Genomic DNA, 69,732 nt, shown 5'->3' on the forward strand with positions numbered 1-69,732 from the left:
AAAGATTAAAAATATTTCATATTTTTTATTAGAATACCAGGAAGCATTGTGGAACTAAATATGTAGAATGATCCTTTAAAAAAGAATATCTGAAAAACCAAGCTTCGATCGGCATTTTTTTTTTTTTTTTTTTTTTTCTAAGAAGATATTTAGATACGAATCACCTACTGATTACATATGAATATTTTTCAATCATGCCTACATACGAGCTGGTCATTTAAACAAAACAAAAAATCATAAATGCATTTAATTTAATATGTTATTCGAAACAGTATGCTATATTACAACATTGAATTTAGAGTTTGTCTAACATAACAGTCCGAGATGGCACTATATGACATTGTCATCATGAGAGCAGATAGAAAAAAAGACTTTAATAATTAGTTGTGTGTAAAATTGCGTTTTATCAGGGAAGACGCCTATATAGATAAACTTAATAACCAAAAATATTAAATATAAATGCATAAGAACAAAAAAAATGAAGCAAAAAGCGCGACTGGACCCACGCAAGTCTTCCATGCTGTTCTGACCACTATACAGCACTGCCTACAACTTCGAAGCGAAAGTTGAATATAATTATTCTAATAGTTAGTTATAATCTTGTGTGTGTAAAATCGCGTTTTTTTTTTTTTTATTATTTTTTTTTATATAAGCACCTATATAGGTAAACTGTGGAAGCAAAACCTTATCTAAATATAAATTTGACCCAAATCGTTAGAACAGTTTCCGAGATACACAAAATAAATAAATTTATATATATATATACTATACCTGTCAACAGCTACGGAAATTAGGTGAAAACTACGGAGTTACAGATACATTATGAAAAACTGCAAAAGACGTTGAAAATATCCTTTCCCGAATCCTCGCTCACAGCAATACTGATAGTTAATTTTAAAAAAATTTAGCATTATTAAAAAAAAAAAAATGGAATCTTGTTCTTGTATAGATGCAAACACACTGAAGTCGCTCCTCATTACAAAATGCATATAAGAGTTTGCTATGATGTTAAACTGAGTAGCGATGACTTTAAAAAATACAAATGCTTACTATTTAATAAAAAAAATTGTAAATGCCTCAAAAACAATATTAATTTGTTTGATCAATAAAATCGTATCGTGCGTTTTTTAAGTAAATTTATTTCACTTATATATTTAGTCAATGATAAATGTCTGTGAAATAATTTTGAGTAATGTTTTAATTAATTAAAATTCTTTGGAAATATCTATTCAATAATTTGTGGTTATTTTTTATATGTAATATGTCTGTAAAAAGTTCTACAGATGAATAGGTAACCATTGTTGGAGGTAATGTATATACAAGAATTGCTTGTTAAAGTTATAAAATAAATAAATAAAGATTTTATCCGAATTTTAAATATTACATTAAAGGTTGATTTTAAGAGTAAAAATAATGTTTTCATCGAATATAAGCAAATTTTTTTTTGTTGTATTATTTGTGTGCAACAAAGTTATTAATTTGCAAAAATTCTTAGGTTTGAACGAGTTTTTTTTAAAAGGGGGGGGGGGGTGAGAGAGGTGTTTCAGCAAAAATTCTAAAAAGTTATTATATACAGATAATTTTAATTATAAAAAATGTAAGTTATTCAACCAGCGAAAGAAAAAAAAAACGTATTATTCAACTCAAAAAGTAATTCAATAGTTCTATGTATTTTTTTCAAACTATAGTGGTAAATATTAAATAAAAATTGCTTGAGATGAAAGCCAAATTTTTCCGCAGTAAAATGTAGCAATCATGCAACTGAGTAGAAACAAATATTAATAAGATGAAATATATTGTTAAGAGACAAAATATGAGAAAATAATGTAAAAGATATAAATGGATGAGTTATATTATTTGTTAGCTGTTGTCTTGATCTAGACTGATCAAATCAGAATTTCCTGACAATTCTTTATTTTACAGCCCTATATATACAAAAGAACAACTTGTTCTCATCTTGGTTAAATAAATAGTTATTTACACCTGTACTAGGAGACACAACAGTCGAAGGTGAAACTCAGTCCTCCATCAATACGGAGAAACAACAGTACAGGGAACTCACAGGTTGTTATAGTCAACAAGGCCACTCCAGGGGTAGTTCTCCGAACTCGTGGGCGTAGTCCAACAGTCTGCCTGCAATTCGTTTATCCTCTTCTCCCTAAAAGAGTCCCCACACTTTATTTCGGCGACAATCTCTGCCTCTTAATTTACATTGGTCATTTGAGCTCTGTTTCGGCCAATCGGGGTTCAGTAATATGCTCTCTCAGTGGCGCCAGTCGGTCGTGGAAAGGTCATTTGTGAGATGCACCTTTCATAACTGACTATTTCGGAACACGGAGTTATCATAGTCCTTTCACAATGAGAAACATTTAGCATCCAGATGTTTGGACAACCCCTTCTCTTTGAAGTTACTCTCAATATGTCTTGGACGAGGAATTCCCATATGTGGCCTTTCACTGTAGTCGCTAATGAACAGATGCGAGACCACCCAGGTGAAAAGATCCACCATCTGGCTATCTTGAGGAGTTTAGTAAGTAACAGCGACGACACAGCTGGCTGTAAATGTCTTATCAATACTGGAAAACCGGGAATGTTACACTGTCTTTAACGACCATCTGGGTCGCTAGGATAAATTATCGCTAAAACTTTCAATTAAATATTTTATATAACTTGGTCTCTTAATAGTTTCTTCAGCAAAATATTTTTAATCTTCAAAATTTGATAGTCTTAAAACTCATATTATTATATAAGCAGTTCTGTTCATTATATTATATATCTCTAATTTATTGTGAGCCTTAGTAAAACTTGAAATTTAAATTAAAGTGGATGTGATTAAACTTAAATTAATGCAAAAAATTGTTCAGCATCGAAGTCTTATATGCACTACAAAATAATTTTCATGATTTATGCAATAGAAGAATTATTCAATAAAAGTTTCTCTGGTTCAGCATAAAATTCAAGCTTTTAGTTTTTCTTTCAAAAGGATTTAAATAACGTAAATAATAATATATCATTTTGTTTCGGTTGATAAATATATATATTTTTTTAAATATGAAATTTATATCCTAATTAGTCCTTCGGTTCTAAGGAGTCATATTCTGCGAAATATTCTTGACAATTCAACTTCTAAATTTAAAAAAGAAACTTTTCTATCTTCTGCAATTAAATCTGAACCAATTATAAAGTTATGATTATTAGAATTCTAAAAAAAAATCAACATTTTTATAAAAGGCCAATCAGCCTTGGGGAAAATCTGGGATCTAATTGCCATAATTCTTTGAAACGGTCGATGGTGTAGCCTAAAATCGCACTTTTTAAATAATAGTAATATTTAAATTCTCATAATTTATTCAATTTTTAAAACAGCTTTCTCTTTATTTAAAACTATTATCCTTTGATGATCAGCTGGTTCGCAATATTTGTTGTGGGAATATTTGTTGTGCTTAATTTTCTAAAAATCATATAGACACAACTTTATATTCATGATTCCGCCAAACTATCAGAAATTAAAGCCAGGTTATTCTAATTATCTCTTACATATGCTCTGTTTACTGTGTACATGAACCTTTTTAATGGACATAAATCTCATGATATAGAGGCGCTATTAAATACATGAATATCTGGTTCCTCTGTCTTGTAAATTTCGCGATATTATAATTTCAATTTTTATATACCTCGTAAATTAACTAAATATTAAAAAGACTCCTTCTTTTTTAGCATTTAACAATGGGAGAAAATCACGCGATTAAGTATTAGATGAATCAATGAAAACGGTTGGAATTTCAGGTCAGCAATGTAATGTAACAAAAAAAAAATTAGCAAACATTTTTACGATTATTAAATTGGTATCATTAATATTTTATCATAAAAATGGGTTTTCATTTAATTTTGAAATGTTGTAAAATCTATTTTATGCAATAACATTTCGGGAAGTTATCGCGGAAACGCTGCAGAATTCAGCTTAATTTTTAATTAAATAAATTTCTAATTAAAAATTTATAAAAAAATCTCTCTGATGCACACATTTCCGCATCTCCAAAGTAAATATACGCCAGATTTGGTAGTTGACGATATGTCCTATATGCCACCATACACACACACACACACACACACATTAATCTTTATTATTAGTATAAATATACATATATATAGTAATAATAATGACAAACGGGTGTATATTGTCGCTTTATAGGCCGCTATGCCCAAGTGAAAGAGATACCTTAGTATCTGGAATGTATCAAATCCCGTGAGTTAAGGTGTTAGCCGAAGGATGGCCTGATGCATTTACAGTTGCACTTACCGTTTTTTCTGGAGAGTTGTTTTCTCAGTACGTTGCATGATGGATACCTCTAAATCAGCTCAAAGAGCAGTTATTAATTAATTAAAAACGACTATGATAGTTTTATGAAAAATTAAATCGATTTCTTCTTGCATTAAGTATGAATATTATTTATCAAAAATAATGAAATAATATATATATATATATATATATATATATATATATATATATATATATATATATATATATATATACAAAAGTATTAGAATCAAGTTAATAGGAAAAACAAAATCAAATAAAAATTAAACCAAAAAAAATTATTAAAAAATATTAAAAAAGAATCCGGCCTGAAGACTTTTTCAAGGGTCACCCTCAGGCAGGGATTCAAATAAAGGGATTTTTTCTGTGAGGACATACAGACATTAAGTCTAATAATGATTCCTCGTGACCCGAAAATCCCCCGAAATTATGCTCAAGAGATATACCATTTTAACAGAAAGGAAATACAAAATAACAAATTAGAAAAAAACCACAAAGTAAAAATACAATGAAAACAATAACAATAAAAACAAAAACAGCATTAAAATTAAAATTAAAAACAAAAAGGCCAGAACATACCTTCCAACAGTGAATGAAACTTTAAACAATCGATTGTGATTTCCTGTTTTTGAAAGTTAACGGTTAAATTATGTAAACAGAGGTAGGCACCCAGCGCCATCTATTGAGTGATCCAATATGCAAGTAAATTTCTATTTTTATTTAAGCCAAAAGATTAATCCCAAACCATACCTTGTTTAATTAAAAAATTGACATTACAGTAATTTCTAGGAAAATCATTTTTAATTAAATTTTTAAGGAGGATATTTGATGCTTCAATATAAGAATTTTTATTATTGCAAACCCTTTTGATCCTGTTAACTTGTGAGAAAATTAGATTTTTGAAAATTTTAGAGTTTAGATTGGAATGGTAGTTACATAGTTTTGTTATTTTAAAGTTGAAATCATCCCTTTTATCGTATATACCAACTATTGTTTTATCATTAGCAATTTCGATTTTTAAATCCAGAAAGGTAGCCTCAAGTTGATTTATATTTGTATCTTTTAGAATTAAATCTTTTGGATAGCAATTAGTAATAATATTAGTATTGTCGAAGTTAATCAAAAGTAGGTCATCAATATAACTTTTGATTAACTTCGACAATACTAATATTATTACTAATTGCTATCCAAAAGATTTAATTCTAAAAGATACAAATATAAATCAACTTGAGGCTACCTTTCTGGATTTAAAAATCGAAATTGCTAATGATAAAACAATAGTTGGTATATACGATAAAAGGGATGATTTCAACTTTAAAATAACAAAACTATGTAACTACCATTCCAATCTAAACTCTAAAATTTTCAAAAATCTAATTTTCTCACAAGTTAACAGGATCAAAAGGGTTTGCAATAATAAAAATTCTTATATTGAAGCATCAAATATCCTCCTTAAAAATTTAATTAAAAATGATTTTCCTAGAAATTACTGTAATGTCAATTTTTTAATTAAACAAGGTATGGTTTGGGATTAATCTTTTGGCTTAAATAAAAATAGAAATTTACTTGCATATTGGATCACTCAATAGATGGCGCTGGGTGCCTACCTCTGTTTACATAATTTAACCGTTAACTTTCAAAAACAGGAAATCACAATCGATTGTTTAAAGTTTCATTCACTGTTGGAAGGTATGTTCTGGCCTTTTTGTTTTTAATTTTAATTTTAATGCTGTTTTTGTTTTTATTGTTATTGTTTTCATTGTATTTTTACTTTGTGGTTTTTTTCTAATTTGTTATTTTGTATTTCCTTTCTGTTAAAATGGTATATCTCTTGAGCATAATTTCGGGGGATTTTCGGGTCACGAGGAATCATTATTAGACTTAATGTCTGTATGTCCTCACAGAAAAAATCCCTTTATTTGAATCCCTGCCTGAGGGTGACCCTTGAAAAAGTCTTCAGGCCGGATTCTTTTTTAATATTTTTTAATAATTTTTTTTGGTTTAATTTTTATTTGATTTTGTTTTTCCTATTAACTTGATTCTAATACTTTTGTATAAATTCATCTGTGTTTTAGAAGTAGCTGCAATTGCGCTCTCTAAATACTATGAAGTTCCTTTTTGGTTTTAGTTTAAATAGATAATAAATTTTAGTTGCGATTTCGAAACTGTTTTGTTTCGTTTTCATTTTAGTTTCGTTTTCAAACTTTTTCTTACTTTAGATTGGTTACTTATATATATATATATATATATATATATATATATATATATATATATATATATAACGCGAATGTACGTGGCACAGAAATAGCTCTTGTTGCTTATTATCAAATAGTAATAATCAAATGTAAACAAACCATCAGAGGAATTTCAGACTGCTTTAATCGTTGCCATTACAACTGTATTGAATTCAGAGTTTCAAAGGATGAGATAATAAATATTATGAGAGATGTCATGTTATGGAGATGATTAACTGTATTCGCAAAAAGTATATTCAGTCGGTGGAAAGAAGATATTAAAGAAATATGATTTCAACAGAAAGTTTAATCGAGCATTAAAAAAAAAGCATACTTATCCATCTACAAATAAGTAGCTTGCCTGCGGAAACTAGTGAGCACATTTTCCAAAATAATTATTTTACAAAAATATTTTTTGCATTGTCTGTAAAAAAAAAAAAAAAAAAACACACTTTTTAATAATATCAACTTTATTTCCATAAAATTCCTCCCTTTATTTTAATAATATTTTTAATTCAGTTTGATACACTATGTGTAATAATGTTATCCGTATGAATACAAAATGTTTTCTGTTGTCTCCATGATGTTCTTCGATATTCTGAATGTCAAACAATATTGTGAGAACATCGTACCACTGTTGTGGGCATTTCGTGCTAAAAGGGGTGTTTTTGCTCATCATTATCTCCTTAGTAGCCTTTTAACTTCTAATTTATATCCTAATCCATACACTTTTTAATTTGCAATAAGTTAATTCAGCAGTATCAGATAACAAAATGAAAAAAAAAAGGAATGGGGTGGGGTGGGGGTGGAATAAAATTTCATAAATCAATCAACAGTCTACAAAAATTAATAATTTGGGCCATTAAATTGACCGTCAACATTGGTTAGTTATGAAATTATGTTTCATGCAAAATTTCTTATCTTACTTATCTATACAAAATGAAATAATTGTTTTCATGTAATTATTTTAAAAATTAATTAAAAACAAAGCAGCATGCCAAATTAAACATTTGAAAAAAAATTTGATACTTAACAATCCTACCTTTAATCATGATTGTTATGTGAGTAAAATTTTTTAACTCGATAATTACATATACCAAGAAATTTTAAATTACTGATTTTTTTATACAACAATATTGTTGGGCATTTTGAGCTAATAGAATGTCCATCCACTAAAAAGTCATCTGTTGGTATGCAAATATGAGAGCTCCAAATTTTATTAATAAGACAAAGGAATTTTGATATGCCATGGTCTTGAAATGAAAATCATGGATTTTGATCTAATCAATCAATGAAAAAAGTTATGCATTGCGTACCCAATTTTCTTCACTAATTATGAGGTTTACGCATAAGCATAGAAAATCGAGAGGATATTTTTCCTAATAATTTAGAGATGCATAATCCACGATTCTTGAATAACAAATAATAATGGTATTGTTATTTTTAAATATTTGTTCCAAATATCTGTTATTTCAATCATATTATTAATTAAAAATTATTAATTAGTATTAAATATAATTTTTTAATTGTAACTAATATTTAATTTACTAATTTAAATAACATGTGATTGAATTAATTTATCTATTTCAGCTTACTTTTTAAACTTAATTTTTTTCAAAACTATTTATTTATTGGAGTAAACCCTTTTCTGAAAAAGTTGAATTAAAAATATATGTCATTTCTTTAAAATGTTTACTTTAGTTCTATATTCCACCAATAGATCGCGCTAGCAGTAAACAAAATATATGCAGTCAGAAAGTCATGCCACAAGCAGTTAAAAATGATATATATGGAATAGTGTAATGCGAATATCAGAAAGTCAAGGTCGTTACCATTAAGTGGAGCGGTGACTTCGCATTTTCCAGTGAAGTCACCGCTCTGATAAATTTCAGTGATATGCAATTCAATGATACGACAATTCCAAGTATTACCGGTCTGTTCACTTTTCAACCCATTCACAGATTTCTCTTTTTCCCTTTATTCGCGTTAAGGAGATAGGACCCTCAGGACACAAGAGAAGGAATCCGGGATCAGTCGATACCCCTTCTTTTTTTTCAGAGATGTCGTCTAAGGCCACTTAATTTTGATAGCGTAATGTCAATACAGGGAGTTGCTCATTTGCGGTTTTAGATTGAAGGGAATCCGCGACTCCTTTTATTCCTTTTCCACTTACAACATATTTGCCTATTGCCAACTTTTAGATTTTACATTAATATCGTACATAAAATTGAAATCGACTGCCTCCTTCGATGTCTTTTTAATACATGCACCAAAGAATGATCGATCGGTTATAAATTTTTAAGCATTATGAATAAAATATTTTTTTTCCAATACATTTTTCAGTGTTTCAAGGCAAAAATATCAATACTGAGGAAACATGAAATTCATTTTATTTGAATTTGTATTGCAGTTTTTTATAATTTCATTTCATTTTTGCTGTTTTTGATAACAAAGCATTATCTTTTGTTTATCACGAGGATTCATGGTATATTAACCTGAGAATGATTAATTTTATATTAATAATATAAAAAGAAAATTTCTTTATTTTTAAAGTTGATTATTTTTCACGCATTATACAACAAAGAGGTTTTATATTCTTTTTTGTTAAATATATTTTGGAAAAAACGTTACCGTGTAAAAATTTCTCATACAAAATAATACTTTTATGGATGTGATTTATAAGATATTTTTAAATGAAACCATTCCTTTCTTCTATACAATTAGAAAGAATCATTAGATGAATGGATTATTCTAAGCATAACTAATTTTATATTCCTTTTATAGGCATTTTTTATTCGTTAAAAAGTATTTTGAAATAATATACTTTTTTCCTCCTAAAATGTCTGTTTCAAATTTAATTTTTAAGGATGGACGACGTAGTATATTTATGCATTGCCCTGAAATGAAATTTCTTTTAAAATTTAATTTCTTCATTTCTTACATTGTTCATTACTTGCTGCATTGTTTACTACTTTGAAGTGTCACATACTGGGCAAGATATTGCTTTCCCCTTCTGCAGATTTTCCGCCCAGTAGGAATGCTAATTAATTCCCAGCTACCCAAATGCAGTGTCAGTGTTGCTTATCGCGTCGAATTTTCGCTTTGTAAAAAGAATAGATCCTTTTTTTTTTCTATTTCTGAGAAAAACTAATTAAAATTGTCTTGTAATTTCAAAACGCAGCAATTTTTGTGGGAAATGGTAATTTTATTTCATATAAGGCTGTATAAAATTTTTTTATAATTTTTGCTTTGATAAGGTTCTAGTTGTAATAATTAAATGTGTTCGATCTCATGAATTTTTTTTAATGTTTAAACTTATTAAAACATTTTTATTACATTAAATTGTAAAATTATTTCTCGAAATTAAAGAGAAAGATTTGATTCCTGAAACAAAATATGTATATATTTGTATAATTTTTATTTGGAGTGAATTTATTTCTTTTTCAGCTATTAAATTATTTGCACTGTTTTTTTGTTTTGTTTTGTTTTTTTGTGTGTGTATGTGTGTGCATTTTTAAGAATAAGTAGAACCGATTTGATTTCATAATATCGAAAAAATAGTATTAGAATATTTTATAACCATTATTGAATTAAAATCTTACTTATTTACTCTGCATTTTTATTAATTTTTACTATACCACGTTCCTTCATAATATTCACTAAAATGTTGCGAATACTATGTTTGCTTCTCTCAACCGCCAGAAAAATATTTTTACTGTATTAAATTTTTTTTTTCATTAATAGTCTTATTCTACTACACTATTCTGCAAGTTTAACGAAGAAGGACTTAGGTTTGAATTCTTTTCACAATTTTTCTATAGGTTAAATTTCTTGTTGCATTGCCAATAATATGAATGTATATATTCTTTTGTGTTCATAAAAATAAAGTAGAGACTAATTTGATATTGCAATAAAATAATAACTAAGTAAGAATCTTATACGGTGTACAACTGCATTAAAATTCAAATTATAGCAAATGGTATAAAATAAGCGACAAATTTAATAATTATCATCACTACTTGGAATGAAGTTTTCAAGCAAATAAAAAATCTTTAGTAACCATCCAAATGTCATTTAAACACATTTTTTCAGACTGCTTTATTAATTTTCTTTTTTACATAAAATCGTATAGTCTCTAGCGAGCTTGCATTTTAACTGTTTTCTTTTCATTAAGTCAGCTAAATTATATTTTGAGGACATTTTGAATTGAAATTTATAATAATCACAAACAAGATTAGTGAATCAAATATATTCACCAGTGGTTTTCGAAAGAGATTCTTAAAAAATTATCAATCTAAGATTTGATGAACAATAAAATAAAATTATTTTGATTACAATTTTTTTAAATTTAAAACTAAAGCTTTTAAAGATGCAAGAAGCTGGAAATAAAATAAAACTGCAAATATCAGAAAGAGTGGTGTAGAAAAAATATATTCAAGTGTCCACATGTGTTTAATAATTGCTTATTTAAATGAAAGATCCTCTTTTTCAGATACAGTTTTTTCCCAGAATAAATATTTTTCTGTGGAAACGTGAGTGCTAAAGAAAACTTTTTTTCGTACAATGAAACAAGCTGCATATAGTCTACATCAATAGTTGCTATCATGCGATGGGAGCGAGTTCGCAAATTGCAGAGAGCTCGGATCTGACTTTTTGTGATATAGGAAGCGCTCTGCTTGTGATCAATAGGTTCCGCCGCCCGCCACAACAGTTTGTAGGAGGTCTGTTCCTGAAAAGTGCATCAGTGGGTAAGGGACTTTCCTTACGCATGATTGAACTCTTGTTCGAGCTCTTCCATTGGACAGATTGTATCGATTGTTACTTCCTATCGTGATCCAAGACCTGTAATCGAAATATCACCAGTAAGTAGGGATGACGAATATTTTAAGAGCGGTTATTACGTAACCAATATCAAAAAGTCACAAATACAAGTGATCAATACTTTTCAAAGAGGGGTGTGATTCAAATCCTTCATACGATCTTACTGATGATATTTCGATTACAAGTTTTGGATCACGATAGAAACTAACAATCGATACGATATCACTGAAATTTGCCGGAGCGGTGACGATACGATCTGTCCAATGAAAGCTCTCGAAAGAAATCTGTGATTGGATTGAAAAGTGAACGGACCGGTTATTGGAATTATCGTATCGTATCATTGAATTGCATATCAATGAAATTTATCGCAGCGGTGATTTCACCGGAAAGTGCGAGGCTTCATTGGAAAGTGCGAAGTCACCGCTCCACTTTACGGGAGTGCCCCATATTCGTATTTGATGATGCACTATTCCATACAGATCATTTTTAATTGCTCGTGACATGATTGACTTTGATTACATGTACTCTGTTTACTGCTGGCGCCATCTATTGGTAGAATATAGGATTAAAGTAAACATTTTAAAGAAATTACATATATTTTTAACTCATCCTTTCCAGAAAATGGTTCACTCTAATAAATAAATTAAATAAATAGTTTTGAGAAAAAAAAAATTTAAGAAGTAAGCTGAAAAAGATAAATTAATTCAATCACAAGTTAATTAAATTAGTAAATTAAGTATTAATTACGATTAATAAATTTTATATTTAATATTAAGTAATAATTTTTAAGTAATAATATGGTTGAAATAACAGATATTTGGAACGCATATTTAAAAATAACAATAACAATATTATTCGTTATTCAAAAAATCGTGGATTATGCATCTCTACCAGTAAGATCGTATCAAGGATTTGAATCACAAATCACACCCTTCTTTGAAAAGTATTGATCACTGATTTTTGTGACATTTTGTTATTGGCATACTCAATAACCATTCGTAAAATATTCGTCATCCCTATAATAATTTGGACAGAACTACACAGATAATAGTTTTTGAGAAATGTGTTTTTTAGTCCGTAAGTTTTAAGTCGACTAATCGGCCACATTGCCGATTCATTTCAAATTAAAAATAATGCACCAAACTTCAGATGAAAATTGGAAACGGAAAGCATGTGTTATTCTTGACATAATTGTCAAAATAATTATTTATTAAATATGTGCAATAACTTTTCAAATATTTTTCGTTTGCACAATGAACATTAGATCATTTTATAATTGAATAAAACAGCAATTCAAAAGGAACAATTTTTTTCATGCATCACTCTGACCAGGGACCACAGTATACTATGCGGGCAACAGCTATTAAAATTTTTATCAAAAACAAATTAAAAAATTTATTGCGGAGCAAAATTTTACAAAAATAATTCACCATTTAAAAACCTCAGAACATTGCATTCTTTAATAGTGTTTATGAGATAAACTGAAAATATAAGGTAAATATATTGAAAACGATTTTCATAAAAAATAATATATATTCAATAACAGATATCAAAATCATATGCTGCAAATATACATATTGCAACTTAAGCTTCGTTACTTATAATTGTCATCATCCGTTCTAATCTCGAAATTTTTTTCACTGTAACTGTTAGAATGCAAATATTATTGTTATTGTTGTTATTGAAAGCAAGGTTTTATTTATCGATTGTGTGTGATTAATTGTTGGTTATTGTGTATATTAATGGATTCGACAGAAAATTTCCTCGAAGTTTGTCGGATCGATCCTTTACAGCCTTGCGTTACAGAACGTTATTTCAAAACCAAAATTTTTCCAGAATATGACGAATGTGTGCTTATTCATTCCAATAGACTGTGCTTAATAACATTAGGACCTAATCATCCTATTCTGAAAGAAAATCTTGATGTCATTTCTGTAAAATTTGAGTCTAATCGCAATGTTAATCGTTTATCAAATAAAGTATCTGGTAAATTTAAGAGAGGAGGTCAGAAATTAAGTGAAAGATCTGTGCTGTGTACAGTGAAATGCACTGGTGATAGAGAATACTCATTGTACAGTTGCATTTCAGGAACTTTAGTTGAAGTAAATGAAAAGCTTTTAGAAAATCCCAATCTCATGAAAGAAAAGCCATGGTCAGATGGCTATATTGGTATTATACTACCACCTTTTCCCAATTCCAGAAGAAAGAATACTTAAGTTATTTTTTGAATAAAGTATGAAAATGATGTAAAAATTTTCTTTCTTTGTAAAAATGCAAGCCATTTTGTTAATAAATTTGATTATTTTTACAGAAAATTATAATTTTGCTGTATAAACATAAAATATACATTCAAATGTATATAATATTCATCAAAATGAATATTAAATTATTTGTTGTAATATTTCATTTTTGGAGCTGAAAAATGTAAAAAGTGTGGAAGTCAAAAGTGCAATTATTATCTTGGATTTCTCTTAGCATGTGAAAAGTAATGAAATCAATATTTGCTGTAATCAATATCAAACCAATGAATAAAATTTATATTTTTATTAAAAAAATCAGGTGATGTTATAATTAAAGCTTTTTCGTCTTCAGCTTCTCTGTTCATGATATACTTCTTTTGAAGTAAATTTCGATGGTGGTAGTTAATTTCATAATTAATCCAAGATTAATCCAATGTTAGTAATTCTACATCCTATAGTTTCTAATTCCTTTCATAATTATGAATGAATATAAGTTTCAGTGTTTTTTTTTTATGTTCTACTTGCTTAATTTGTGCAAAATATTCCAAAGTATTTTAAATTATAAAACAAAATACAAAAACATTAGAAAAACAAGCAACAAAATTACCAACAACAGTTAACATAAAAATTAGAAACCAAAAAATAGACTGGTACTTGTGTATTAACTGCATGTTACTGATGAAATTTAGGCTACATGACATGGCAAACCTAGTCAACAAAACTAATATTGCATCTTTGGAAATTAATTGCTGATTACAATAACCATGACTCTGATAATTACCTACATTCAGTTATTATACAAGTACCAATAGATTTTCTTAATAATAAATTTGAAATATCATAGTAAAATAAAAGGTTTAGTATTAATAGAAATTAAATCAAGATTTCAAAATAAAACCTGATCACTTTCTCCATCATAGTAAGGTGGAAATTATTAATATAACTGCAGCAAAAGAAAAAACACCTGGTATTTCTTGCTATAGAAATTTTATGAAGACCTCTAAATTGGATATTTTTGGAAGACTACTATGTTTAAAGCATCATTGTACACCTATGTAAATTCTTTTAATAATAAGAATCTTTAATAGTAAAAGACTTAGCCTTATACATCTGTTTTAATCTCATTTTTCAATATCATTAATGTCTTCCTTGAGTGTTTAAGTTGTGATCAATGAAAAATAATTAAATTCAGTTATTTTTATCAAAATATGTCATATTGGGTGGACTACAAAATTATTCTTTAACACTGAATTTGTCTTGCATATCTTTAATCTCGTATATCTTAATATTATTACAACTACAAATGCTTATTGAATGTTTTTTTTGCAAATGCATTAAAAGTATATAAAAATATTCTATGCAATAAAGTAGCTGTAGGCTAAAGTCTAATAAGCTTTGATCTCAAATATAATGTATATATCTCATTTGATGCATCCAAGTCGATTTTTCTTTTATTATTGAATTTTACCCTTGATATTTCATTAGAACTATTTATTCCTAAGCATAGAATTCACACTATTTTTTTACAATTGTGAACTTGCCTTTGTCATACTGTTGTATGGCACTCTTTTCATTCCAGAGATTATTTTATCTCAATAAACTTGAATGCAATACATGAGAAAAAAAATCCATTTAATTTATATTTAGTGTTTAAAATTTTTTTTTTTTTTTTTTTGATGGGGCATGACTAAGTGAAAATATTAATGATTAGTGAGAACTTATCTTAAGAATACCATCCTTACCCGCCATACTTAGTCAAAGATAAAAAAATCTGAAATGGTTATAATTTATATTGTACAACTTAACCATTCTGAAAAGACATAGTTCCTTGTCGATGAAGACCTCCTGCCCTTTCTTTGAACACCATTTACTTATGATACTCTTAATTTAATTTAATACCTATCTTTTTTATAACCACAGTTTGGTTTTATTAACTAAAACACTCAAAACATATAATCTAGCTTCATAAATTTAAGACTGAGTACAGTAAGAATATAAATGAACCCCTACCCACCTAAAAAATCAAGCATCATTTTTCATCTCGAATAGTTAATGGTTTATAATAAAGTAAGGGTGAAAAGTGCCTGGTAGTCTATTTCAAAATTTTTAATTTTTTCACATGTTCACTTTTTATACATACAATGTTTTTAGAAAGTACAATAATTTTCTAAAAACAATAACCATAGAAGTAAACAAATGGATATCACATTGGTGTAATCATAAACAATTCTTAAGAATATGGGCTTATTAGGCATTTGAAAGAATTGTATTATAAGGATAACACAAGCATAAGTTATGAAAATTTAAAAATCAGAGATTTTACAAAAATAAAATTTCCTGACAAATTTTTTTAATCATTTACCATGTAAATTGTATTATTATTAATTTTGTGCTAAGTTTATCAAAGCACTTATTTATTAGGCTCTTAATGGATTATTATTTTTAAACTCTGAGCAAGATAACTAACTTAAGAAATAAAATTCAGCTACGCATTTTGATTCATTTATTATAATGGTATTATAAAAAGAAATTTTTTGCCAGACAGCATATATACATAGAAGATTAACTCTGATTCCTTACTTTAAATCTGGTTAAAGAAAATTAATAAAAAATATGAAATTCGAAATAATTGTTGATTATAATGTCCTCAAATTGTGTGAAATAAGTATATATATGTAGAAGTGGTAGTGACAGTCTCCACGAGATGGCGGCAGGGAGAACACTAACAATAGTGAATATTGAATGAGACTAGAGAGTGGGTGCTGGACTGTTCGGGTTGAACGGCTGTGAACCGTGGTAGCATGGAGGTGCCCACACTGTAATATGTACCAAAACTGTAAATATGTGCAATAAAACTATATTTAACCCTAGACATTGTTTCATAGTGAGTTCTTTCAGAAAATGGACACATTCACTCCCGCAGACACAAACATACATATATAAAGAAAGGATTTCACTTTTCAGTCCATAAGTCTTGTAAATTATTTTATAGCTGCCTTTGGCAATCAGTTGGTTTGTGCTGATTGATGTGCAAAATATATTTGAAGCATTTTTTAAAATTAGATTAAAAAAAATTATATGACAACTGGATAGTACAGGGGTGTTTGTGGGACCCCAAAAAATCCCCTGAAACTTTTACGGACTTACTACCGACATTTTGGAGTTTCGAGAAGGGGGGGGGAGAAATGAAAAATTACAATCATGAAGTATTGAATAACCTAATTATAAAAGCTCAATGAATTACTTTTCTTTTGCAAAATTAAGACCTTTGAACCCAGGTCACGTGATCGCACATCTGGTCGAACGAAGTCTCTCCCTTTTTTTTCTGCCGCGCCTACTTGCCGAAAAGAATCCAGAAGAGAATGTCCGAGAACCGGGGGAATGAGTCATAACTCGCAATAAGGAAAGCACAAAAAAGAAGTTTTTTCCCCCTTTTCACGCATTATCACTGCCTTTGGAGAAAGAAAGGAAAAGTTTTCACCACACACACTGACCTTGCGTTTTCTGCTTTCAAAGCAAACAAAATTACCCAGATCAAAATAAATAATTCATTATTATTCCTACTTCCTTTTGAACGACGATCCCCGGAATTTCCGGGTATCGAAGTTCAAAATCCCCGGAATTCCGGGGTTTCCCCGGAGCACAAACACCCCTGATAGTATCATGGAAAAAAGAATTTTTTGAATTTTAAGACTAAAAGTTATTATTTTGCTGCCATATTTTTATATATAGTTATTTAATATATAGTTATGGTGAGAAAATGCTATAATTTTGCTTGATTTTTAATTAAAACTTTAGTAAAACCACTCCAGGATGTATATATTCACATTTCAGAGTATGTATGAGTCAAATTTGGTCACATAATCTAGCCTGTAGAGCACCAACAAACACACACATATTCATCTTTATTATTAGTAGAATAGGCTATATTTAAAATATATATTAGGTATTTATTTAAAATACCACATTTATTTGTCTCTATGCTGTTCACTCCATTTATTAATTCCTACTAACTATAGAATATGGATAATTAGTAGGAGTATCTATGGTAGTCTCTAAACTTCATTAACTATGCTAAGCCATAGACTAATCATCACTTGATTATTTATTTTTTTAATAGTTTTTGTTAAGTATCCAAAAGCCCTTTTAACAAATCTGTTACATATCGATTTAAAAAAATGCATGTATGTATAGTAAATACTCTAATAATACCAGATCTTTTAGTAAAATAATCATTTGATAATAATTTAATTGAAAAATAATTAACATGTTTTAATTTTAAGATTTTATTAAATATTGCAAATAATACAATAATTTAATTTGATTTCAGTAATTTTGGCAGCCTTATTAATGAATAAAAGCATATTTATGATGATGAAGGTTGCGGGGGGGGCATTTTTTTTTAATTATATGTTTCAATAAATCATATATAAGGATAGTTTATTCAGGAGTATTACATGCATGATTTCTATAAATCTTTGTTAATCCTTTAATCCCAACCTTCATGATTCACCTATCCATTCTCTAAGCTTTTTCTAAAGTTATAATTTTGTCCAAAAGAATGCTGGGAAAAAAGCAAACTGTAATTAAGTTCCATTTCAGGAAGCAAAGCTCTTAGAATGGGTATTTTTCTTTTTAAAAGTAAAATCTGCTTTTTAATATGTGTTTATTTTCATTATAAGTCTCCATCAGTATTAAGAATTATCCATCGAAATCTGTAACATTATCTAGTGACACAAGACAGGTGTATTTTTTTGAGTATGCAAATAAAATGAAGCATGAATCATTAGTTATAAGATTATAAACACATTTATTTGAATAGATAATTTTATTTTTAATGATAGATTAAAACAACTTTAAAGGAGGAGGAATGGATCAGCATTATTTTTGCAGTGTTTTCAGCATAATTTAATTTTATTCTTCCATTTGATTCATAAAATTATGAAAATAAAGTATTGTTTTAATTTCAGAACATTATTCAAAAGTTAATTGCAACAAACAATTTTTGTTGCAATCGGCTGAATGACAAATCAGCAAACGTTTTTTAAAAAGTATTATGAATGTGCTAAATATATTTTGTGATTTCATCATTTGATTTAAAATTATTTTTAAATAAACTTTTTTAGGTACCAAGATTAATTTTTTTGAAGCTGATTTGAAGGGGGGGGGATTATTTCAATTTATTATAATATTTGCTACTTAAAATCAGATTCTACAAGCATTAAATTATATTCAAATAAAAAAAAAAATCTACTTTTATAACATAGAGATCAGGAAAAAGTTTTCGTAAAGACCCTTTGTGTGAAGAATTGTTGGATATTTTCTATTTACAATAATTAATTGAACAGTCACATCTGCATTGAAAATAATTGGAATTCCATTTATAGAAAAAGGTTTCTGTTTCCTGAGAGAAGATGATAAGTGATAAGAAGCTCACAGTAGTTACTGTTCAAACAATTTTCTTAACAATATTTGTATATATGTTAGGATAAATAATCATCAGTATACATTGAATTACTGATGTTCTTTTCCCTGATGTTTATCTCTTGTCAGTGATATCTTTCTGTTTGTTGATGTTCAAGTTCATAGAATTAGATGGCAAAAGCATTCTCCATTTCAATGACTAGAATATTTATCTTATATGAATCCTAATAGAAAATGTATGGGATTCCTTGGTATGATATCTTGCAATTCACTTGCATCATCCAACAAATAAGTTCTCATTCAACTATGCTGCAAAAGAGAAATGGAAATAAATGGCACCAGTTTCTCTAATTATGTTATTTAACGTGTGCCAGAAAGAAAAGGCGCTGCATGCTGGACAAATCCTTTGCAGATAAGTCTCTCAAAATTGCTTGTGGTAATCCATTTTCTTTGTTTAGTCATATTTGCACCTTTCCTGAAGTAATTCGTTTCTAATACTTTCAGAATTCTTTTTTGTAATAAATTTTGCATTATATTATTTCCCTCATTCTCTCTACTAAATCTACATGCTTGTTTGAAATGATGCTTTCAATTTCGTCATCTTTTTTTTAGCTCTTTGTTTACCATGTATATAATATTCTGAAAGATGGGTACATAACGAGAATGAGAAGATAAGTTATCAAATGCATATTTCTATAAGAATTTGAAAGTTCGAATTTTAAATTGTACCTTACTACAATGCATTTTTAACAAGTGGACTTAGAACGTGAAAAATGATAAACTTTGCAAATTCCAATTGCCTCTATCACATTTATCAGTCAATCTTTGTTGTTTTTCAATTTAAAAATATGCTTTGAAAGTCTTTTAGCAAATTGATCTCATCTCAATTTATGATTAAATATAAGTTAAAGATTGCATTATAGCCAGCAAACTGCTTATAGTAAGTCTTTTGATTATATTCAGAATATTTAATTTGGGGAGCTTTAAATTTCATGCATAGCAATAACAGCTATAATTTATTGCACCCGTTTTCATAAATAATAAAATTAATGATCTCAGTTGATTTAAAGTTGCAAAGTGATATATTATAACAATCCTCACTAATATCTTAATATTTAATAACATCAATATATATAGGTTTTTTTTTCCCTTCTAAAGAGTTTTCTTTGTGAGTTTGCTTACAATTTAGAAAAACTACATATAAAAAATCTAGTTTATTGTATTAATTGTATTGGGCAAAAATTTGTAAACTGAAATATAAGTAAAAAATGAATTTAAAAAATTACAGAAAAAAAATTGTTATGTTTTCTTAAAATGTACATCTTATTATTAAAAATAATGATTTATGAAGAACAGTAAATTCTTAAACTAAATTATATATGCTCTGATATAAATAATCTATTATCTAATCTCTATTCTTGAAAAAAAAACAAAAAAAAACAACAACATTTATTTTTCATTAGTAAAATAAAATATAAAACATTGAGTTCATTTCATATACATTTTTAATAATTACAGCTTATAATAATAAATTAAGCTCATCATTGTTAAAAGTATGAAATTCACACAGTTAAATTTAAAAAACAAACAAACTGGAATTTGGTTTTAAGGAAAAAATTTGAAACTTAAAAAAATATGGTTATGGTAAGCACAGGTATTAAATCAATATTTAAGGATTTTAAGGGTACTTCTTTCAATAAGAAAAAAATTATTTTAGCAAATTTAAATTGGCATAATCAAATTCCAAGTTATTATGAAACAATAAGATAATTCAGTAGTTTAGAGACTAAATTTAAGATAAGCTGATAACAATGTATGTATCATAAAATGAAATCCATTTGTTTTGACATAAAACTGAAAATTTGTTTCTGTAAATTATCAATTACTAATAAGTATACAATATAATCTAAAACAATAATACTCTCCAATTTTCTATTTCATGTTTAAAGATTACATCTGAATGAAATTGAATAACTTAGTTAAGGAAGATATTATCAAAAAGTAGAAATATAAAAATTGCCTTAATGTTTTTTTAATTATTAATATAACTATCCTAATAAATCATATTAATTATAAACAAAAGTATATATTAGTTCTTTCACCTCTCCCTTTTGTGATGGGAATCCTAATCATACTCTTGGCAAGTATTCTAAAGTACCATTAAAGGCAAGTATTCTAAAGTACCATGTTATAATTCCTAGATTGTTACCCGTATAATTTTGTTAATGTCACACACACTCTCTTACAAAAACAGTCGATTAGTTCAGAATAAAAAATATCCACAAAGGTTAGCTCCCACTCCAGTTTGGTATCTGAATTCTGCAAATAATTATGGAGCAACAAATTTTTAACAAGAAGCCAACTCCTCAAGATAAAAAACCTCCGACCTTCGTCGATTACCAGAAAAATAAAAGTATATATACACTTTTAAATAATAATTCGATTTTATATGTTCTCCATAACTTGGCACTACTTCAGAAAAAGTCATATGAATTGAAAATGAGAAAGATTATAAATTTACTATTTTCTTTGAACATTTTACAATATAATAGGATTTACAATTATATGCAAAACATTATAAGATGAGCTTCAAGTAATCCATTTGGTCATAGTTATTTTATATTTTCTTTTATAAGAAATGATTAATAATCATGTCTATTGGAGTTAAGCATGTGTGACAGAAGAGCATTTTCAATGAAACCCTTGTGTAACAAATTTTTTTTTATACATATATAAAATAAAATTTCTATACAGTGAGTGATGCTTAATTTGATTATTCACTTTATATTATCAAATGTCTCTGGTGGTGAATCGATGTTTTCAAATGCATATAAAATATTCCTTCAGTTATTCAGTGTGACTACTATATTGTTTAAGGTTATCAGTTTTAAAGTAGACAATTAAATTCGTCATCCATAAGTTAGGCATACAAATTATTTGATGAGTCTTAGCCATTAATTGTATCTAAGAGGTTAAATCAAACAAATAATAGTACTGAATTCAAATGATTTTTGTATGTAAATGAGAACTTAATTCTAACATTTTACCTCACCAGTCAGGCAATTGTTTGCTATGTTTTATCCAGATAACCCCTCCCCCCCCCCAAAAAAAAGAAAAAACAAAGATGAATTATTGAAAAGTGACACTGATTGAATTTAGTACCATGTTCAAAGTGAAACTATGTTTTACTGCTTCCATAAAAAATGATGGAAACAATAAAACATAGCTTAAAATTTATTTCCAGTATCTCTATAAAAATTGCTACCTACTGGAATAAGTGAACATTGTTTTGAATCAACTTTTGCAAATGATTATATTCTATACCTATTTGCTCATTTTTAAAATAAATATATTTGATAATTCAATTCTTTTAAATCCTCTTTAGCTTAGAAAATTAACTGTTCATAATTCATTTTAAAAAGTGAATGATGAAAAATTTTTATTGTAGATTTTTGTATATTGAAATTTTTATACACTAAATTTTTTCAGGGACCAAATTCCTTTTGGGTAAAAACACTCGTTAAGTTACTATATGGATTAAATTTTTAATTAATCTTATAATAGAGTTATATAAATTATCAAACTACTCAAGATAAAAATTTGTTAAACTATAATTCAATACTATTTTTAAATTTATAAATCTTTTTTGTCAGTTATCTCCCCCAAAATACTTGTGCAAAAAAGACAAACTATCACATAAAAACAGCACATTGTCACAATGTTTTTTTATTTATTTTTTTCTTGCTTCATTATCAAGCATATACATTTTTCTAAAAATATTACAACACGAAAATATTCACTTTCTTTCCTTACTACATCATTGACTTTTATAGATTTTAGAATGTTGATTTGCGGCACTGTACTGCAATTTCAGTAAAACAAGAGATCAGAGAAAAATATGATAAGCAGTTTTCTATACAAGTTTCACACAAAATCAAATCATCAAAACACATTCAATGTAAATCAGCCTTCTGTAACTATGGAAGGCTTAATATGTAGAATAATGAGAGATATAACTGAAAATTCATTAAAAAAAATTACAAGAAATGTGTAATGATTCAAGGTTGGTTAAAATTTCCTACCTTTGAATCAAGATGCAGAAAAATTCATACATAAATATTTACAAATAGAGTTAAAAGTCCTCTTAGTATTCATGTTGCAATAAAGTGTTTTAGATCTGATTTATTTCAAAGATTTCAAAAATCGTTTTAGCAACAAATTTCTTTATTAAAACTTGACACACATTTTATTACAAACAACCCAGTCCTCATTAAAGGTATTCAGAACTAATTAACAAAGTAGTTTATTTATTTATGTATATGAATCTGAACTTCTACATACCAATATGTTTTATTAAGATTAATTCTGAGGAGAATATGGCAGATAATGAAACATATGCATTCATAAAATAAAAGAAAGAAAGAGAGAGTGAGGATGGATTTTTTCATTTCCCCATTCTTTCAAATAAAAACTCTGCAATTCTGTATTTCCTACTAGTATAAAAATACATCAAGTTGTCTTTAACTACAATCTTTGGAAAATAGCAATGATCATTAATTAACATAGAGTACAAGCAGTTTCATTTATTTACTAATGTACTTTTTAAAAATATTAAAATAAAATTCCAATATAGTTACATAACTTCTCTATTCTAAAAATTAATTTAAATGATTTATTTTGTGGGAAGCTACATCAAAGTTTTTAAAAAACAAAATGCAAATTAAATATATTTTTAAAACCTTTATGCCTGGTTTAAACCTTACCAGCAGTTTTAAATATAAAAATGCCAATAGCAATCATTTACAATATTCAAGTGGTGAGAAAAAAAAAAAAAATCATTATTACCTTATAGAGAAGAAAACAATGCACAATTCAGTTGCAATAATTAGAAATGTGTATTTAAAATTTCTCATGGTTGAAAAAGAAGATAAAATCAATTTATTAAAAGAATTATGAATAAAATAAAAATTCGATTGTTTCAAGTTAAAATAATTATTTCACAACAATGTAATTTTAAAAAAAATCTAATACATCATCATGTTAATTTCTTTAAAACAATACAGAAAAGTTTACATATATAAACATATACACACAAAAAAGATCCATTTAATCTTGTGGTGGCATTTTTTTTAACAGTCACCACTGTTTCTTATCCCAAAATTTTAAACATTTGAAGTAATAATTGATAAGAAACACATATATTAATATTTTTGCAGAATAACAATAGTGATTTACTTGGAAAATAAAAATTCTGGATTCTTGAGAATGAACATTCAGTTTTATAAAATAGTACAATGTACTATGATGACACTATTTCAAATAAATTAAGTAGGTAATAGTTTAAATGTAATTTTAAAATTGAATAGAGTAATAAGAACGACTTCACACCTTAATTTTTAAAAGCAGAGTTTCAACCTTGAAAAAAAGAAATCTTAATTTTGCTTATTATGAAGCGATGTAAATTCTCCAAGGGAACAGCTTTTCCTTTTCTGGATGATAATGGAAAGATATCCATTACTGCATGAGAGACAATGCAGAATATGTTAAATACTTTAAACAGAACAGTACCTCAGATATTAGCAAACTCATTTCTGCAGTTAAATCAGGTAGCAATTAGTTTTGTTCACTCCTTGGCCTACAAAAACATTGCTTCACTCATCATTTAATGTTATTTCAAATGTCTAATTTTGTGGAACAGCTGCTACATCTTGTGCAGAATTCTGATTTTCTTCCTGAAAGAATAATTTTTCTTTTTAAAAAAATATTAAAAAATTCTTGCTACAATCAAAGTAATTCTTAACCATAAAATACTCAGCATCCTCATTTGAAGACAGTTAACATTTCACTTCTATGAAGAAAAAAAAACAACCTAATCACATTATCTCCTTTGCTTTTTTAACAAGCATGCAGCCCCAAATTAATAAACAGTTTTTAACAGGCATATATAATATATAAGCAAACACTTGAAATTTTTATTTCTTCCTTAGGTAGTGTAAGGAAATCAAAAGTATCTTTATATTTCAAAATCTAACTGAAACACATTCTGCTGAAAATTGTGCTTTAAATTGATTCTTTATTATTAGGTTTTAATAACAAACCGTGAAAATTATAATTTTAAAAAAATAATTTGTAAATACATTAAAAAAAACACATTATGAAGGAAAAATACATAGAATAAAAATAACTACTTAGCTGTAAGTTGATTTCATTAGAATATTTACTGACTTCAATATACTATAGAATATTGTAAATAATCATTTGTTATTTTTGGATATGCAACTTATATAGTCAGTATCCATTACACACAGAATAAATTATTTATATGACATACTCAAATGCTTCATAAATTCAGAAATATTTCTAAAGAATGTTTCTAATTGGCTGCTAGCCTATTCAAATATTATTTATGTGAAAAATGCAGTTTTTTTCTTTTTAACATCATCTCAAAAGTAATTGAATTCAGTGAGAAAAAAGTAGAAAATATCAGTGATAAAAATGTTTTTTGATTAATACATTTCATAAAAAGAAACAACCAAATACGTTATACTGCTAAAATAAAAAAAATATATAAGATGAAAAAGAAAAATAACAAAAAACTAAACTTGATGATTCATAAGTCCATTTCTTGAAACAAAATATTTATTTAAACAAGATTTAATTCTACACCTGAATTAAGAAACTTTTATCTTTACTTCAGTGTATCCTTATTAAAATTTCTCAGGAAAATAAATTATAAAAGAATATAAAGCTACTTATGCCAGCAAATTTCCTGACATGGGAAAACATAATCAATATTTTGAAATTAATGACTCATTTTTTCAAAGAAAGGCAAACATTTTTATCACAAACAATGTTTACCAGTGAAGCTACTAACCCATTTATAGCTGTCTAAAAAAAGAATCCAATTTAGGCCTAATCATTCAGAAACACTGAATTGGTAAAAACTGGTAAATACTTCAAACCAATTTCTTGCATTAAATTGCAAGAGTTCTCTATTTCACAAAAACTTCAATAAAATAAAAATACTTGGAAAGAGACATCTTACTACAATAAAATGCACAGAACAACTGTTCTTGCTTTACAAGGCATCTCCAGAAGTTCTAAATGATGTTAACATTTGCCCTCTTTTTCTGAAAGAGATATCCATAAATAGATGCCTCTGGGTATAGCACTTCAATAAATAATTTTAAAAGTTTCAAAGATTAGATTTCATATGCATGACACTGTTCTTAAGAAATCATGAGCTTCAGAACACAAAACCATATATATATATATTAAAAAACTAAACAGCTCCAAATATGACAGAGAAATAGCAAAAATATGTATCAAAATCCAAACAAAAAACCGTTTTATTTCCATAATAAACATAATAGCATCAACAATTCAAATCAGCATAGATTCAATAATAAATCTGTATTGCAGCTCATTAAAAATGGCATGGAATTAAAAAATATAATTAAGTCACAGTAAAACAAGTAGAAAAGGATCAATCTTATACCATATATGTTAAGGTTCCCAATTAACTCTATTTATTCCTTCATTAAACAATCTTAATTTTTAGAGCTCTATCTCCAAGAAAGTTGATTTTAAAACATTATTTTTAAAAGTAATTTCCAAAATTAAGTGTTATTTGTAATGGTATTTATTTAATAAATGCAAAAACATGTCACAAAAATATAAAGGATTTCTTGGCAAGTTAATCACTGAAAAGTCTTTACAAGTTAGCCATAAACTTATATAAAATACTATCTACATTAAATTTGAAAAATAAAAACAATTTCAAAGCTTTGATGTTTTTGATGAATAAGAATTATTTGCACAAAATTAATATATTTAATTTTTTGTTATTCATATTTTCTTAATGTTCATCAGTTCTAATAAAAAAATAATACAATCAATTCAGAATTTAAATCATAATAATATAACTGCTATTAAATTCCTAACATCAATTTTAAAAACATAGAGGAGGAGAGAATAAACAAAAGTTAACAATATTTTTTAAAAAATTAATCTGGAACATTCTAGATTATTCGAATGGAAATTAGGGAGCTACGATTATTTGATAAAACCATAAATTATATAAATTAAAAATCCCAAAACAATGATACATTTTATTATTATAATGTTCTAATCAAATGTGAAATGACAAAAAGAAACATGCATAATATATTTACTATTAGTTTACTGCTGTAAATTAGTTTACATAGGAGAGTTAAAAAGTAACTGTCTAATTACCTAAACTAATTTATTTATAGTTAAACTAATCGCTTAACCCTGCTGTTTTGTTTGTATTTACTTCACATTTGTAGCATTCGATCAATATGGCCCGACATGGAAAATTAACCTTTCTTGCAATAACTGATGGGTGCGATTTAAGAAATGGTTTAAACAATAGTAATATAAGTTTAAATTAGATCAAATAATATAAAGCATCTATAAAAATAACAGAAAATATTCGAAATTGAAACTTACTTTTATTTACAATTTGAATATTAATATCTTACATGAGATTCACATATGTGATTCTTACAAATTGCAGCATAACATATTAGTTTTGCTTTCATTACTTGATAGACAAGGCTTACACCTTCCACTTTTGACACACAATGAAGTATTCTCAGCAGATCCCGATGGAGCATTTTCCCTTTTTCTCTATATTCGTTTAACTATTCTTATTGAGTCCTCACTTCTTGGCAGGTGTGACCTTGCTTCAATGTGTGGAAAAATTAGTAATTTTCCCAGTTCTTCCAAAAATAGCCTTCATTTAGTCAATTTGTTTTCATTCCATTCACTATATATTGAAGCCCATAGAACAAATTCATTGCACACAGAAATATCAAGCATATTATAGAATGCTATCGTGGGCCAGTGATTTACAAGTGCATGCGTTTAAAAATTGATCAAGAGTATCGATAGCCCCTTTAGTTGAATTATAATCTAAGATCATGAATGTTTTTTTTTTTTTTTTGTCAGGTCTGTTGCTAATTTCTTTGTCATGATGCAAAGTGCTTTTAAGTATAGCATTCTTGTTCTTTTTTGGAATGTAATTTACAGCTGAGTTGTCTTCTGTAAAATAAAATAATGAGCTGTGAGCTTCTTTGTTTGGCATTTCTTCAGGAAATTCTGATTTATTTTCCTAATGGTGCCAAGCACAGTCCTTTTCCGTTTTAGAAGAAATTCTTCTAAGTTTTAAGACATGAAAAAATTATCAGATGTAATACTGTGCCCAGAATACCCATAAGTAAGATTACATACTACTTACATTCCCCAATTTTTCAATGGCTTTGACCCTTATTCTTTCCCAGTGTAAATTTGTGTTTTCAGTACATACGAAGTTTTACTGACATATAAAGTCCATATTTTAATCCCATATTTAGATGGCTTATTTTATATACTGTTTGAAAGGACATCGACCACGAAATCCTACTAATTGTTCATCTACAATAATATTTTCCTTCAGATTACACAATTTTGGTAGAATTTCTATCCCCTTTTCCCAGATATCTTGTACTGCAGCAAATTTATCCAAATTCCTTCTTTCTTGACGAGTGCAGTTATTATCAAAACAAATAACTATCGATATGGTGCAAAATGTTTCGAGGAACAGGATCGTACAAAATATATTTTTGTCAGTTTCTTTATAGCGTAAGCCTTTTCTGTTGATTTCCCATATGATTTATAAACACCAGCTAACAATAATAATCCAATATAGGCTTGAAAAATTTTACTTTCAATATTTTTCCACTTTTATCCATAAATCTTTTCTCCTTCAATATTAGTCATATTTATGATTTCATTTTCAATTGTAGAATTGAATACTACCTCAAATGCACTTTTTATGTCTGATATCCTTGCTTCTGCACTCCTTGTGACACTTGGAGTAGTTTTTATAATATTGGCGGCTGTTGATTAAGAAGGAGATGTCAGCGGATCCAACTTCCATTTTATTTCACGATTCTTTGACTGAATACAACCTTTGAAGTTCATTTGTTGAATATCGGTATCAAAATTGTTGTCAGTACTTTCACTCTCAATTTCATCACTTGTATGATTTTCATACTCGGATACTTCTTCGTTGTCAGAAACTTCCATTAGTTTAACTATATCAGCGTGACTCAAATTTCTGCGATTCGAAATTTTTTCACTCACATTCACAACTTTTCTACAGAATATTAGAAAGTGAAATACAGCAGAAAAAAAGAAACATTGCAATAAGAGCAAAGAGTTTGGCCAATCTATCAATTTTTTTTACCTTGCACACGCTCTCTTGTCAAGGGAATACGTACGTCAACGAAACAGGTTTCGAAAACGGATAAATTACAGAAACTATTGTTATTCCTTTCTTTTGAATTATCCCAAATAAAAATGAACATGCATGAACAAAAATAAATGATTTGTTTTCATTGGGTCACATTGACCCAAACGATACATTAGGTATAAACTGGAAAATATTCCTTCGAAATGCAAATGAACCTAAATCTCCCTATTCATACATATTTATATTATTTACCAAAGATGTCAAGAAGTTTCATGAAAATATTCTCGTACTATATATTTTAACGAAGGTATAAATTATATTCCGGATCATATATACCCAAACAGAACAGCAGGGTTAAACTAATTTACTATTAGTTTACTGCTGTAAATAGTTTACACTGTTTCTCATTTAAGCCGTTTTATCCATAAAAGTCACAGTAATAAGTAATTAGTATAGAAAAAAATTTGGAAAATTTTTTAAAAATTTTTTAGAAGAATTATAAATCAATTATCCTTGTTATACAGGATATATAGTAATTTTTTATTCATGGTAAAAATTGAAAAGGAGAATTCACATTTACTTTTCGTCTAAATTTCTTTAATCTTACTTTTAAAAAAATCTAATTCATATTTAATAATATGTGTTATTTACTATTCAATAAAATTCATATCACCAGAGAAAATTTAGGTTTATATTAACAAATGCAGGACAACTGATCATTTTAATAAAGTTAAATATAAAATGTCATACTTTTGCTGATGGATTGCTCTTTAATTTATTATACACTTCTTCCAAAAATGAATGCCTAGAAAGAAAAAATTAATATTAAAAATCATAAATTTTAAACAAATAAAATTTCTTTAAAACTGTTATTTTCTAAAAAAGTTTTTATACACTGAGATCGATTTCAATCAAAAGAAATTACAGGAATTTATATTTATCTCTTATTTTTGATTAAAAAAGGATTATAAACCAAGGAAAATATCAGTTCTGTGATTAATTAATTTTGTACTAAATATTTTGAATAAACAGTGATAATTCATTTGTGAAATGAAAAACAACATGTACTAATAATTAAGATGCTCACCATAGCGATTAATATCATTGTAGTGAAAGCCTCAGTCCAATCAATATAAAAAATCTATCAATATTTATGCAGAAATGCATTAATTATTTTTCTAGCATGTATGGATTCGTTAATGATTTTTCTTTATTTGCAAGTCAAAAGTTTGAAGCTCCTAGTAACCTGAATAATAATTTTATATAAAATTATTGCATGAGTAGAAATCATTATTGTCAGCATTATCCATACTATTTTGATTGAGCAAAACCATTGATGTTATCGGAAACACTCCCAACTGATGACTAAGCAAAACAATTTCTCGAACAGTTTTAAAACTTCTTGGCAAGTGTTAAATTATGAATTTAGCTATATTAAAGTGTTTTGCTTATCATTACTAACCGAATATTATTTTCCATGTTAAGGTAATTTCTCATTAATAATAATCTCTTCTTATAATAAAGGGGGGAGTGATAGCTCACTAATAGACCTTTTTCAAAATACCATTTGCTATACATGAATATTCATAATAAATAAATTCATTTTCTATTTGTTTCATGTACTTTTATCTTAAACATCAAGGAGAAAATATTTTTGTTAGTTAAGGGGAAAAAAAAAAAAAAAAACCTTTAAAAGAACAGTTTTGTGTTTATATATTTTACAGCAAGTTTCTTTAGCATACAAAATTCAGCAAATGCTTATGAAATCTTACTCTTTGTAAGTTTTATAGAATAATTTCTCCAAAATCAAATTTAAATATATAGTCTTGATAGAAGTAGAAAGATAGGAATAAAAAAAAATTAATTTCATAAAATAAGTTCAACATTATTATGAATAAAAAATATAACTTTTGTAACATAAATTTATACAATGCATAAAAAAAAATATAGCATGAATATTTAGGAGATTGCAATGGTACTTTAAGAATATTTTCAAAAGTAATAGAGAAACTTTTCATAAATGAATCTTACTTAAAAAATAGGGCTCCTATAGGTAAAAGCACTAAAGCATTGCGGACTTTTTCATCTTCATTTAAAATTCTCATAACTTCACCCATCTCCATTTTTTCAGAACCAGAAAGAATTTCTAATAGTGAAACCATAACAGTCAATATAGTAATACTAGGCATTTTATAAGAGAAAGCAACCAACAAAAAATTTATTAAACAGAATATAATCTTTATAATCATTATAATTTTAAAATTATACATATTTACAAATCAATGGATGTTAACACATAAAATATATAAAATGGAAAGAAGGAATAATAAGAAATAAAATCAAAGGACCTTTTACATGTGCTTCTAAAAATGAGTTAATTTCTTTATCTTGTTGTATCATTTCTTCAGATAATTTTGGAGCCCCAGGTAATGCAACAAGTACAATGCTCATATTGTCCTTGCTACCCTAAAATATTAAAATTTCAAGTTAATGTTTAGAAATAAACATTTTGAGCAATAAAAAAAATTTCCTTTTTAACTTATTCACAAAACTTAAAACTTTTCATATTTAAACTCGCACATTTTCACACTTAAATTAACCCTTTAAAGGGCCAGTTTTTTCTAGTCATATATGTTTTTTAGGCTTGAAATTAGAATAAGAAAAGGAATTCATTTAGCTTATTAGATAAATTTAATTTAATTAATTAATTTGGTTAATTAATAATTAAGTAACAAATCAAGACAAATCAATTTGTGTAAGATAAAGAACTGGAGTATCTTAGTTTCTGTTTTACTAAAAAAAATTTGTCAGAACGTATGCCAAACTACATAATTTCATACAAAGATTGATAAATTTGGTGGGAAGCATACTTCCCACGGCCCTAGAAAGGGTTAATATGAATATTATTAAATTTCTATATTTAGGAATATCAATTACAAACTACAGGTGATATGCTATTCCCAGATGAATTACAATGCTTATGAAGAGAAAAATCTAGAAATAATGAATTTCTGGCATAATTCTTCTGCCTGTCTTAGGATTTAGAGAATAAATTTCATTATACAACTAAAAGACTTTTCCAAAAAGTAAATTAATTTTGAAAATGGTCATGTATTACTAAACAAAATAATAGTGGTACTACAACAGACAAAATACCCACATTTCAATTTTTTTTAGTATTCATCAATATATTTGGCAAAATATGACAAGGAGTTTATATTTTTTCAACTACATTTCACAAATAGAAATAGTCTTCTTGCAACTATATCTTAACTCATTACCAACCAACATTCTATTCCTAGTACAATTATATTTGTCTTCTTTAGTCCTATTCAGTTTTTTTCAATTATTAAAAAAATTTTTTCTTGGAAGTCAGTATATTTCCCTAAACTCCTCGATAATTTTCAAGTGAAACTAATATCCATTAGCCAGATTTTGAAATAAAAGCATTCATATTTTGAAATGACTTGTTGTTTGCTTCAATTTATTTTCAGTGAGGAATTTGAAAGCTCTCTTTATTTTTTGACATTCACTATATTTAAAAAATTCTTTTCGTCAATAAAAAAATTTTGTGATATTACTCTTTCTTGATTTTTCAATATTTTTTTCTAATATATATATATATATATAAATCAAAGAATTTTTTTTTTTTAATATTCTGCAATTTGTTTTCTTTAAAGTGATTTTCATTTTGGCATTTTAAAAGAATTTTACCAAAATCTTTACTTTAAGTTGGATGTTAATGGATTAAAGAGACATCTTGACTCATTTCATCTAAATTATAAAATTAAATTTCCTTGCATATCATTTTTTTAAATTATAAGACAAATATTCAAACATAAAATAAAAGTAAAGAAAATCAGAAGAAAAAAAAACCCAATTTCCTATGCTTGCACCATGCCTTCAGAAAATAAATAAACGAAATAAATCAATTCTAATACTAAATAACAACTAATAGGCAATGACCGTTTATTTAAGAAAGGCATTAAATGAAATTAAATTTTGGAACTTCCTCATTAATTAGGCTCCAAACAAAAGCCTACCAAATAATAATGATAAGCGTTCATCACTAAACCAATGGGGCAGTATCAATGATCAAATGCAGCTGAAGGAAATAGCTCCTAAATTTTAAGCAAATAATCAAAAATTGTGACATATTTTGTAGTTCAAATAAAAATATTTTTTAAAAATTAAGAAATGCTACTAAAAAATTTCAAAGATTGAAATAAAATCCTGTTTTGGAACTTTTTATTTTTTAATACTGGATAATCCATCAATGAACAAGCATTATATGATGAAATCACATAAAATGAAGAATCCTTTAATGAGCAAAGTGCCTTGAGTCTTATTCAAAAAGTTGATTATTTTTTTCAAATAAATCATGCTATTTATATGCTAATATAAACAATCAAATGCTTAGTGCTTAGTCATAGAAATCAATATACACATTGCCTATTGATCAATGCATATACAATATATATAAATATACATTGATCATACACTGCAATATTTATAAAAGTAATTCAGAAAAGTAATTCAAATATTGTTACTATACACATTATTTCTTAATAAATTTTTTAAAGGTTAGAATTTAAAAATTTGAGCTTCAACACTTCAATAAATAACATATATATATCGATAATATTATTTAGTTCATATTTCTCTTATAAAATATAACTAAAAGTTTTACCATCCATTACATATTTATTTGACAATATCTATTCTTTCTAAATAAGGCAACTATTAATATATTCTTTAAGAGATTAAGTCATAAATTTATTACATTAATTAGTTTTAGAGTAGAAAAATAATATTTCAGATATTTTTATAACAGTTTAGAAAGAAAAACACATGCCAGAAAATAAAATGTGCATATACAAAAAAAATAAAATCAATCAATTTGGAAACTAATTACTTAAAAGAGTTAAATTTCATAATTTCCTGTGTTAGAGGTAATAAATAATAAAGGCATATATATATATATATATATTTGTTAGTGAGACTCTAATCAAGCCTAGCTTGAATGCTTCAGCTATTTTATCATAATCAATTCTCACAACCAGAGAATTATCGATAATATTTGAAGAATTATTGTTATTAGTGGCAGGATTTTAAGTGAGGAATTGCTAATAAAGAAAAATAACAATTAAAAAATGTATAATTTAAAATTTATACAGAAATTAAAAAATATAACTTTTTAAAACATCTTTAATATTTACTATAAATAATATATGGCTAAATTCTAGAAAATCCTAAATTCATTAAATTTCTCCAAGTCTAAATTCATTAAATTTTTTAACACCACAGGAGCTCTTCGGTAATGCAAAAGTATACCCTTTTATGTTACAGGATTTTGGACAGCTTCTTAAAGTTCAAAATCAGAATTTTAATTTAATTATACTTTTAAAAAAATAAAGAGAAAATCTATAATTGAAATCTTCAGTTAAATTTGCTTAAGGCAAATCATTTCTGATTAATATACAAATGTAAAATATTTTAAATAATCTATTCAGTAAAAAGAATAATAAAAAATAAGACGGTGCTCTTAATATGTTATAAATTTGATTCAAAATAAAAACTGTATTTTTATTAATATTTTTTTATGAAATTCATAAAAAGAATTTAATTTCCTATTTTTCTTGCTCATATACAGTCAAATTCATTTTATAAAATAAAAGAATTATTATGTACATACATTATACTTATTCTAGCAAAAAAAAAAAAAATTACAACAAATTCTTGGATATTTGAATCAAATACATATTTTAAATCCCTCAAAGATCATGATAAATCATATAAAACTATTATTATGTGCATACAAAAAACTTAAGAATTCTTTCACATTGTATTTAAAAAAAAATCTTTGTTTACAATAAAGTTATAGCTATTTGTAATTGGTACAACTGTTATGAATAATTTTGCACATTTCAGAAATATTCATATTTATGAGATTATGTAGTTATTTCTTTCTCAAGACATGCAAGAACTGGAAAATTTCATTCAATATTATTGAAATTAAAACCTACCTTACACAAACACGCATCTATGACACAATTGCAAATGTATTCCAAATCGGTAGTGACCTGCATCATATACCTAATATGATCACAAATTTCATCGTTAGTCATAACGTCCCAAACTCCATCACAAGCCAAAACCAGAAATTCATCAAGTTCATTGTCCCGCTCTAAAACATCAACTTCTGGTTCTGGAGACACAAGTTGCTCACATGGTCCTTTTCCCTCCACCTGTTTGTATTCATAGTCACCTAAAGCTCGAGATACTGCCAAAGAACCATTGACCCTCTGAATCATAACACTCCCCCCAGCCTTCTGGATGCGTTCCTTTTCAGCTGGATTTATTGGCTTGTGATCTTCAGTGACAAAAAAGGCTCGCTTGTTTCGAGACAGAACAGCTCGAGAGTCTCCACAATTGGCAAAATAGAAATGTGTAGATGAAATAAGTGTGCAAACAGCAGTTGAACCACTTTTGTCCTCCCCAGAAGCAATTTCAGGAATTTTCTTCATCCTCTCATCAAGTTTCAAAAAACCGTCCCTGATGGCACTCTTCACTCTTTCAACATCTTCAATGGTAATTTGGTTGTTAGAGTTGTTGGCATTGGTATTGTTGCGAAATTCTTCAGACTGTATGATAGTATCCAGTAGATTTTCAGCACAGTGGACGCTGACTCTAGCTCCAGCATGACCATCAAATACAGCAAAAAAACTCCAGTCTTTCAAGCCCTGTGGAAGACCAACCAAAGCACAATGAGCATCTTCCATTTCTATCCGCCATCCCTGCATGCTACTGAGGCCATAGGACAGGCCATTTCCACAACCCTTCTCACTGTGTTTCTCAGTCTTCGGTTTATCTAAGAATGCTCCCATTGTAAATATTGCCTAAATACAAAGAATTGAAAATCAAAATTAACAGCCTAAAGAAATTTAGTTATAAATATTTAAAAATTACAATAAGATTAAGATGACCAGATAGTAGAATATTTATGGGGGAAATTTTTATAGAAATACCCATAGTAAAATATTGATCATAAACAAATATATAAGAAAAAATCAATAAATTAAATCATATATAAGAAAAGTCATATATAACCATTTTAAGAAATATATAAGAAAATAATAATAAATCAAACCTTTTCAACCAATTAATATTTTACTGATTCATTATAACTGCTTCCCTTTTAGACAACTCTTCTTATTTCACATATGATTATGTAATGATATACATCAACATAATTTGAAAAGAAAAGAAACTTCAATAAGGTGTATTTACAGAAATGATACTATAGATTTATGATAAAAAATGAAAGAAAATAATTGGAAATAGCAATTAAGACTAAAAAAATAATAAATTGAAAGGAAACAAGCAAATTTTCAAAACAGGGATTTTAATTTATCTTAAATGATTTATTAAAAGCTCTATACTTGTTACTGCATTTCTATTTGAATTTAATAAATATATAAACATGATATTATCATATACAATTGATCACGAATAGAATGATTCTATGATAGGGAATTCACATGTTAGTATTTGAAGGGGGAAAAAAATTTAATTTCAAAACAAATAAAATTAATATTTTATTATCAATAAAAATAACAGATTTTTAATTATTCTTAATTAATGAACTTAAAAAAATGAAATCACATAACTAATAATGAAGGGGGAAGGGAATAAAATTCTATCGAAACTTACTACAGTGGTAGGTTTAGTCATCATTTTTGTTTTAGAAAACAGGCAAAAAAGATATACATATTCTTACAAACTATGTCTTACAATGCTTGAATAAAACCTTAATGTATATCTGAATAGATTGTTAGCTAGAGGAAAGCAAAAATTCTATATTCATCCAACAAAAAGAAACTTTGAAAATTAAGATATTACAGTGGACAATGATTCTTACAATATAGTTTGTACAGAAAACATCACAGATTCTCCATTTGTTGCTCACAGCAAATTCACTGAAAAATTTAATTATTACAGAAAAATAGATTTTTCTTCTGTTTCAAACATTTTACTTTTCACCATGTAAATATTGAAATGTCACCAATTCAACATAGAAATAGCAATTAAGCAAAGGAAAAACTCTCAACTTTTGGCAAGGCCTGCTGTTTGTTAATTTTCTTTGGTTTATTGCCATGCAATAAATAAAAAATCTTTAAAGATAGAATTTGGGGAATCCCTTGGGCTTCAAATGTTGATGGTAGATCATTCAGCTCAGCTATAAATTTTTAGATTATTTATTTAAAGTAACGGGGGGAAGGGGGCTGAAATTTCCCAATGAAAAATATAGTTGGTATATGATTTATCCTTAAACAGAATTTTGTGCAACAATTGCAAAAACAATTAAGCACATATATATATATATATATATATTATGTGTATATGTTTTTATACATATATATACTTTGTGTGGCCAAAATATTGTGACCACTTGACACTCATATGCACATCAGCTATAATTTCATACTGTTTATGTTAGCAACAAAAAGCGAATACAGAATAAGTGAAACATCTCTTGTGCTGTGTAACCTGCGAAGAAATGGGCAAAACATAACATTGAACTGAGTTTGAACAATGGATGATTTTAGGTCTTCCAAGTATCAGAACAAGGTGCCTGAATGCACAGAGGTATTTAAATATCATCTCAGATCAAGTACATTCTGTTATGTTAATGATGTACCCAAGTGGGGATAGATACTTTCAGCAGCTCCTTGTCTTAAAGCTGGCAGTCTGCAGTTGCTTCAGAGAGCATGATAAAGACTTTACCTAGCTTCATCAGCCTGCACAATAACTAGATCTCATTCCAATTCAGAATCTGTGGGATGAGATTAAATGGAATATCGGACAGTTGGATCCAGTATCAACAAGTTTTAAGGAATTGGAAAAAGAATTAAGAAATTTGAACCACCTACCAATATCTCATAGAGTCCATACAAAGAAGAATCCATGAAGCATTAAGGGCAAAATGTGGCCCAACATTATATTGAATGGGTAGTCATAATAATTTGGCTGCTCAATGTATGTACACACAAACAAGCAGTAATCATTTATATATAAATAAAAATCAAAAACAAGCAACACAACATTAAAATTTTAATACTAAATTTATTAGAGTAACAACTAGATATATTTTTTCATACATTAATTACAAAGATCGTTTTAAAGAAAAGCAATGAGAAAAATAACACACAGACACATGGTGGACTAAACTTCAAGGATAGGTAAAATATATATAAAAAAGTTTTTTGTTTTTTTGTTTATAAAATATGCGGCCAAAGATGAAAAATGGAGGTGAAAAAAAAAATGCTAAGAAAATGGGGGGGGGGGGCTCTTTATTTAATGCTTTTAGAGCACACATGATATGCAAGTTTAATGATGAAACTTAAATGAAGATGAATTTTTGAGAGGGAAAATACTGAATAGTTATTGTTACGTATTTAGTTTGCATTATCAAATCATCTGTAAAACAATTTTATTGAATTTGAATGGTGTTACATGATCTTCAAACAATTCTTTGATGTTAAGGAATGTTTTTTTGCATGATGGAGCAACTTATGCTCCATCCAAAGTATGTCTTTGTTCTAATTTTTTCTATAGATATTTTGGTTTCGATTCTTGATGCCTTGAAAAAAACACATCCGCATTTTTTAATGCTCATTTTTTTTAATCAGTTGTTACTATTTGGAATAAAGTACATATGCAAATTTCTAAAACCTTTTTTAGATGAAAATTTTTATAAAGGTTTAATTATAATATGCAAAAAATAAACAATGCAGTTCATTTATTGCACATCTTATTTGATATTCATCTCGGGATAAACATTATTGAGCTGAACGAACACAGACGGAAGTGGGAGGTTTTAATTTTTATTTGTTAAATTTTCACATCAGCATCCACATAGTTTTCTATAGATAAAACTACATGGAATTTACGTCATATACTGGTTAGACTTATTCAATATGTCTGAAATATAACAAATTTTATATGAGCATTTAAAATTAAAAATTTACATTTACTTTAAGGTAATTTTATTTAATTGCAATTTATTGATAATTTTTATTTTCAGCACAACTGAAAAGCTATCACTGATCATAGGTAGTAAAAAAAAGTAGTAATATTATAATTATCATAATAGTAGTGATATAAAAATAGTACTATAATAATTATAATGATAGTAGTGATATATTCATTATAGTAGCGATATAAAAAATATCCAAAGAGTACATTAAAAAAAAGTCATTCCATATATCCACAAGTTAAAAAATAAATATTTTTAAGTGTAATCTTAGTGATCTAACAGAATAGTACAAAATAAGTAATAAATTTTAGAAAAACTTCAATGAATTTTTAAAATATAATACAATCATTTGTCACTTCATTTCTGAACAATTTATACATTTTCAGAAAAAAATTCAACTCTGTTTCTCTTTCAATATTTAGAATATTAATAAAAATTTTTAGAGAGCAAAAAATTCTTTTAAAATTAAGACTATTTAAATTTTATTAGCAGCCAAGAAAACTCTTAGCAATTTTCTTCAAATCCTGTTAATCTATACTGAGAATATAAACTGTTGCTTTTAGAAAGCAGCACAGCGAAAGTGTCATTCCAAATAAACAAAAGCTCATAGGGAATGCAGAAAAATAAAAACTCCATTTTTTTAAATGGAATTATGAGTTAATTTTGGTAAATATAGCACACAAAAATAACAAGACCACAGTCAAAGCTAAATACTTTCTTCCCAATACTTGACATCTCTTTTCTGCCATCATTTTACCTTCGAATGGTATTTTATTAGCAGTGATTTCTTTAAAAATTGATCCAAGGTATGCGACAACAATTGATAATACAATAGGAAACTTCTTTTTATAAGGGTAATATTTTATAAATATTATGCTGATACATTAATAAATATTACCAACACATTGAAGCACTTTCATATGCCAATTTTCTATTGCAATGAAACTTAGCTGCCAAAGACCTTCCTAAGCTTCCCTACTTCACAGAATTTTGGCTTCAAATTGGAACAGCATTGTATCTAAATTATTGCCATTTGCATATGGTTAAACAACATTTCTATATCAATGGAGAAAAAAAGCAAACCTTCTTCCAAGAATTTAAAACCTAATTTTAAATTAAATTCTAAAACAGAAGTTTTTTGCATATTTTTTTGATATGACAGTATTTATTCACATCTCAAAAAAAGTGCATTACATAATAATTTTCCCACACTTTTCCAATAAAAAAAGATTTGAAAACATCCTTATCATTGTCACATAATTTTACAATGATTATTTATTTATTTATTGCAGTTTTAAATTTATCATATGAGTATTGTGTCATATTAGCCACAAAGGACAAATCTAACTACCATATTAGATCAAAGAACGAAATATGTATCTTAATTTGTAGTAATTATAAACTGACAAACTATAATAAGTGATGAAACTAATTTAAATTAAGAACCTTAAAATGAGTGACCAACACATCTCAGTATAAAAGAATAAACCATATTCACTTTCTAATTCACTCTAGAAACTTAATTTATACTTCATAAATAATAATTATAAAGTTTGGAATTCAAAAAATTGTTACAAAATCTTTTATTAAATTATAATACCTAACCTGCATACACTCTTGTAGTTGGGATGCAAAGACATTAGTTATGGGTTACAAATTTGATATAATTAGCTACTAATGGCTAAATCAAGAACGAAGAGGGTATTGTAATAGTATAATTACATAATATTGTTTCTATAGATCTTGAAGTGACAAAAAACATAAAATTAATTTACCTTTGTTTTAAATATATTTATTACACAAAATACTAATTATCAGCATTAAAAAATGTGTTTAGATATATCACTTATACATTAGATTATATTTAAACGGAGCATTGTGTAATTTTCTTGAAAATTTAAGCTATTATTAAGATGAATTTGATATTGCAGTAGTAGGTAAAAAATGTCATCTGTAGTCTACGGAGGAAAAAAAAAGGGGGGGGGGGATCCTCTTTTCTAAAAAAAGGTCAACTTAGTAATCACAGAGGAAAGTTATAAGAGAACTAAACAGTATAACTCCTAATCATTAATTAATAAAACAGTGATGCTTTTAATGCAGTACATATTATTGACAGTTGAAATATTACAATATATTTTCATTGGAGCATTAAATATTTATTAAATTCCCAATATACATAAATAATCCTTTTTTCATCTACCAATAAATATATCTTCAATTATATATCAATAAGTGGATTTATAACCATGTTAATTAAATATTTTTCTGCCCACCAAGTGCATCTTTTTCATGTACCATCTTACAATAAAAATCAAATTCTGAAAGTAAAGTTTTGAAGAATTCTTATTTCTTTATGCAAACTTTTTAGAAATATATTATTTTACCTTCCTAATTATTAAACTAGGATAAGAAAACTAATAAAGAAATTTGAAATAAAATAATTGGAATAACTTTCAAATAATTTATTCAGAAGAAGACATTACACAAAGGAAATTATTATATTATTCTTCCTCTAATAATACTGTTTCAATATATTAGGTATTTAATTCAAGACCAAGGAAGAAAAAAACTTTTAATCACAAAATTATTTGATACAAATGAATAGTAAAACAACTTCCAAAATATTATTAATTTACAATCCTTAGAGAATTTTAATGATACACTTTAAAAATATCAAAGTCAATTTTCATCATATAATTAATTATATCATTCAACTAAATGTTGATTTAAATATTTGTTATTACAAATGCAGGAGAAAAATAAGAAAAAATAGAGAATAAATAAAATATGTTTCAGTAAACTACTCAAATAGTAAATTATATCATAAAAAAAATCTAACAAAGAAATTAATGCATTTGCATCAATTACAAATTATCTTAACAATAATAAAACAAAATATAAAAAGAACATACAAATGAAAAATGTTCAAATAGAAGTTAAATTCTCTGAATAATAAATTTTGAAAATTAATTATTTGTTTTCAAGATAAATACAAGTATTGTAGATATACATAAAGTAACACTCTGATTAAGTCTCTTTAAGATTAAATTATAATAAAGGCAATATATTATCAGATTAAATGCTAATAGAAAAATTTTGATTACTATTATATTTGCCCACATTGACAGCCGCTAAATATTACGAAAGTGATCATACAAATTGCTAATTTTTTTCAAATTAAACTTTAAATGAAGGTATGTTCATTCAATGTTTAAAATAAGGAAACCAATTTAATGGCACTGTTTGTTTTCAACAGCAATTGGATTTCTGCAAATTTCAGATTTCGTACGAAGCATGGTTACGATGCTCAACTTTTATTACGATATTAGAGGTTGTAATAGAAATATAATATGCATCATACACGTAAATTAGTGAAATATACAGATTCAGTTTTGGCAAAAGGAAAAAAAAAAAGGCGCAAAAAGATGAATGATTCAAATTTCAAGATCCAGAAATTTCGCAATCAAGTACTACTTTAATTCATTAAATATAATCTTATCACTGAAGTATTACAAGTACAATAGATATTAATATGAAATATGTACTTACTATAAACGTATTTAACAATTACAACTAAAAGATAAACATTTCTTCCCTAGTAGAAGATTATCACACACCATTACTACCCCGATTAATCATCATCACAAAAATAATAAAAAAAATTTTTTTAGTGATACGAGATCTGTTTAGTTGTTCTCATCAAATGGGAAGACGCTTCTTCACAAAGAATAGGAAATGCGATTTTTTTTTCTCTGTTAGTAATAACTCTTAACTGCCTTAATATTCAAAACTATATATTTGCATTTTTAAGGATAATTAAAAAGATATAAATCTTGAAATACAAAACTTAAATAATGGTAGAAAATATAAACCATAATAACATACCGATAGATCAAAATTCATTCTAAGTTAAAATGACTTAAAATCTTGCATTTGTAAGCTAATAAAAACAAAAACAAAATTGAGATGAAATTACATGCAAAAGGAATGATGCATTAGTTTTCTTAATAACTGATTACTGGTTGATAATAAGCAAATATTAAGTAAGTTAATAAAAAAATGTTTCATAGAGAGAAATATTAACTTTTAAAAGTTAATCTTAAAATTTCTTAAATAAATATTACATTACAAACGCATTTTAATTTGATTATATAATTTCCACTTCCACACAATCAAACCCATTCCGTTTAAATTCAAAATATTTTTTATGCTTCTTACTATGGTTAACAAATTTGTTTTGCTTTTATCAAGTTTAAAATTATAATATTTTTCTGCAACTTTCCGAAATCATTCATGCTATTTGTAGAGTTATGTATTTATATATGTATATATATATGAACAAAAATATTTTTGCAGTAACAAATGAAGCGAATTAAGCTGAAGTGAAATCAAAGTAAAACGATTTCAGGTAATGGTGATCGTAATTGGTCACTTTCTTATTGAAAATTTTCTAATTTCCTGGACTACGTGCAGAATATCTTGCGAGATTTGGGCATTAAATATATGTTAGCATTGTACCCGTCACAATTAGCGAGTTGCTTTGAGGTAAAATAATTATTTATAAATGGAATTATAGAAGCATGTATTTACGTTACTGAGTTTTAAAATTGAGTACAAATACATCTAAATAAGCCTCTTAACTATCCACTAAATTGCTAGATTTTAATGTTGCATCAATGTAAACACGAAAGATAATAGAATATCATCAAAAAAGTTTGTTATTTTGATTACCACATTCATGAGATATGTACTCTTTTCATGCTTCCCATCCAACTTGATTTAGTGCTTTGTTATTAGGGTTCAAATATTATTCATATCTATCCTTTTTATGCAAGGCCAAATAAAGCACTGGCTCGTGAGTAGATTTCACCTCTAAATTTTTTCGTTCTCATTTCATTATTGAAGAGTTTTTGTTTGTATGTGAAACCTGGTGTTGCAGAAATTTGACTTGTTGCTTGCCTGTCCATTATAACCTTTGGACTTGGATAAGCTATTTTTTTATCCACATTTTTCTTAATTTTTTCTTCTTAAAATGTGATATTAAATTTCTTTCAAACTATGTAATTTTATTCTTCAATAGGACAATAAATTAATTATTTAAAAAATTTTGACTCTATTTCAGTAATATATTAATGTTTATAAAATAATCACTAGTTTTTTTATTATTATCATTCATTTAAAAAAAATTGAAGTTTTAAATTCCATTTCCATTAGTGAGAGAAGATTAAGATTAGTTTTGAGGGAAAATTGGAGATTTTTCTATGTAGCAAAAGCACCTTTTGAATTCAATGCAAATGCTTTATTTTATAAGCTTAGAAATAAATGTTTTATCTTATAAAAAAAAATTGAAAAAATATATCCCATTATTAAAGAATGTATAAAAACATAATGCATTCCTTACATGTCAATATTTATATTTTTTCAGTTTGTGGCAGAGCTCTTGAACAGCAGGTAATAGTAAAATTAATAAATATTTCACCAACAACAAAATTTGTGAATTTTGTGGTATATTATATTCTGTAGTGTCTTCTGGATAGGTTATTGTATCTTCTCATACATCTTCATTTTTCTGGGTGCTTTTTTTAGGAAAATGGCTTGTTCAGCTGAGAGCAAATATTTCTTTATTAATGTCTCCCCCTCCCATTTTCGGTTTTATTATTTCTTGCATTTTTATTAATAGCTGATAGTTTCATGAAACTATGAATTTTTGTATCTGCTAAACTTTTATTTTAATCTAGCTATCATAATTATTGATCCAGAGTTTTTAAATATAAACTATCTTGTTTTTATTTAAATCTGATGTTTTTTTATAAATTTGTGAATGAATATATAAATGCTGTTCCCTTTATTAAAAAAATTAGTTTTTTACTTTTCATATTTACAGATTAAAAGAATTAAAAAATATCATACATTTATATTATGTAATGAGAAATAGATCAAGATTTGTGGGGAAAGCAGATACATTTTATAATATTTTGATATTTACTGATATGATGCATCAATACTCATATAAAGTAAAATATTAATCATTGAAAGTATGGAATATTTTTTAATCACAAATTCCAAGAACAATTCACAAAAACAAACTTTTATCACAAATGTTTGATCATCATATACTTGATACATTTATATTTAATTGATTATTGAAATTCAAATTAGAAATTGTTTGTTTTTCCACGCTTGGAGTTGTTGATCCAGGGATCAGTTTCGCTATTAAAATTTGATTATATTTTGATGAAACCAAGTTATCAGTGTTTTTGTATATTAAAATTGAAGTAGATTTTTAAACTTTTTGCATTTTTTTATATTTGTTTGAAATTGTAACATTTTAAGTTTGTTGATCATGATTTTTGACATCATTAATTGAACAATATTGAAAATTGTACTGTTATTTAAAATTAAAATGCATACATATGATTTCACATTTCAGAAAAATATAACTAAGCAATATTTTAAAATTGCCTTGTACATTAAAACATTATTATTTATTTATTTTTGTATGGTGGGGATATTCCTTCAACTGTCTGTCTGCTTGAAAAAATTACCTTCAGCATTTTAAAATTTCTCTCATTATTCAATGTTATGTGCTGAAGTGGATGAATATTGCTTAGCCAAATTTATGAAAGCCTTCAATCCTTGCTTACTTCCTTCCTTCTGATTTTTCTTGTTATTTTCTTTTTTTTCCCCAGTATATGTTTAATTAATTGTCATAATCAGTAAGCATATAAGATAGGAACAGAATTATTTACATCCACATTAACCTGCAAGTTTGTTTTTTATTGTCTGAAATTTTCATGAAATGTCTTGATGCAACAAGAATTCTTATATAAATGTTTTTCAAAGACCAGTTTAAGAGTAGTGCTAGCTCATCAGCTCAAAAATTTTGTACAACAAAAAAATATTTACTAAAAGATTGCCATTTAAAGAATATATATAATGTATGTAAGTAGCCTGAAATTTTTTAATTTCAATTCATTAATATTCAAATAAAAATAGATATCAAATCAGATACATAATAAATAATCTAAAATGTCCATCATTTTTATATTTGGTAATTTATAATTCCTCTCTTTAAAAAATTTTGAATAGAATATTTGTAAATTACTTTTTTCTTTCTTTCTTTTTTTTTTTTTTTTTTTTTTCCGAAGAATTTCTGATAAAAGAAATTGAATATTCAATAAATCGCACGTGTTTCTGTTAAGGCAAGAAGAATCAAAGCAAACTCTTAAACAACCAATGAGAGAGAGCAGATAAAAAAGAAAAAAAATACAAGAGAACAAAGGCAAGCTTTTCATGACAGTAGGGGGAAAAAAGGATCAATTGCTCACATTTTAAGTAGATCTGATTGAACTGTGACTTTGATGCCTCTAAATTCAATGAGAAAAAAGGTTTCAAGTGCTTTATTTACTTCCATTCAAATTAATCAGTTGTATATGCATTTGGCTCTTGCTAGCTTTTTTATTTATTTATTTTGCTATTTGTTTTGATCGAGTTCTTAGAGTGGAAAAGAAAATAAACTAAGTAAAAAACAAAAATGCAATAATTTCGGAAGGTGCTGTAGCTTTAATGAACAAGTTGTCATTATGCAAAAGCATATTTAAACCGTGGTATTGCTTACTGTATGTTTTAACTTTTAAATAGTCATTTTTAAAAAAATGGCTATTTAAAACTAACTATTAAAACTGCTTCAATTCGTAAGTGATAATTTTTTCACTCTTAAAATTTTTTTTTATTTTTATTCAATATAAAAACTAGTATTTTTAAGCAAAATAATTTATTTTATTTTTCTTTTGCAGTTTAACAATCTGATTTTTTTTTTTTTTAGTAGTTCAACCATAAACTAATAATTAACAAGAGTTTTGATATATTTCATTCTCCTAAATTAATAATGAATTCTGAGAAGGATACTGCAATCATTTGAGTAAGTAGTTGTTGAAGTCATGTTAAAAGCAGATAAAAAAAGATTTATTAATTTATCATTTATCCGATTATTATGCATTAACTGTATCTCGATGACTAGTTGTAAAAGATTGCACACTAATAAAATCTTTTTTGATTGTTTGCCAATGACATGCATATATTATACAAGTGCCAATAATTGTATATATTTTGAATAAAATTTATGTACTACCGTGCATAAGTCGTACTTAAATGGGGGAATGAGAGAGATTGGAAAGGAAAGCTTAATAAATTATTGATGTTTATTGAGGAAAGCGCCACTCATTTGTTTGTGCATTTTAATGTGGAGCTTTCCATTCAAGCGTGATTATGGATAAGTGCGAGATTGCTGACAGCTTACAAGGTTCTGACCAGTTTCTGTTGTTTGATTGATAAGTGTTCAGTATTTATCAATACCAGAGTTATAGTTTCCCTGAAAATATGTTCAAAGTGGAAATTGAATAGTCTTTCTTCATCTAATAATACGGATGAATAGTATAGTATCTAATAATATATGTGAATGTGTGTTTTGTTATTCTACAAGTTTGAGCATTTACAATTACTAAATTTGGTGCATATATCCCTTAGAGAATGTAAATATGCACATCAGAATGGTTTGTTTAGAATTTTAATTATTTAAAAATTAAGCAGAAATTTGGTATTTTCCTGCAATATTTTCAAAAAATATTATGCAAAAATAAATTTTACACCATTTTAAAATTAAAAAAAAAAAAATCTTTTTAAATGATGCCAAGCTAGTAGTCATGTAAATATTTTGCTTTTGCTTTTTTTTTTTTTTTTTTTGTGCCTAATTTCTAACAATTGATTACATTGTTATTCAGAAGTTTAAACCACTTTCATTTTTTCATTTCTTACATTGATGTATGTTAATGAAGGTTTCTGTTTAATGTTAGTGTAATTTTTATGAGAAATCAGAAAATTCTAATATTGTGAAGATTGGAAGTCAGTTTATCCTGTAAGTTATAGGCAAAATAAAATCATGGGACTCAACTCTAATGGTGGTTCATATTCACAATGAACAGAAAGTATATATGTGTATAATTAACACAGCTTTGTTATCATGGAGCTGAGATAAAAATGGAGTTAGCCAGTTGCCTATTTTTCTCAAAACAAGCTTGCCCAACATGAGTCACATGAATTGTGGTGAATCTTAGAGTAAGAAATACCTTTGTTGGCACCATATCCCAAATTCTGGGATACTCAAGAATATTGGTGTGCAACCTTTCTCACCGTTGGGTCAGTTCGGCATAACATTTCCTGAAAGGTTTTTTTTTTTTTTTCCCCCTCCCTTGTTTTGAGATTATCAATCTTTATAAATCCGTCTTTTCCTGTCTCTGTTTTGACAACCATAGCCTTCTTCTTTCTTTTTCCTTAGGAAAGCTTGAAAAGAATTTTATTTTATATTTTCATTCATGTTTGCAATATAAATTATGAATATGGAATATTTATAGCTAGATACTATTGTTTATTAAAATTATATTCATCTCTAAAGCAGAAAAATGCTAATACAAACTACAAATCTGTATGTCAATTATTATGTATGTAATTAAATAGTGAAATTTTTTTATTAGTTTTTCTTTTGATGGAGCATAGTTAAGGAAAATTGCATAATTTGGTAAACATACCATATAAAAATTGCTTTGCAAAATTTAGAGAACATAAAAAGGTAATTGTAAGGCACAATATGGTAAACTTGAGTTCTAATACTTTGACAACTCTTTAGCGTAACTCAAACTGCTGTTTAGGCATATTTTTAATATTTCTATGGCTTGGTATCGGTTTCAAAAATTCATTTCTAGTTTATAATTTTGCCAATAACTTTGCTTCTAATTACTGCAGAAAGAAAAGTAAATCATTTTTGGAATCTTAAGTATATTAACTTTAATACAAAATAATAATTTTTTAAAAATTTTTTACAAAAACAGTGATTTTAGGATATGTGCATACTGTTAAGTTATTATTAAAAGTTGATATTCAGACAAAAATTTTATCTGTAAAAATTATTACTTCTTTCTTTAATGCTTTCTTATCTTTACAATATCCACTAGTTTCTTTTTAGATTTTAATTAAAATTCATAAAATGTGCAATTATTATTTGAATATTTATGTAATTTTACTATATAACATTTTCAATAAAACATACATCTCAATTTCAGTGTTTCACTCAGAGTGTTGATGTAATACTATTCACTGGATATGTAATTTGAATATTTATGGTAAAAAAGGAACTACATATTGGAAATAATAAGGAAGTTCATTTGCATCAAAATAATTATTCAATTATTTATCAATCAACAATGTTTAATATATATACACTTGTGTTGGCAATAAAAATAAAAAAATCGTGCCAGGCTTGCAGCCAAGCATGTGCAACTCATTTGAGGTTTAAATAAAACAAGTAGCAAAATATAATGCAGTTATATAAGTATGAATGAAGCTTTAACGAGTTAATTAAATTAAATACTATATCTAAACCAAACTATGAAATATTTTTCAGTTGCGACCTCAAAATTGCTGAGTAATCCCAGTTATGAAATTTTAAATTGATTTAAAGTAGATGTAAATAAGTTTATTGTACATATCTGAGAAATGGTACAGAAATGTCTTTGGAAGGTGTTTTGTATCCAATGGATCTGCAAAAGTGAACCATGGCTAAAATAAGATTTAAAATTCAACAGTTAAAAGCAAGAAATAATCTGCCATTGAAATATAATGAGGACTGGAGAATGTATTTACAGCAAATGCAAATTCTAACCACCAGTCACAGGATTTTATCTTGTGCAATATTAGAAAAGAGCTACAATCCCTCTACTCACTATTTTTATCCCATGTTTGATGTCTGCCATAATTTGAAACTTCAGTGTTTGGGGAGAGAGGGAATTATTAGCATTGTTAGGCTTAAGATTTAATTGAAAATATCACAAATAATATTCTCAGTGATCTAGCTTGTCATTAAAGTTGGCTAATTTATAAATAAAGCTATAAAAAGTGTATCTCTCATATTCACTATCATTAAGTATACTTATTTTTAGGTAGGTTATTAGTATACTTATTTTTAACTTTAGGTTAGGCTCTTTTTTCATAATTTGTTGGGCATCTTGATTAGGTATATGTACATTACTCAAGATGCAGCCATAATAGTGAGTTTTAAAGGAGCTTCCTTCGGGATTTAATAATAACCATCGTGGGCATTATTAGTTTTCATTATTTTCTTGTATTTGTTTTTGTATTTTAATCCATGTTTTTTTTATAGTATAACTGATGCAACAAAGGAAAACAATTCTATGAAGAAATTTAAGAATAGCCAATTGAGATTGTTGTTAAGTCTCTTATTAACAGTAGTATTAAATTATGCTTAATAATAATAAATTATACTTAATAATAAGTATACATATATTTTTATTAGAGGCATTGATGTAAGTTAGAAGGAATTGAAGGCAACTTATTTCCCCAAACTTATTAAAAATCTGTGTTTTTTATATGTTTAAATCAATATTGTTTTATTTTTTTAAATTATAATGTAAGATAATTAGTTTATTACTTTCTTTCACCTTGAAATAGTGTATATAATGAAAGAAATTTATTATTGTATAAAATACTTTACATAAAACAGGGTTGCTATGCCTCTAGGAGAAAATGCAGGGAATTTTTAGTTATTTTTTTCTCTTCTAGAAAATGCCAATCTGTAATAATTGCAAGAATAAAAGATTGTAGTCACAGCTTCCAAAAAACGAAAAATACTATTCGTGATTGTGTAAAGTGGAAACTCATTTCTTATCTACTCTCTCTCTCTTCCCCTTTTTTTATATACTGATCAGATCAGTTCAGTTTTGATTTGCGAGACAGTTCTTTTTTCATTAGATTTCTAAATTGCAGCTAATGAGCATGCACATGATTTCTGTTGTGCGTAAAATAACAGAATACATTTCTCTGGTGGAAATAAACATTCAATCTGTGGTAAAACAGTGAATCACTTACAATCCATATTTAATACGAACAGGACGGATAAAAAAAAAATCCCAATTTTGCTGAATGGGTTGGAGAAATTCTCCAAAATCTCTTTGTTGTGTACTTCTTGCTTTATAAGAAGATAAGCCTAAGTAATATGGGAAAACAGGTATTTATTAGTAATGCCAAAAGAGGGAAAATATAGAAGACTTCATGCCAGTTCAAGAGAGTCATCATTGATGTTAGTATTTAGAAGGAATTCAGAAGATGACACATCAAATTTAATGTCCATAAATAAGCCGATTTTACAATTTTTTTAATTCGGGAACAATCTTTTAAAGCACAACTTCTATGGATATTAAAACTTGTTGTATCACATTTGTCCTTTATGTATTCAATGATATATCAGAAATATTTTAACATATGTTCACTATAGTGAAATATCTAAAAAAATATACATTAGGCCATACAGAAATGTACTTTATTTGTTAAGGATTAGCTCCATGAAACTGATGGCTGACAAATCTGCAGAGGTTGCTTAAATTGATGCCCTAATACATGAATTGTATACAAAAAGAATAAATAAAAAAAAGTAATCATTAAATGATTTGTATCATGATAATAAATGTTTTGTTTCATTTCATTCCTTAAGTTTGTGTGATTTACAATTAAAGAGCATGAGATCCCCCTTCCTTAATATATGAATTTTACCTTGCTTAATTATAGATAATAAATAAAGAGATTTTTTTTTTTGTATGTAAATATAAACCTTTTATTTTGCTATTATTTCGAATAATGTTGCATTTTTGCTTCCTTTCCTTGCTTTGTTTACTCCTTAAAATCAGATAGTATTATAACTAGCACGAGTGCTATTTGTGCATTTCCTCGTATTTTGAATATACGTATAAGAAAAAAAACAAGGAAAATATACTGGATTTTTTCCCCCCAGTTTTGAGTGGCAACCCTGTAAAAGCTATTTCTTTTATAAACCAATATTTTCCAATTTTGGCAGTCTCATTTCTATTAGATAATTGGAGCTCAAAAAGCACTGTTCTTTTTAACACTTCTGAGCCTATTCTATTTATACCATTGTATAATGCAGTTACTTTTATTTTGTCTTCAAAGGATGAAGATGTTATAAAAAATACAAGAGATTCAGAACTATGACTGAAAGGATTTTTAATTCGAAAGATTAGATCTTTTAATATATATTATACATCATTTAATAGATATTAGCAAATTTTTTTAAAAATCTTATATTGGTTCATCAGTATCACAAATGATATTTTAGTAGCTGTTCTTGAATAAAATGCTTTTCCCTGCTGCAAATCAAAAGTTCCTTGATCCATCTCTCACTGGAACTAATATAACTGTGTTCGTTTATATTTCTGCATGTTTTAGATGTATACTCAATTGACTAATAAGATGTCTGAATCAAACATGCAAACATATCAAGGTATTATGTTTCTGAAAAATGTCATTTAAATATATCAAAGAGAATTACTAAAGTAAAAGGGCCTTTTGCCTGTAAAATATTGTTATTTAATGAAGAATCAATTTTAAATATAATTTAATCATACTAATATATTATAATCAAATCTTCGCATATTTTTGTTCAATAGTATGGAGTATATTGTCATGCTAAGTTTAATAAAAGTTGTCTGAGTTTGAATTGCATAAAATAAAAACTTTCAATAAATGTGTAAAATTCTGCAGATGAACATATAATTATAGTGTCGAATTTTGACTTTGAATGAACTGTGTCGTTTTTAATTTCTTTGACATTTTTTGCTTGAAAAATAGAACAAAATATTCTAGGAGAAAAATATTTGTATCTGACTATTTGGTATACTTGAACTTACAGTATTTTTTAAAATAATTGAAAATGCCCATTCCATTGATTGCTGGCAGTATTTCTTTTAACAATTAATATTACTTATTCAAAAATTTTTGATGCATTAGATATTCTAGAAAACTACCATCCATTCAATTAAGTTGACTAGTGTATCATAAAAAGCAAGTAGCTAATACATGACTTTGATGAATGTGTTGACTGGCCTAAACTGCATCAAATTATGCTGTTCTATTAAAAAATCATCCTAATGCAAGTTGTAATTATTAATCATTTAGTTAATCCCTTGTATTACAATTTATTTACAGTCAGCACTACTCAATTTAATTTTCTTTATTTTAAGAGGAGGGATTATTAATATAGAAAAATATTTTTCTTCATAAAAACTTCTCATAATTAAAACTTATCATAAAAAGCATCAAACTCACTTTCTGCGAGTGTAGCCTTTCATTGTTGGTTTGCTCAGAAAAATTAACGACGAGTCCAACTTTTTCTATAATTTCAGTTCAGTTAATTATTTCAAAGTGAGTTTCAGTCACTGGAATATGAAAGTTTAAGAAGACTAAAAGACATCTTAAAATGTAAAGATGTGCATTAGTTTAATGAAATGCAATTCTTTAGTTCTTTTTTTAAAAAAAAAAAATATTTTTTTAGATGGCTTATACTTGTAAGATTTTGAATTTTTAAAAAATCCCACAATTTTCTAATTTTAAACTTTTTAAATTCTCTGAAAATTGTTATTCAGCATTATCTTTACTATTTGATTCTTTCTTTCAGGCTTTGGATCTGCTGTTTTGTGTTGGAGACAATCCCATATAATTCTACAGTTGCTTTTTTAATATTAGATAACTAATGTAAGGTTTTAATTATTTTTGAACAGACTTTTCTTACTATTTCTATTTCTTTATTTTTGGGTTTGTTTTTTTATTGCTTTAATTCTCTGTGTTTTTAAAGATATTTATAATATAAATGGAAATGGAGGAAATAATTGTGATAGATGAGGATAGTGATGATTTAGAAGAAGGTGAAATAACTGATGATATAGAAATGATATTCCAAATTGAAAGAAAATCAAAACGGTTGCCACGTCGTTATGCTTTACAAAATAAAAGTCCAATTGATAGGCATAAAAATTACAAGCATAAAGAAAAGAATAAATTTCTAAATCCCACTAAATTAGAATCAATTCATAGAAGAAAACATAAATCATCTTGTCCTCATCGTAATTCAGAAAAACATAGGTTAAAACATAGGCAATCTCATCACAATCATAATTCCTTTAACACTAAAAGTGCCTTTAAAAATTACACAAGTCCCCCCAGGGCTCCTTCATTATCGAAAAAGGTTCATTCAAATCTTCAGAACTCTGAAAATGAGATCAACTTCCCAAAATTATTATCAGATTATAAAAAAGCAAAGGAACGTTTGAATCAGAAAGTTGAAAAGGTTCAAAATAACAATTCTGTGAAAAATGAATCAGTATCATGTACAAATGATAGTAAAAAAACGAATAGTTGTCCGCCTAAGCAAGAATTGGCTGATGCACTTCCACTAGAAGACTTAACTGAAATAAAAAAAGGAGAGGAGAGTGATGAAGAGGATGTTGAAGAATTGCGAAGGAAAGCTCTGGCAACATGTGCCAAAAAACAACTTATTAGCAAAGCAGATGAGGAAAGTTCTAATGAAATGCCAAAACTCAGTTTAAATAGTCTACCTTCTTTATCTAATAAGGTTTCATTGGATCATTTAATTGAAACATTTAACGGTGAATGTGATAATGACTCTCGCGATAATTATGAAGTAGTGGATATGGATCTTGATGAGGAGGAGGGCAGTTGTCAAAAAGTAAATGATGATAATTTATTTATTATTGATAAAACACCTGCAAATACTGAATTTTCTCCCAATGTTATTAATGGTCACTTAAATCAGAAAATTGAGAGTCATTCCCCTGTGGAAAATGAAAACCATTTGCAGTCTAATCATTCTCAAACCATTGATGACTTTGAAGAACAACTTTTAAGGGCAGAAGTAATTGCTAGTATGAATTCATCTCGCCAAAAACGTCAGTCTCCTCCAAAATTACCTATTCCTGTAGAAGAAAAGGTGTCGGAAATAATTGCCAAGGTAGATATGTTGCACAATGCAGTAAGTACCTTACATAAGGAAATGAGGCCAAAACCATGTGCAATATATTCTAAAGGACCATTGCAAAACTCTGTGAAGCAGCCTCCTAAAAGAATTATTGATGCCAAATCAAAGTTTTCAAATTTTAAAAATAATAAAACTACTGCATCACCACCTCCCCCAAGAGGTGTAAATACTATACAAGAACGCTTAATTATCACACTAAACAATGATACCTCAACTGATGAATCTGATGAAGAAACAAATGAAAATGCTTCTCAAAATATTCCTGTATCAAGTATAGAAGCTCTTATTTCTAGTGCAAGACAAAAATCAGATGCAGCTCAACTCAGCAATGTAAGTTCTGTTAATGTGTCTTGTCTTTCTAAAGCTCAACAGGAAGAATACAACTCATTAAAAAAACTCTTAGCTGAAAAAACACAGTATTCAGTTCCAGCACCTTTAATTAAAGAAAAGAATACTCCAAATCAATCGCATATAAATCTCTTGGTTAAGAAAATTTCGGTGGCTAAAGCCAATTTAGAAAAAGAAGTTGGAATTAGAAGCCAAATGGAAAAAGATCTCTTGGAGAAAAAGAGGAATTACATGGCCTCTAAATTAAGAGTGCAGTTGTTAAAAGAAAAACTTCATGCTGCTGAAAAAATTAGAGCTGCCAATTTGGAAAACTGGAAACAATGTACTGCAAAACTTGATATTGTAAGAAAGTCAGTATCTAAGCGCGAATCTTTACTTAAGTTGTTAGAGACTGAATTAAGCACCAAGAATGCATGCTTTGAGCCAAATTCAACTACACCTCCTGTTTAGAAGTTAATTATTTTATCTTCATTTCCAAAATTAGTTAACAATTTGTACTAAGTCTCTTTTCAGGTATGATGGTAAAGTACTTATTTTCCTGTGATATTTAGTGTCATTTTTAAATTTTGTCACTGGAAGTGACTGGACCAAAGGTATTGTTAACCTAGTTTTGCCATAATCTGTTGATATAATTCTCAAACGTGCCACAAAGGTTGTAAATATGAATAAAATGAATATAAAAATCATGTACAAAATGTATATTTTCTAAAATGATGACTAATAGTGTCGATATTTAAAGTAAATTTAAATACAACATTGTTTAAGTTGGTGCTGATCCTTTTATTATGTTTAATAGTAAAAGGAAATTTTGAATATCAAAATGCATTCTAAATTGTGTATATGCATGAACTTGAAGAACTTATGTGGTTCTTCCCATTATAAATGGCTATTATACTTTTGAGCCACTTCCAAAATGTTGGACTGATTGCACAATTTTGTATTTATGAAGAGTTTTTAAATAAATTTGTTATATCTTGTTTAATATTATGTGTTCTCAATTATTTAACTTGTCATGCATCAAATTCTGTCTTTACATACACAAGAAGATTGGGAGGGGGGAAAACTTCACTTGAATTTAAATTGGGGGCACTACTGTAAACATAATATTTATATGTTCCTTATGGATTAATGCATTTTGCATTATTAATGATTAAGGTCAATCATTAATAATGAATAATACACTAATCTATAAAGGGTAGCACATAAATGCTTTGTTTACAATAGTTTTCCCACTATCATGAAGAATTTATAACATCAATTTTAGTGCAAATAGATATTCAATAGTTTTCATAAAATGGAATATATAATCATACAATTAATTTTCAATACTACAATTCTCAGTATGTTGTTTTGCTGTTAATTGCATATGATTTAATAATTTGACAATTGTACAGGTTTCGTTTTCTCTATTGAAAGCATGTTTTTACAATAGAAATTACATACAAATAAAATAATGTATACAATAATTATATACTTATAAAATAATAACAAGAAATAGAAATTACAATAGTTAATACAAAACAAGCTATTACAAAGCATATTATTTGCCATCTAAAATTGAGCCAACTGCATTCCATTGCCCAACATATTTAAATCAATTAATTTTGTAAAAATTCGCTATTAGAATATTTTTGTGTAATCTTTTTTTAAAAAAATGGTGATATTTCCAAGTGTGGGAGGGATTGATTCCTTGTTTCAAAAATGTGTATAATTAAGTTATTAAATAGAATCGAATTTAAAAACAAAATTTCTTTATCATTTTTATAAACTGTGGCAAATTTCCTATTAGGCAGTTTTCATTGAAGGGAGAAAGATCTACAAGTCGATTCAAAAAGGTTATTAGCATAACTGTCAAATAAATTTCTTTTTAAAAAAAAAAACATTTTTATGAGCTAAAAGTATTAGGATAACTGTATATGTTTAAATTGAATAATTAAAATCATTATTAAATTTTAAGTTCTATTTCTTTGTAGTGTATTATTTTGTTATAATCTATCATAAGGCTTGTAAGATAATCCTTAACTCTTAATTATATTTAACTTAAATTTTTTTTTTATTTTAATTTTTTTTCCATCATGGTATAATTTTCTTTTTTAAATTGATGTGTACTAAATGAGTACATGCTCAAATATGAAATTAAATTATTATATATGTGCATATTAAATACTTTTCATTAATAACTCTATATCAGTGATTTCATTTCTTTTTATGGATAATTAATTACTAAAATTTAGCTTATGAAATACTTCAAAAATATGTCTGTATAAATATTCACATACAGTCCAATCCTCCTTCCAAGTGTAATTAGACTCTGGTCGTTTTGGCCACGATTTAAAAAGCACACAGTATGAGATTTCTTAATAGTACACATAATTTCATCTTTTAAAAATTGAACTGTTCAATATCTTTGAGTTATAATAAATTCTCTTTTCATTAAACACACAAATAAAATTTCAGTCAAATTGAAATTTATACTCATGAATGCTTAAAAGAATAGTCGGCACAACATGTTAACCAACATCAGGAAAGTTGTTTTATTTCCGAGTTCGAGCAGTAAGAAAATGGTGGCAAAGTTACTGCCCCCCCAGCACACCTTTTTTTTTTTCTAGTGAAGATTTAATAATGTCAAAAGAAGTTAAAACTCTAGCCAAAAGGAATGGAGATTTTGAACATCAATATTCGAAAGATATTAATTTACCAAAATTCAAGTTATGTAATTTATTGAAGTTAAAGAATCAGCTATTTGACTTATTTAATTGTATATGAAAATATTCTCTAAAATAAGAATATCAGAAAATAAAAATTGTCCGCACATTTTCCTTTTCCGTAGTGGTTAGAGGAGTTTTACGAATTCAGTTTTGGGTTTTTGAAATGTGCTAAAAATTGTCTCCAGTCTGGCAGAAGACAAAAAAAACTTAGCAGTTTCATCCATTTTATGAAAAGAGTAACAAAACAGTCTTTTATGGCATAATATCAGTATATGCCTGGCTAAAAAGCGAAGCTTTAAATTTTACATGCAGATAAACTGCATGTAAATTTATTATTTACTTTTATTATAATTATAAAATAATTTACTTATTATAATTATTACATTTTATTATTATTAAGTAGAACCTCGTTTAACAGGTGTTATTTGCTCCCTAATCTTACTCGGAATGTGAAACACTCGTTAAAGAAACAGTTTTATTCCATAAAATCAATAGGATAATTCAATTAATTAATAGGATTCCAATACATATGTAATGATATCTCTTTAATTTAATTTAAATCAGAGTATCATAACTTTTATTTTAATTTAGACCATGTTAACTTCGTTCTAAAAGGTTCTCTTATTTCCTGATCCAATTCCCACTTTTTTTTTATTTAATTATAATTAAATTTATTATTTCTAACACGTGCATAACAAAATGGCTGATTCAGGGGTTCCCACGCCAAGAGCGAAGAGATAACAATCCTTAACATCAGCACATTTTTTTTAAAAGATACCTTTGCTTAAATCGACACGTGACAAAGAAATCCGTATGAGAAGGTCATAGTAAAATCACTGAAGGGACAAATTTCGTTCTCTTTAGTGCTTGTGACACGATGTAGACTGACGCAATACCTTTTCGCTTCTCCCTCCCATGTAAAATAAATTGGAAGTTAAATTTCAAAAGTTTCTTCTTTGTATGCGTCTGAAATATGTGTGTGTGTGTGTGTGTTATTGTTACGAATAAATTATTAATGCCGCTAAAATCGACGGGATCTTTGTAATGGATATATGATATAACAATGCAGCAGGCCTCGATAACAACGACGTTTATTGACCCGAATACACAGCGGAGACTTACACAAGCAACAGACAGCAGCCTATAAGTCGTAATCGGTCGTAAGTAAACAATCACAACACAGAAAGAGGCTATAATGAGCATGCTTCATAAATGGGCCATTGTTTTCCCCCATTCAAAATTCACTGAATAGTTCGGAAAAGATTCCTTATTTTTGTCGTCCAGTTATTTCTTCCTCGCTAATCAATTTGCAAGTTTTTTCTAATCTATTATGTTTATTTCATCATGATAATTCTCTGACTAAAATCTAATTAATGATTAAATAAATTTAATAAAACATAGCCAACTATTTTTAACACTCTTTTGCAATATGCATGCAAAAAAGAGTTGCTTTGTTGCAGCTGAATTAAATGAATTCACTGTAAATCACTGGGGGTAAATTGAGTAACTGTAAAGTAGATTTATTCAATAGCAAAATATCTGTTTCTTGCAATATTATTTATTAAGTTGCAATTATTTCACTAATATAATTTCACCGACTATAATTGAAGACAAGAAACAAATGCATGTGATATTAGCAGCATTTTAGTTACATCAAAAGATTTTTCCAAGTATACACTAAATTTGTTTAATAACAATTTTTCGGATTCTACATTTAGTATAACTGGTAGTGGAATGTAACTTTTTTCTCCTCTCTAATTTTTCTTTCGATTACTCTTTACGACTTGTATAAATGTATCTAAATTTTGAATAGATTTTGGATAAAGGTGTCTTCATAAAACAATGATTAAAAGAATTATTATATATATATATAAACATGCATGAAATTGAGGGGAAAAAGTTTATTTTGTGGGGAGGATATTAGCTTAAAAGTGGATACAGATGAAAAGTACTTAACGATAAAAACACTTATCTAAAAATGAGGATAGGGGATTTCAAATTCAAGATCTAATTTTTTGTCAACAAAATACATTGGTTCTGGAATCTAAAATTTACACATATAAATAAATAAATGGGGGCTCCATTTTTCACGTGTATTTCTCGTATCATATTAAGCAATAATAAATGCATAAATTTATATGTGTGTGTGTGTGTACAGGTGTCTCAAAAACCTTGACCGCGGCTTTTATTCCTTAAATATTGATTATAAACATGTACTGTAAATTACAAAGTTACGTAAAAAATGTGCAAAATGTTATGAAATCGATTAAAATTTTCAGTGGATTAAACTTCAAAAAATACAAAATTTAAATTTTTATACGGACCCGGTGCAAAAAACTTCCCAGTGAGTAAAATGTGCTCCATCCTCTTATAAGATCATCTACAAAATTTCAGCAATTTATCACAAAAAATCATAAAGATATGAAACTACATAAATGCTGACTTAAACCACTTTTTGATGCCTGGATATGAGTTCGCAAAGAGGAAAAATCCTGTCTGCTGTTCATGTTTTAGGGGTCGTACACAAATTAACAAAAAAAGTAATGATTGAATAAATAAATAATAATTTTGCTATTTATTGGTTCAAAAGTATTAAAAATTTGTAAAATAATAACTTAAAGATTACATAAGTTTTTTTACAACTTCATTGACTGTGCTATTTTTAAGTTATATTTTACAATTCATGGTATAAAATTTTAAAGTATTTTTTTAGGAAGCATAGATTTTAAAATTTGTATTTAAAACTAAAAATATAAAGCATATTTTATTTCCTTATGATGCATTCCTGCGTCGCGTCATCTGCACTGAAGCTGTAAACATCTACATTTTTATTTGAGATTGATCCTTCACCAACTTTGTTTTAACATATCTTCGAGAGTTTTCACGATAAAATTCTGAAATTTTGTACATGACCGTATTAGAATATGGGGCACATTTCACTGAGATTTTTTTTTTGTACGGGGTCCGTACAAAAATTTAAATTTTGCATTTTTTAAAGTTTAATTCCCTGAAAATTTTAATCGATTTCATAACATTTTGCACCTTTTTTTACGCAACTTTGTAATTTACAGTATATGTCTATGGTCAATATTTAAGGAATAAAAGCCGCGGTCAAGGTTTTTGAAACACCCTGTCTATATATATATATACATGCACACACACACAAAATATTTTCTCCAGCTTCTTAAAAAGCAATATTATATATTTTCTGCCTTCTATAATCATGACTGAACAGTAATAAAATTTTGTTCGTGTGATCGAGCTTATTCACCTCAGACTCAAAATATATCTAAATTCCAGCTCATTGTGGCAATCCTTATTTAAAAATTCTCTTAGGTTGGCGATTATGCTACTAAAAAAAAAATCGAATTTTGTCCGGTAGTATTGATTATTATTCTAGATTTCTCAAAAGTTTCTTTTTATTAGGTTGGAAACAATGAAACGGGCGTTGAATAAAAAAAAAATTTTTTTTTTTTTAAGCGCAATGTCTTACATTATTTATTATATTCAATCGAAATAACCTCCATTGGCATCTACGACTTTCTGCCAACAACTGGGCAAATCATATATGCCTTTTTGAAAAAAAAAAAAAAATCATCATTTTTAGAGTTAATAAACAATTTAGTCTTTTATAATACCATTTTGGTTACTGTATTTTTTTTCTCTTAAAAATAATTCATTATTACGAAAAAGATAATAATCGGTCGGTGAAATATCTCGTGAATATGGAGGATGTGGTAAAATTTCATATTGTAGAGAAGTTTATTTGTCAACAGATTTTTTTCATAAGTTTCTCATGCATGACATCAATTTCACAGCAATAGGGCTAAGCTGTTATGGTTTTCGCTTGGTTGTAGGACGGAATAATGGATCACTCCATTGGTATTCCACCATAGGGTGACTATAATGGGTTTATTATTATTATTATTAAATTTCGGCTTAAGGGCGTGGCCTAGGGATATATTCTTATCTAACCATTTGCTTGATCGTTTTCCATTATCATACAAAATCCACTTTTCATCACAAGTGATGATTTGGTGTAAAAACGGCAATCGTTTATTGCGAAGCGCACTTGCTCTTGCGGTCGATCATCTGCAGTTGCGTCAGTTCGTTCGATATATATGAGTCGAATTTTTGTACTTTATTTATTACACGCAGATGTTTTAATACAGCCGTATGGCTAATTCCTAGTTTAGACCTAACTTCACGAATAATTGTGTGCGGATCGGATTCCGTAGTCGTCCTTAATTCTTCATTATCAGTATTTGCTGGTGATCTTCCTCAAAGCTCGTTGACATTATTCAAATTGCCAGAACAAATTTGTTGGATCTTCAAATCGAGCATTTTTTTTCACTAATAGATCCATCTCTGAATGCATGATTAATGTTTCTCTAAGTTTGAGCTGCGCTATGATTCAATTTGAACTGGTACAAGAAAAATAGATAAAAAACGCGTTTTGTTTCCATCTGGTTTCGGAGAAAAATATAATAAAAATAGAATGCAAGCACTAAAAAAATTTTACGAAATGAGTTAGTAGAAGGCCTTTAACATTTATAAATAAAAATATCGAGAGCACGTTAGAATGAACCTCTCAGTAGCAGCCAAACACAGATTTAAAAAAAAAAAACAAAAAAAAAAACACTCTTGTTTTATAGTTTCAAACCTAACATAAAACCATTTAAATTTTATTTCTATATTCATTTTATGCTTTATTAAGAATTTCAATGAAATTATACATTTTAAGTTTATACCCAGGTATAATGAAATTGAATTTTATTCAGGATTTAACATTTTAAAATGTTCATGATGGACGGGAGGTATATAGGTAATAAATGCATCATATCCTTGTATTTTTCAGATTTAATAAATCTCCTTTTTTTCTTACATAAAAGATAATTTTATATTTCTGAAATTACTTGGAATTATTTACCTTCCTCGTCGTGTTGACAAATCGATAATTTTAAATTCAAAATCTCGTTCTATCGAAGTTTTATTGAACATTTTGTAAGGTGCATCCATTGTATATCTGATCCAGCATATATTTAATCAATTCACGGTTTCTCCAGCGGTATTTTTCTTTCTTTTTAAAACCGCTTTTTCCAGAGGTTGGGTTGAAAATAAATTTCCACGTTTAATTTCATGTGCAAAAATTATGTTTTATTATGTTTTCAAAAATTTTGTATTGCTTTATAGTAATCCTGGGGAATATGCAAGGAACTGGTTTCTGGATTGAATAGTTACTGGATAGTTCCACTCCAAAATCATGATCGTTCGGTAGAAATGAATGTCCTGACATTAAAAATTTGTGATCAATGATATTTATTTCGTTATCACTGGACTGAATAATCGGTAATGGAAATAAACATTATCATCGACACACAAAATTAAGATATACTTTTCATTATTCATAAAATACTGTACAACCACCGATTTTCAATATCAAAAATAGATAAATAGAAACATCCTATATTTCAGACATGATGTCAAACGGTCACATTTGCTTCACCATAGAGCAACCGGAGCTAAATTTTGCCGTAATATATTCGGTCAAATGTAATTTCAATCTAGGACTTGCATCACTTTCGAAATAAACAGATTTTCAATACTGTTAAGAGCTAAAACTTTCATTTCCCAAATACTAGATTCTAAAATTTTTTTTTACTATAATTTTTTTACTCATAAAAAGATTACAACAAGTTTTATTCTATAACTGCCATTATCCCCATTTTTTTCAAAAATGGACTTGCCCCACTTTCAAAATAAATGGCTCATATAACAATTTCATTTTATTTAGTATTATTTTGCATATGTTATCATTATCCAATATATTGTTCACTTCCAAAAAAATTAACTAATCAAGAAAACTTTTTATAAATTTTAAATATAACTATTTTATTTTATTCATTATTTTGAATATGTTAATATTATCCAATATTAAGTATTAAATTACTATAGACATTTAATTCATTTTTGTTTTTATTGAAATATTTCATAAATATTAAAAAAGACCCAACGATTAAGAATTTTACTAAATTCGAACCAAAGTGAAATAATAAAAAACGTATTCTTCCTTAAAGTCCGATTAAATATTTTCAAGATCATGCTACAACAAATAATGTGATTTCGTTGCTACATCCTGTGTTCAACTAAAATCTCAGAATGGAATATAACCATAATTTTAAAAAGTAGATCTCTGTTCATTTATAATCTCAAAAGTCTCATTAAAAATAGATTCAAATATTAATAATTTTTTGCTGGTCAGTAAAATAAACTAAAAACGTTTTTTTACAAATATCCTAGCAAATTTTTAACTATGGGAGAAAAATTAGAGTCAGTATTTAAATAAAAATGAAAATTCAGAAAGTGAAGAATTTTAATGAGCTAATTAATACTTATTTCGCTTTTATGAAATGTAAGATTAATTATTATGAGTTATTTTAAAACTAAATTAGAGAAGTTGTGCTTGTACCCCCGCGTCAGTAAATCTCAACTGCTGCCTCCGGGTACAGACGGTCAGCCCCGTAACGAGTTTGGTTCCAAACTTATTACATTATAATTTGATTCATTATTTGTTTACATTATAGATAATAAATCTTTGTACCAAATTTTATCCGTGTAGCTCATTACATTTTGTAATCACTTGTACTCAGACAGCCGCATTGACAAATTTCCTCTTAAAAGATTTTAATCAAATTTTTTTATAAATCTACAAAATTTGATTTTATGATCACATATTAAATTTTATCTGTCAGGCTCAAAGAGTTCACAGACAGACATACATAATTCCAAAAATATGTTTTTCGAACTCAAAGTGGTTTAAGATATAGAAATTCTTCAAAATCCCGAGTTCGAATTTTTTTATTGATTCTAATACTTTCTCATTGTGTATGAGAAAATAAAAGTCATGTTATTCACCAATTACTCTGAGTTGAATCAACTATTCCAGTCCTATTTGTGCGTTAGTATAAGATGAGGTAAAGTTCAATTTTTAAAAATTATTGCTACTACTCATCTTCAGTAATCAGCAATTCACTCATTATATTAATAGCATTAATTTATCAATACTAATCAACTTTAATGAATTACATCTTAACATGGTAAATGATAATTGTGTTTTAAATTATGTACTGTGAACGTATAGAGCATTCCGATTGGTTTATTATAACAAAATGGCGAAATCGGTCCAAATTATGCAGCTGAAGACTGAGTCAAAGCTTCATTTAGCGTGGGGGAGGGGGGTAGATAACCCTTAATAACGTGTTTAGACATCATTAATTTTCAAATAAAATGAAAATTAGCGAAATCTGAAAAGGATGATCCCTGGGAAACTATGTTAAGTGTTTTTACTCGTGGAGAAGGTACAGTTAAGTTGTGTTCTTGAGATTTCTCGAAAAAATCAGCGGATGGTAGGTGACCATTTATGACATATCTAGAAATCATTGACATTTATTAGAGAAATAAAAATGGGCAAGGCAGAAGTATATTCAACTGTAATTCAATTATAGAGTAGAATTCTTCATCTAAAATTACCCAAAATCTCTCTATCTCTCTGTCTTCGACAAACTATAAATTAGTTTTATATATTCCAAATTTTGAAGAGGAGATTCAAATATCAGTATCTTAAATGGGGCTCAGTAATCAGTTTTTGTATGTTCTGTTTTCTAACATTTTTACCATTATCGAAACAAGTTTTTGTCTAAATTTAGCTGTTAAATTATATATATATATATATATATATATATATATATATATATATATATATATATATATATATATATATATATATATATATATATATATATATATGTAGGACTCAGAAATCACTACTATTTTAGAACGCACATTTAATTACATTTAGGACGATTAGGACATTTAGGATATATATACATTAACATAAAAGAATTGAACATTCAGTAGATTTCGTCGAATACGTCGCGTCTCGTCTCGTCTAGTCTCGTCTTTACTTCGTCCAGATCCGTCTGATCTGACACGTCTTTACTCTCGTCCAGATCCGTCTGATCTGCCACGTCTTTACTTTCCTCCAGATCCGTCTGATCTGCCACGTCTTTTCTCTCGTCCAGATCCGTCTGATCTGCCACGTCTTTACTTTCCTCCAGATCCGTCTGATCTGCTCTCCGTCTAACCAGCGTCAACTCCGTCTAACAACCAGCAGATGGCGCTCGTCACTACATATATATATATATATATATATATATATATATATATATATATATATATATATATATATATATATATATATATATATATATATATATATATAAAAAAAAACATTTGTTGTTTACTAATTTTTCGCTTAACAATTCTGAGTTTTAAAATGTATGTGAAAATTAAATGAGAAGTGTAATAATATACAATATTTTTATAGACATGGTTTTCGCATTTATTAAATATTTCATAAAAACAAATAGATAATTTAAATTAAACTTGAGGAATTTATAATATTATTCATGGGTTGTTAATAATTCTGTCTGTGGGTTGTTCGGTGAAAAATTGAGTAAAGTATAACTACGTTTTATTCTACACATCATACAGCTAACAACGCAAAGTCAAAGCGTACAGAAAGAAAAAAAAAATCAGTAACAAACAACCGCAATGGCACAAAGCGTTCAGAGAGAACTCAGGAAAGATAAATATTACAACGGGAGACTTCGCTTTACAATTTTCAACGCAACTCATTTCTCTCGCTTGCGAGCCTCTGTTTTCCTAGTTTATATGACTAAGCATCGAATGTTCTAGAAGAATATCGTATCTTATCTCCAAACTGATATATCACTAAAATTCCAGCAGTTTCAGAAATTTCCGTTTTTGTCACCAATGATAGGGTTTATTGATCCGACATATATTAGAGCTAGTTGTAAGATTCTCTTCCTAACCAAGAGACTAACTGCACAAGGAAGCAATATAACAAATTCATAATAATACATAGCAGAAAATTCATGCTTCTGTTTGACTAAAACGAAACTCATCTTAAATGTTGAACAGTAACGACATGACATTGGTGTACGCCCTTTCAGTTTCTAAGACAACTGTACTCTGTTCAATTTTCAAAATAAATTTTTAAAAAGTTTATTAAATAACAAAAAGTAAACCGAACTTCGATATTTTGGATAAGTATGTCATCAATAATTCTTGAAAAAATAATTGCATGAAAATTTTCTATGGATCATATTTAGGATAAAACAATTAACTTTTTAATGATAGCAATAGCAATACTTTTTTTCCCTATCGATTAAAATCCAAAATTAACATAGAACCACAACTGTGGTCATAAAATGATATATAAACTTTCATACATTTTAGTCTCCGCCTTTTCGAGTTATCGCAATGAAATGCTTTTGAAAGTATAAACTAACAGATTATCAATCATTTCTAGGATTTGGTTCCGGTTTGGATTTGGTTGGTTTATTCAAATTTGATGCTTATCTATACTTTAAAATTAAATGCATCTACCAAATTTCATTTAGCTTCCTCCCTTCATTTTTTAATTACCTTGTTAACTTTTATTTGAATAGCCGAATAGAATAGATTCCTTCTGAATGAATTGCACTTAAACTTCGACAGAAATTTACAAATCTGTTGTAGAAAGTATGCATCAAATTTCATCCATCTAGCTCAAATTATTTTTGAGTTATCATGCTCACAAGCAGACATAATTCCTACTAGTTGGAGTGGTCCCCCGAAATTTTCTCATGCAATAGTTACGAAATATTAACCTTTGGTGTGAATTTAGAATTTTTTTTCTGAGACTATCGTGTCATCCTCGTCGAATACTTTGGCGATTAGTCCCAAATTTGAGCCAACCCATTATCCATGGGAACAGAGCTGGAAAGGGAAAAGTCGTCTGTAAGACAGAACACCTGCTTTACTAAATTTTTTAGAATGATTTTTTTCCCTTCTTCGCTTGCTTTAAAAAAACATCTATACTTATATATAAAGCTCAATGTGTGTGTGTGTGTGTGTGTGTGTGTGTGTGTGTGTGTGTGTGTGTGTGTGTGTGTGTGTGTGAGTGTGTGTGTGTGTGTTGGCGCTCTACAGAAAAGACCATTTGCCTACAGCTATCAAATTTGGTACATGTATACCGTAGATGTCGAGAATGTGCACCTGGGGTCACCTTTTTTGAATTTTTAATTAGAATTTTAATTATTAATTAAAAGCTAACTTTCCCGCCAAAAAATATTCATTTACCCACCACCAAATGAGTAAGAGTTCATTTTCCCCCCCAACAGTAATGAGGCTAAGCTTAAGATTTTTCGGCTGATTATTTCAAACGATTCTGTTTATTTTCGTAATGTTTGATGCATTTAAAATTAAACATTGTTAATTAATCGATCCTTCAGATTCATTCTGAAGTACTTTTGAATTAAAATAAAACAGAATAAAGGAAATTAAAAATTTCTAATCTGCATAGGGTTACCCCAACTGGCGTAGTAAAACTCACGCATTTGCGTTACCGTAACTGGCGTTGTAAATTCACGCATGCGCATTGTGTTCTGATTGTTGACATGACAACCATTATCAACGGACGATTTAAATTATTTTTAGATCAGTTGCATGCCTTTGTAATTAAAGTGTATTTATGTTAGTTATATATTTTTTTGTATATGCTTAAATTTTTAAGACCATCATTTTTTAAGTAGTTTTTTTTTAACCTGTTTTCAACTGATTATTTTAAACGATTCATTATATTTTTTTAGTGTTTGATGCATTTAAAATTAATGAATCAATCTGGTCATGATGAATCTGAGAAAATTTTGTTGACAAATTTTTGAAATATTACATAAATTAAGAAAGATATTCTTTAGTGCCCATAAAGTTTAAACACTCAGTGACTGTTTTCAATAATCATATCACAAAAAATACTTGGTTTTAGTAAAAAATATTATAATATTAATTGCAGATTAATCCTTTCCACTTTAATTTAAAGAATAAATTCTACGGGAGCCAACAGAAAATTAGAGAGATACATATTACTTTATGACTGAAGGACTTTATATTATTATGAGTGAATTGCATGACTATCAAAATTTGAAGTTTTAAAATATTTTGATGAAGAAGCTATTAAAGTAGGAATTACATAAAATATTTAATTAGTAAAATTTTAATGAACATTAAGATTGGTGAACTGGCTGGTCGCCAAAGGCGGCTAGTATTTTATAAATAAAGAAAAGTAAATAATATAAAGTTAAATGAAAATTATTTTAATAATGTTAAGGGACATGAATGATTTTAATGTAAACTAGACGATATTTAAGAATGAATAAAAAAAAATAAAGACTTACATTTCTAATGTATAATTTAAAATTATTTTATCAAAATAAAAAATGCAAACAATCGTTCCAAGCAGAAAAGATTTGTTACGAATAGTAATGAGACCAGTTAATGTCAAATATACTCAACAATTCAAGTAT

The 69,732-nt window shown here is 27.3% G+C and overlaps 3 protein-coding genes across 4 annotated transcripts; 2 read left to right on the plus strand and 1 right to left on the minus strand.

Annotated features, from left to right (window-relative positions):
* Positions 1 to 13,014: 13,014 nt before the first annotated feature.
* On the plus strand, positions 13,015 to 13,983 carry LOC129975877 (protein Abitram-like). Its single transcript, XM_056089140.1, has one exon. It carries the CDS (start codon positions 13,116 to 13,118, stop codon positions 13,587 to 13,589), a length of 474 nt encoding a protein of 157 aa, XP_055945115.1. The 5' UTR covers positions 13,015 to 13,115; the 3' UTR covers positions 13,590 to 13,983.
* An 8,764-nt stretch (positions 13,984 to 22,747) lies between these two features.
* Positions 22,748 to 43,041, minus strand: LOC129975244 (protein phosphatase 1A-like). Of its 2 annotated transcripts, XR_008785028.1 has the most exons (7): positions 42,884 to 43,041; positions 35,322 to 36,194; positions 31,644 to 31,761; positions 31,327 to 31,441; positions 30,046 to 30,100; positions 26,083 to 26,167; positions 22,748 to 24,769 (listed from the first exon to the last, which is right to left on the minus strand). XR_008785028.1 is itself a non-coding variant. In XM_056088282.1 (6 exons), the coding sequence occupies exons 2-6, from the start codon at positions 36,180 to 36,182 to the stop codon at positions 24,719 to 24,721; spliced, it is 1,200 nt and encodes a 399-aa protein (XP_055944257.1). In that variant the 5' UTR covers positions 36,183 to 36,194; positions 42,884 to 43,041; the 3' UTR covers positions 22,748 to 24,718. The 2 variants fall into 2 exon arrangements, 1 of the variants encoding a protein (XP_055944257.1); XM_056088282.1 differs by lacking the exon at positions 26,083 to 26,167.
* Positions 43,042 to 43,735: 694 nt separating this feature from the next.
* Positions 43,736 to 56,577, plus strand: LOC129975743 (uncharacterized). Its single transcript, XM_056088932.1, has 2 exons — positions 43,736 to 43,879; positions 53,871 to 56,577. The coding sequence occupies exon 2, from the start codon at positions 54,063 to 54,065 to the stop codon at positions 56,043 to 56,045; it is 1,983 nt and encodes a 660-aa protein (XP_055944907.1). The 5' UTR covers positions 43,736 to 43,879; positions 53,871 to 54,062; the 3' UTR covers positions 56,046 to 56,577.
* Positions 56,578 to 69,732: the final 13,155 nt, after the last annotated feature.

This window comes from Argiope bruennichi, chromosome 7 (genome assembly GCF_947563725.1).
Source record: "Argiope bruennichi chromosome 7, qqArgBrue1.1, whole genome shotgun sequence".
NCBI lineage: Eukaryota > Metazoa > Arthropoda > Arachnida > Araneae > Araneidae > Argiope > Argiope bruennichi.

Excerpts from the sequence above, each read along its gene's own strand:
- LOC129975877 (XM_056089140.1), top strand. The coding sequence starts at position 13,116 with ATGGATTCGACAGAAAATTTCCTCGAAGTTTGTCGGATCGATCCTTTA.
- LOC129975244 (XM_056088282.1), bottom strand. The coding sequence starts at position 36,182 with ATGGGAGCATTCTTAGATAAACCGAAGACTGAGAAACACAGTGAGAAG. Across the intron at positions 30,101-31,326 it reads ATAGGAGCCCTATTTTTTAA|GCATTCATTTTTGGAAGAAG; the intron begins GTAAGATTCATT and ends TTTTCTTTCTAG. Across the intron at positions 24,770-30,045 it reads AGAGCAATCCATCAGCAAAA|GAAGAAAATCAGAATTCTGC; the intron begins GTATGACATTTT and ends TTATTCTTTCAG.
- LOC129975743 (XM_056088932.1), top strand. The coding sequence starts at position 54,063 with ATGGAAATGGAGGAAATAATTGTGATAGATGAGGATAGTGATGATTTA.